The following is a 72,089-nucleotide window of genomic DNA, read 5'->3' as shown; positions in this document are numbered from 1 at the left end:
TGATGATGAAAAAGGGCGTGGAAATTATACTCAAGCATTCAAGCATTCAAGCATTCAAGCAATTGATCATTCCAAGTCTCCATTCAAGGCTAAGTGTTGCATTCAAGACAAGGATTCAACCATTGAAGAGGAGATCACATACTACATGCTACAACATACAACATACAACATCTAAACCTTCGCACATAAGGATACCAACATCCTTAGAACAAGGTATTAGTACTTGTTTTACATTACAGTCATTTACATTTACAGCTCTTGCTCATTTCTTGGTTAATTCCAAAACTGGGGTTTGACCTAAAGGCAAACCCCTAATCCCTAACCCCCCAATCATCTTCTCTTTTCTGTGTGTAGGTTGCAGGTACGCGGCTGAGATTGAAGATCTGGAATCCTTGTGCAGAGACGAACAGATCCCCCTTCGTTTCGCAGATTTTTCGGAGGACCGTGGCGCCGGGCACCATCGTCCCGACAACTTTTGCTCAAATTTGCAGGACAGCACCGTATCGACATTTTACTGCTAATTCCAGGTCCGCAGCTTCATCCTATAACCCGAACTCAGTTTATAAGCGAATCTTTATGACTTTCTATGCATCCTCAGCTTAATTTCCTTAATCTTTACAAAAGAGGGTAGCCTTGCTTTCCTAACCCTTGAAATTCATTTAGCATCCAACCTTACATTGTGTGGGATTGGATCTTATGAGTTTCAACCCCTCTTTTGAATGTAAAGTCTTCCCCCTAAGTGAAAACCCATCGAATCCTAGTGAACCTCCCTTCTCTCTCCTCGGAGTTAGAAGAGGGGAGACCAACTAGGGTTCGACCGCGATTTTCCGCTTTACATTTTGGTGAACCCGACGTGAACATCCTTTCTGATTTTTCATGCTTAGATCTGAAAAAATTGATTACATTTCCATGTTTGATCTTTTGCAAAGTTTTAGAGGTGATTGCATTAAAACCCTAAAATTTCTTTTTAGTAATTAAACTTGCGAAATGTCTAAATGTTAATGCTTGTTTCAGATCTGTCCTTCTATTACAAATTATCAATTCATATTTGTGCTTTAATTTTGAAAATTAAGTGGTTAAGTGTCAAAACCCTAATTTTTGAAACCCTCTTGATTCAACCTTTGTCCGACAATTTGACCGATCAAAACATCTCCAAATCAGCTGTAACTTTGGATTCCGCAATAAAATCACAATATCTTTCATCCCTGAAAATTTGGAAAAAAGTTGCGAGGACCGTGTTGCACTCCGAGCGCCATCGTCCCCGACATTTTTTCCAAAATTTTGGGAGCGAGATCTTGCTGTATTTTTCTGCTAAAATCCAGAATTTTGGCTGATTTTGTCAATTATAACACTTTCAAAATTACAGTCAAAGTTGGTCTTGTGATTGCTTGGTCTAAGGCTCCTAATCATTCAAAAATTATCGAAACTGAAATTTTGTGTCAAAATTGTGTTCTTACTGTCTTAGATCTGAAAATTGTATTTACATTCATTCGAAATTTCAGTGCTTTATTCAAATATTTGCATTTTGTGACTTTTGAAATTAAGTGCCTAATTACAACAACTTTGATTTCCGCTTTCAAAATTGAATTTTGCGTGAAATTGAGTCAATTTTCAAATTTCAAAATTTGCATTGCTCTTGACATTCCCTCTAAAATCATAAAATTCAAAATTTCAGTTTCCCTCTCTTTTTCAAAATTCAAATTTTGCATTTTTCGACAATCTTGATAGGGTTCAATTTTGAATTTGCAACTTTAATTTGGCCTATCTACAGATCGTAAAATCCCTCAATTTTTTCAGATTAGCTCTAAAATCATCATACCTTTCATCCCTGCAAATTTCGAAAAAAGTTGCAAGGACCGTGTTGCACTCCGAGCGCCACGGTCCCGAACATTTTTTTCTGAAATTTCGGGAGACTGTTGTGATTGCATTTAACAGCTTAAATCTGGAAGATTGGCTGGTTTTACTAAAAATTGCTACCTCTAAAGTCAAAATCTTCTCTCTCTCTCTAGTGCATGAGTTTTACAACAATAAGCCCTACTTACACTATTCCCGTTAGACGAAGCCGTAGAATTAAGTCTTTCCGAGGTTTAACTACTGAGGAGATGGAACCTAATTTGAGTAGTCTTTTTAACGAGGACATGGGTAATTCCTCTAATCCTCCTAATGATGAAGAAGCTCCCCATGAAGTTTCTATTGAACAACTTTCCAAATTGGATAACCAATTTGACGATTTTCACCAATGGATGTCTCATGAGTATCCCGATAGTCAAGCTCTTCCTTTAATTGAGGGTCTAAAACGTATGCTTCAAAGTGATAAGAATGGAATTGATGTTTTACGTGGTATCGCACACATTGTGGATTCGAACGTGATGCCTATGAAGAGTTGTGCTGAATCTTTAGGTTATACACAACCTCCTACACAAGTCAATCATTCTATTCCTTTGACCACTTCTATTGCTAGTTTACCTACCTTTACATCAAACATCATGGCCACCTCTATACAAGACATTCCTCCTATGATTACCAGTCATGGGGGCAATCCTCCTTCTTCAATTAACCCTAATCCTTCATTCAATCCGACTTCTTCATTCATTCCTTCAATAAGTGTTCCTATTACATCTTCACAAATGAACATGACGCAAGGGGGCAATTCATTTAACCATTCCATTCCTCCTTGTAGTGTTCCTCCTATCCAATCATCCCCTATGGTTGACTATCATAGGGTCCCACCACCTTACTCTTTACCATCTTTCAATAACATCACACCTCCATCTCAATCTAACACACCTAATATGAACTCTTCGACTGAAGCTACCATTAATAATCTTGCACAAACTGTCTCTTCTTTACAGCAACAAATTGCCTCTATGAATCAATCTAAGTTTAGTGTGCCCACATTTGATGTTGCGAGTCCACTTTCTCTTGACATTGTTCAAGCTATTCCTCCTAAACATGTTGAAATCCCGCATTTGGAACTTTATAATGGTAAAGGAGATCCTCTAACACATGTTAAGACTTTTCAAACAATTTGTACTGATTTTGCTTATGACCAAAGGTTGCTTGCAAAACTATTCACCAGAACATTAAGAGACAAAGCCCTACAATGGTATTGCTCGTTGCCTTCTTATTCTATTACTTCTTTCGAACAACTTGCAAATGCTTTCATTCAACAATTTCAAAACAACATAAGTCCTAAAGTTACTTTGATTGATTTAATGCATTGTAAACAAGGTGTTAAAGAAAAAGTGACTGATTTCATTGGTAGATATAAGCATTTGTATGCTCAAATTTCTTTTCCAGTGCCTGATAATGATATTCAAAGAATCTTTATTTCTAATTTGCAAAAAGATATTCGAGACAAACTCCTCTTTTCTGAGTTTACTTCTTTCCAACAGTTGTGTGCCACTCTTCACAATTATCAACTGACTGTGAGTCAAATGGAACAATCACATCCTATGGCTCCGAGTGATAAGGGTGATAGCAGTCAACAACCATTTGGGAAGTTTAAACCGAACAGAGATTCCATCAAATTCAATGAAAACATCATCAACAACAATGTGAATGCAGCATCAGGTGTGCCTCCTATTTCTAAATTTTTCAGGAAAGAAAGAAAGTATACTCCTTTGAATGAATCATTGCATGATATTATGAATAAGTTATTGGGACAAAATGTGCTTACTCTTCCTCCTATAAGACAAATTGATCCTGCAAAGATTACTTCACCTTATTTTGATCACAAATCTTTTTGTCATTTTCATCGTCAGCCTGGTCATGATACTGAAAAATGTTTTTCTCTAAAGGGTAAAATTCAAGATTTGATTGATAATAATACTATTTCTGTTTCTGGAGTGAATGATAAAGGCAACACATCTGTAGCTCCTCCTAACCAAAATTTTCAGATTTTTACTGATCCATTACCTTCTCATACTTCTCATACTTCTAATGCGATTGAGGCTAATGATTCCTCTTTCTCATCTGATGGTCTTGTGTCTATGACTCCGAATGTGATTAACTTTGTAGAGCAGCAAGAAATCCATGAAGAACCTTCCATCACATTTGATTCTAGTGAAACCATTAGAGCACCTGATGGTCCTTTATACATAGTTGCAAAAGTCAAGAATATACCTTGCCGTGGAGTGCTTATTGATCCTTCCTGCATGGTTAATGTTATTACTGAAGAATTTCTTTTTACTTTGCAATTGAATCAAGTGATCTATGACAAAACAGATGTGGTTGTGAAATTATTTGATGCATTTTCTTCTCCTGCAATTGGTTCTATTACATTGCCTATTGAGGTCCATAATAAATCTCTTGATGTGAACTTTGCTATTATTCCTTCTTCCGAACAATTTTGTGTGAAGCTTGGCTATCCTTGGCTATCTTCCATGAAAGCTATTGCTTCTCCTATTCATAAGTGTTTAAAATTTCCCCATAATGGTGAAGTTGTTACTGTCAATCATAGTCTCTTCAAACTAGCTGAAAGAACCTCTAGTGTTCCTATTGATTACTTTTGGCCCAAACAATTCCAATCTCTTCCTCCGCGAAGTGATCATCTTTTCAAATCTTATCAAAAGTGGAAAACAGATATGATCCTATCTCTAAGTGAACCTAGAGCACCTAAACTTGACATTCCTATCATTCTTGAGAAGGAAATCCTTCCTTTGAAAGACAAAACTAATGTCTTTCCCCAAGAAGATTCCCAACCCATCCCCATGGATGTGACTATGTCTATGCCTAATAAATCTTCTAAAAGTAGACCTATACCTCCTCGTCATGATGGACTTGGTCTTCTTCCTAAACCAAAAATTCTTCCTTTATATGGAGCAGTTCCTCCTCCTGCCTTCTATAGAGAGAAGAGACCTTCTTCTTCTCCTATTATCCAGCCTAAGAGACCACAACCTAAACACCCAAGTGATAGGGATGAGAACATTCCTCCTCCTCTATCTTCTACACTTCCTACTAAGACTAGACGTAATCGTTCTGCACGGGAACGTCGACGAAAGCGTCGTCTTAGGGCTCAAGCAACTGCTTCTCAAACTTTGCAATCTCCAAAAACACCTTCAACAAGCATTATTCCATTTTCCCCTCAGCCGGATATTGAGCCTAAATCTCCTAAACATAAGATGCATGATGGTCTTGATCCTGTGCGAGTTAAAGATCCCATTTTTATAAATCTTGATGATGATATAGATGAAAATATTACTCCTCTTGCTTCTGATAGTGAATATGAACTTGTTGATGTTGATAACCATTTATCTAATGAATTTTCTAAAGCACTTATCCTAGCTCCTAGACAAGAACAACGTGGCTTGGAACATGAACATAGCCCTTGTTTGGATCTTGTGATAGCTCCATCTGTTGTGTTGGATGTTCCTCCTCTAGCGTGTTCCCTGCCTTCCCGAAACATTGATCAGCAAGATCGGGGGGTAGATGACGTGCTAGACTAGTTACATTAGCATAGCAGACTCTCTCCCCCTCTCTTTTGTTACTTCTTCTATATGTTATTCTCATTCTTCTATTTGTCGTCCTTAGTGTTGTCTACTTGAGGACGATGCAAAGCATTGAGATCTCTCGATCTCTCTCATGTTGACTCAAAAGACACATGTGTTCCCTTCTTCTAGGTGACCTTCCTTGATTGGGGAATGAAGAACAATTATGCATACATACATATGATATATATACATGACTTATCATACAGCATACTGACCCCAAGGAAAGCGAAGTCACCTCGTGCTTTGTGTTTGTGTTTATTATCCTTGGGTTTATCTCACACTTGGGGGCTAAATCCTTGCGATAACGTGCTCCTTTTCCCTTCCTCATTTCTTATGTGTATCACTACGTTAAAACAATCACCCCCGTTGAGGCGTGTGCGATCGCTTTAACGTAGGGGGGCATACACCCTGTCTCCCTGTCTATCCTTTCAAAGATACTTGAAAATTTCTTGGCAAACTTAGCTTTGTCTTGAAGATTTTTGGTATTTCTTTTGCATGACTCATAGCGAGGGAACCTTACTACTGACAGTCATGGTTCTTCCTCGTGATCTTCCCTTTTACTTTGTCAATCGAAGTCGTAAGATCCTTAGTCCACTGGGGGCTTGGTGTATCTTGCCTCCTTGACGTGGTGAAAGTCTTTCAACGTTGTTTCCTTGTACTTTACCGGAAGTATGAGCATACATACTCCCGCTAAAGTGGGGGCTAAATGTAGCGTCCTAAAATTGCGACACTTGCAATTTCGACTGCATTTCGGTCTTCATGATGGCGACGCAACACGCACCCTAAATGGAGACCCCAAAACTTGCTCACGACACTGAAAACTGCATTTTTCAAGCACCCTGGCCTGAACCTCCTTGCACCCTGATGTCTCGGGAGGTGGGACCAGAGCGCCCAGCGCCCTGGTCCCTCAAGACCAGGGCGCCCAGCGCCCTGGTCCCTGGGTCCTATTTTGGGCCTGGTTTCCTAAGTGATATCGGGTCTTTTTTATTGCAATTTGGAAATATACTTCCCTGGTCGGCCTAAGGTCGGGAAAATCAGTCTATCAGCCCTAATTGACAAGTATATAAACTACATTTTCCTCTTTCATTCGATATGATGATGAAAAAGGGCATGGAAATTATACTCAAGCATTCAAGCATTCAAGCATTCAAGCAATTGATCATTCCAAGTCTCCATTCAAGGCTAAGTGTTGCATTCAAGACAAGGATTCAACCATTGAAGAGGAGATCACATACTACATGCTACAACATACAACATACAACATCTAAACCTTCGCACATAAGGATACCAACATCCTTAGAACAAGGTATTAGTACTTGTTTTACATTACAGTCATTTACATTTACAGCTCTTGCTCATTTCTTGGTTAATTCCAAAACCGGGGTTTGACCTAAAGGCAAACCCCTAATCCCTAACCCCCCAATCCTCTTCGCTTTTCTATGTGTAGGTTGCAGGTACGCGGCTGAGATTGAAGATCTGGAATCCTTGTGCAGAGACGAACAGATCCCCCTTCGTTTCGCGGATTTTTCAGAGGACCGTGGCGCCGGGCGCCATCGTCCTGACAACTTTTGCTCAAATTTGCAGGACAGCGCCGTATCGACATTTTACTGCTAATTCCAGGTCCGCAGCTTCATCCTATAACCCGAACTCAGTTTATAAGCGAATCTTTATGACTTTCTATGCATCCTTAGCTTAATTTCCTTAATCTTTACAAAAGAGGGTAGCCTTGCTTTCCTAACCCTTGAAATTCATTTAGCATCCAACCTTACATTGTGTGGGATTGGATCTTATGAGTTTCAACCCCTCTTTTGAATGTAAAGTCTTCCCCCTAAGTGAAAACCCATCGAATCCTAGTGAACCTCCCTTCTCTCTCCTCGGAGTTAGAAGAGGGGAGACCAACTAGGGTTCGATCGCGATTTTCCGCTTTACAGTAACTAATAGAAATAAGTGGCTAGACTATTTCATTCAAGATGACATTTTTTGTTGCAAGGTGTGTTCCCTTGGTCTCCTTGTGTTGTGTAGTGTAGCACTCAGGTTTGTGACATGGCTTAACCACCTCATGTGGATTCTATAAGTCTAGTGGTTGTATTGGGCATTAACAAGTCAATCTTTTGGTGCAATGGCAACCATACTTGTAACAAGTGGTATCATAGCTTGGTCATAGGTTCAAACCCCTCGCTTGTGCTGGGGTGGATTGTTGCAAGGTGTGAACCCTTGGTATCCTTGTGTTGTGCAGCACAATGCTCGCATTTGTGACATGACTTAACCGCCTCCTGTGGACTTTTATAAGTCTAGTGGTTGTATCGGGCATTAATAGGTCGATCTTTTGGTGCAATGATAACTACACTTGTGACATGTTGTTCAAGGGAACCAATTGCGCATTCTGAGGAGCTCAATATGGGAGAATTTGATCAAGTTGAAGCATTCGAAAGGATTAACAAGATACTTTAGCATTGATAAGAATGTAGCTTTTGTAAGTGAGAACTATTTTTTCCCCTAGATCTACAAGGATGTTTAAAAGATAATCTAGGAAAGCAAAACTTGTTAAGTAGCTAAGAAGAATAGTTAGAATGTCGATTTGTATCAACCTAGATTATAGTTCTCGAAAGGCATTGGGAGCACATCAACATAGATTTTGTGTTGGGATTATTGATAACCCTAAGAAAACATGACTCCATATTTGTGGTAATGGTCTAATTCTCCAAGATGGTAGTACATTTTATCCCTTTTAAGAAAATATATAGTGTAGTGCATATCGTTGATCTTTTCCTTGGGATTTTGTGAGTGTACATGGACTACTATAGAGAATTATTTTAGATAGGGATACCAAGTTTACTAGATATTTTTGGATAACATTGTAGAATAATATTTAGATAAACAAGAAGTAGCCAAAGTGTGTTACCTCTCTAGGCTCTTTCGTATTCCGTGAATGTGTATGTAAGAATGGGATTAGGATTTTCTTGCCTAATCTTAAATTTTTACCCTACACATCTTTTGTGAACCCGACGTGAATCCAATTTCATTTTCATCGCATTGTGTTGTTAGATCTAGATTTAGTATCTTTTCATTTCATAAAATTCTAAAAAAAAAAGTGAAAAATTCAAACAAAAAAAAAGGAAAAAAGATCTTTCCTTTTACTTGCATTGTGTGTTTAAAATTCAATTCTATTTTCATTTCATAATGTCAGATCTTTATTTGCAAGATGTTCATGGTTTTGATGATGTATGCAATTATGTTGATTATGAGTTTAGTAAGGATGAATTAGATGAAGCTCTAGAATATTTTTTGAACCCTAAGCCTTCTAAACCCTCATTTTTCCAAAAACTAATCAGCCTTGTTACTATGCCATTTCATGGTGATGAGAAAGATAAGTTGAATGATTCCTCTCATGGATACATTCCTATCAACTCCTCCACTAGATATAGTGACATGGTTACTTGTACAACAATTCCCTTTTTAAGGATATGTCTCCTTTTGAATCAAGAGATAAACCTTCCAACCGATATGACCATGCTTTGTTGGATGATGCCCTTGATGACTTTATGTCTTTGCCTAAATCTTCAAACAAAAATAGTACATCTAAAAGGTTAATAAACATGATAAATGTGAATAAACATAGCAAGCCTCTTTTTGTAGTCCAAGGTGCTTATCCTTCCTCAACTTCATCTCTCAAATCAACCTCTATTCATTGTTCAAGGTGGATATAATCATCATTCCTTTGGTACTCCTGACAAACCTATCATTACTGTGCAAGGAATAAATCCCACTAAGAGTCCTTATATTTATGCTAAATAATTAACTAAGGAGAATCATCATGCGGTTAACCATACCTACAACACAACAAATAATAGGAAACCTAATCCTCCTCCAATTATCCCAACTTCTCTTATTGATCCTCAACCTATTCTTCCTCAAGAACCCTGTATCTCACAAACTCTTGGAAAGGAATATGATCTCATTGAACAACTTAAAACTACTCCTACTAAGATATCCCTTTGGGATTTGATTCAAAATTCCTCAACCCACCATGGAATGTTACAAGATTCCTTGAAAACTTTGAATGCTCCATCCGCAGTGACATCCAATAATATGGCTTCTTTAATTAATTCTATCACATCCCCTAAAGCTCAAATTGTGTTTACACAAGATGAGTTACCTACTAGTGAGATTCAACATCAATATGATCCTTTAATGATTGTGGTTATCATACATGATAGTGCAATAAGACAAACATTAGTGGACAATGATTATGGCCTTAATGTTTATAGCATTAACCTATTGCATAAGATCAATGTTGATACATCTCTTATTAATCCTGATTCTCTTACTATTTGAGGCTTTGATAATGTTTTTAAATCTTCACTAGGTATCATCACCTTGCCTATTAAGGTAGGTCATGTTACTTTAACTACACCTATCCATGTCATGTCTGGATATTTGACATATAACTTGTTATTAGGGAGACCTTGGATTCATAGCATGCAAGTTGTCCCCTCTACAATGCATAGGCAAGTTAAATTCATTTACAACAATAAAATATATACCTTTCTAGGTGACACTAATCTCCAGGCTTGTTTGCAAACATCAACATCCAAATCCTCTTCAATCGGTTCATCCCCAACAATCTTAGATGATTCTTCCAAAGCCTCTACTCCCACTAGTGTGTCTATTTCTTCAAATTCATCTCCTACCAATAATTCCTCAAGTGAACCTAAAGTTCTTGAGGAAGAACCTTCCCAACCTGATTCTACCACTGATGATTCCTTCTCTCCTAAAAAGATTCTTGCAAAAGATGATTGGGGATCCCTTGACTTTAGTCCTACCTTTATAGGAGAATATATAATTCCCCCTAGAGAACCCAAGGTCAAAAATAAGAAAGAAGAAGAAGAACCTAAAAAGCAATCCACTTTATCTAGGCCATTGAGTAATAACTTTGTGGTGGCTTCTCAGACTTCATCTCCTTTGACTTTTGATCTAGAGGATTTTGATCCTTCACTTTATGTGAATAATCCTTCTCTTTTGGAAATGGCTAACCTCTATGGTCCTGGTTTTCACATCAAAGCTAGGTGTGTGGATATAATGGTAATGGATGTGGTGCTCAAGAACAAGGGATAAAGGTTCCCTTGGAAAACAACTTTCATGATATGACGTTCAGTCTTGGTTATGATCCTTTTGAGCGTACTAAAGCTTCCAAGAGACCATCTATTAGTGTTAATGTCATCTCTACTTCTCTCTCAATAAAATATCTAGAGTATATTGATTATAATTCTTCTAGTGTCTTTGCTTTGGATGTTTTTCCTATTGATGATTCCTTAGCTGATTTCCTAGGAGTTTACAACAACCTTCCTCATTATCACCATAATCGTGGTTTTCCCTATTGTTTAAATACAAAAGCCTACTTTGGGAAAGAAAGAAATAACGATGAGATAGTTAAACAATTCCCTTAGTTGCAAGATACTCCTCAACAAAGTAATCTCCTTAAGTGACACTATTGATATTAGGATGGTTCCTTGTGTTGAAGATAAAGTCATTAAGATGGGGAAATGTCTTGATGAAGAAGAACAAAGACAATATTCTGAGTTGTTACATGAATTCTCTGAAATCTTTGCTTGGATATACTCTGATATGCCTAGTATTGATCCTAAGATTGTCACTCATAAAATTGTCTTAGTTCCCGATGTTAAACCTATGAAGCAAAAGATTCTAAAGATGAACCCTAAAGTTGCATTACTTGTTAAGGCTGAGATTGAAAAATTATTAGATGCTGGATTCATCTATCCTATCAATTATTCCCCATGGATTTCAAACATTGTAATAGTGGCTAAACCTAATAACAAGATTAGGATGTGTACAAATTTTTGAGAACTTAATAAACCCTCTCTAAAGGATGATTTCCCTCTCCTGAATATCGATATGATAGTGGATTCTATAGCAGGTCATGCTTTACTATCCTTCATGGATGGTTTCTTGGGATATAATCAAATGTTCATTAATCCTCAAGATCAATTTAAAACCACTTTCACCACCCCTTGGGACATGTTTTGTTGGGTTATGATTCCTTTTGGATTAAAAATACGGGCGTTACCTATTAGTGTGCTATGCGGCTGCTACTTATCTTCCATGATTACATGCATAAGATCTTAGAAGATTACTTTGATGACATCTTAGCTAAATCCATTCTTCGTGTAGATCATGTTAAGATCCTTCGTCAAGTCTTTGAAAGAATTTGTAAGTATAACATGCGCTTGAATCCCCGAAAGTGTGTTTTCGGTGTGCATAATGGTAAACTATTTGGATTCATAGTTTTTAAACATGGAATCGAGGTGGATACAAAAAAGATAGATGCCATTATTAATATGCCACCTACTAAAAATGTTTCCCAATTAAAAGGCTTACAAGGGAAGATTCAAACTATCCATAGGTTTGTTTCTCAACTTGTGGATCGTACCTTTCCCTTTACTCTTGTTTAAAAAGAATATCATCTTTCAATGAAATGAGGATTGTCATCAAGCATTTGAAGACCTAAAAACATATTTGGCCAATCCTCTTATTCTTCAACCTGCTGAACCTTCTAAAACCCTTTTTGCTATATATAGTTTCTTGCCTTCATGCTCTTGTAGCCTTATTGGCACAATGTGATAAGGATGGTAGAGAATGTCCGGTTTATTATATAAGTCATACTTTGCTTGATTACAAAGTCTGATATTATGTGATAGAAAGGCAACACCTTTCTTTAGTCTTTGCAACACAAAAATTAAGGCATTACCTTTTGAATTTTGAGGTCCATGTTATTATTAAAATTTGATCCTCTAAAAATTCTTTTCTCTAAAACTGATCTTTCAGGACACTTAACCAAGTGGGTTATGATGTTCACTGAGTCTGATCTTAAGTTTGTCTCATAGAAGGCAATAAAGGGTCAAGCGTTGAATGACCACTTAGTTGAGGCTCCTCCACCCTTCTCCCTACCTAACCTGGAGTCTTTCCCTGATGAATGTGTTCTCTCTGCTGAGATTGACGAGACTTGGGAGTTATATTTTGATGGCTCTAGGTGTCGTATAGGATCGGGGGCACAGGTGGTCCTAATCTCTCCTAAAAAGAAATCAATCATATCATCTCAATTTCCTATGTACCAATAACATTGATGAATATGAGGCTCTTATAACTAGAATTAAAGCATCCTTAGCTCTAAATGTGAAACATCTATATATCTATGGAGATTCTCAATTAATTATATGACAAGTGATAGGAATTTATCAAGCTAAGCAAGATAAATTATCAAAATATAAAGCTTTAGCTATATCCTTGTTGCAAAAGTTCGATTCTTATACCATGGAGCCTGTCCCTCTAAAAGATAATCGGCATGTTGATGCAATGGCGTGTGTAGCCTCTCTTGTGTCTTTAGAGGACCCCTTGGTAGATCTCAAATTCATTATCCCCAACCTCACTACCTCGACTATTGTTGATAATCCTAGTGATGTGGCATATTGTTACGTTATAGATTTTGATGAATGGTACTCACATATCGTGAGATATTTGAATGACGGTACCTTTCCTGACTCTACAAATAAGAATACTAGGGCTAGGTTTCACAAGTTGGCTGCTAGATACATATCCTTTCTAATGTTCTTTATAGGAGGGGTTATAATGGTCTTCTCCTTCGATATCATAACAAAGTTGAAATCCCTGTTGCCCTTGAGGAAGCACACTCAGGTGCTTGTGGAGGGCATTTTGGAGATAGATTCTTAGTTCAGAGATTGCTCTGAATGGGATACTATTGGTAGACCATGGAAAAGGATTCCTTTGCGTTTGTTAAAAAATTTCATCAGTGTCAGCAATATACCAATTTGATCCATGCTCCTGTCCAAGAAATTCGATCTCAAGTGGCATCTTGACCCTTTTCCACATGGGGTTTGGATCTCATTGGTAAAATATCTCCTCCTTCATCTCAAGGACATACTTTCATCCTTACTGCAACTAATTACTTTACAAAGTGGGTAGAATAAGTTCCTCTTCGATCCACTACCACTGAGGTAATTTGTCAATTTATCTTAGAAAACATAATTTCCTGATTTGGAATACCTTTCGCTTTGGTTTCGGATAATGGAACATCATTTAAAAACAAAGACGTGAAGAAGTTTCTCAAGAAATATCATATTCAACATAAACTTTCTACACCATATTATCCTTAGTCAAATGGTCAAGTCGAGTCTTCAAACAAGATAATTGAGCAAATTCTTCATAAGACTATGAACAAGCATGGTAAGGATTGGCATACTCAGTTAATATACGCTCTTTGGGCTTACCAAACGAGTGTATGCATTGCTATAGGTTGTACTCCTTATAATCTTGTTTATGGTGTCAATGCTATTATGCCTTTAGAGCTGGAAATTTCATCTTTAAGAGTATCTCTTAAGGGTATAATGGATGATGATTCCTATAGAGAACAAAGGCTTCAACAACTTGAGATGCTCGATGAACGTCACATAAATTCTCTTGAGCATATTCAAGCCTATCATAAAACTCTACAACAAAGTTACAATGATAAAGTCATTCAATGTTCCTTCTGAGTAGGTGATTTGGAACATTATGAGAATCAACACAATGTGAAAGCCTTGCCCGAGGAGAAAGGAAAATTCAGCCCTAATTGGTTTGGACCCTACATTGTTGTCGAAGTCTATGGATTGGGTGCTTACAAGATAACAGATGTGGAAGGTACGCCTCTTAAGGAACCCATAAATGATATGCACGTTCATAGATACTATGCTTAGTTTCTTTCTCTGTCTTTCTCTTTCTCGTTTATTCTCTCTCTTCTTGTGTCTTTTTCTTTCTTCAAAATTGGATAATTTGTTAGCATATCTTCATTATTAAATGATTGTTTGGTCTACATTACTTCATTATTGACAAGCATGTTTCTTAACTTTAGTGTTTGTCTTGGATTCACTTATGTAAATTGTAATAGATTTACATTTTATATGTGCTAGCATGTTATACAATCTCTAATATGTTAAGTAGGGTTATATCATGTTGTGTTTAATTAGAGTTAATTAAATCACATTAGTCATATAATTCTTAAGTTTAACACATTTTCCTCCTACATCACCAAAGAAGCATTTAATTAAGTAATTAGTTATTTAATTAAATCACACATGTATCAATTTAATCATGAAGTATTCGGAAATCAATCACATGGAAATTAAATTAGACATACATGTTCATTACCAAATATGTTACTTTTGATCAAAGCAATGCATACATTGTTTCAAAAATTAAAATAACATGTTTGAGATAAAACATAACCATAAACATATATATATATATATAAATGCCATAACATGTATATCATTGTACATCAAAAATATCATATCATGATCATCTCCTATGCCTAGGACTAGTAGCTAGAGGATGGTGACTAGATGTCCCTTCCTAATCTGGTCGTGGGGGTGGGCCCATGGGTGTATATCATGATTTGGAGTGTGAGTGACTCTGCGATGAGCTCCTATGATCCCTCTCCATCATGATCCCTTAGTATGTGGCTGCCTCCACCCGAGATGTTGCTAGATCACACTTTGTTTATTGTAGTCTCTCTAGCAAAGATCTCTCCCTCTCTCTCTAGATCTCCATATCGAGCCAAATAGGGGTGAATAGGTCCTCATGTCACCCCGCATTCCCCTATGGTCTATGGAATATCTGTGAGAAGATAGGGATATGGGCAGTCGTGATGAGATCTCTCACTAACTTCTAGATCAAGGAGCACCACTTCTAGACACCAACTACAAAGATAGAGAGAGATTTTCATTAGTAACACTCTATATCATCAAATTTAAATATTAAAATGCATAAATTAAACAATCACAAAGCACTTTACCTAGATCTCCCTCTCGCCAATAGGGGTCGGAGAAAGGGACCTCCTGTGACTGGGACCCACTAGGCTCTCTGTGCTCGTAGTGTCTTTGCACGGTGGACATAGGATGGTGGGGACTACAGTTAGGACCCCTTATATGGTCCTTCTACACTTGAAATGGAATGCTCAGTTGATCTAGGGTAATGGTGTCATATCCGAAGTGATGAGGAACTAGATCTGACTCATCCTCCTCGCCCTCCTCCTCAACATACTCCTCGCCATCCTCCTCATCCTCCTCGCCCTCCTTGTCCTCCTCTTCCTCCTCATCCTCTCCCTCCTTGTCCTCCTCCTCGTCCTCCTCTCCATCCTCCACATCATTGCCATCCTGATCTCCCTTTCCTGCGTTGCTAGCCTCCTATTGCCCTACATCATCATCTTGCTCATCTGTATCCTCCTCATCAAGATCCTTGGATGTGTCAGGCTCCTCCTCATCACTTGAGTGTCTCCATGGCCCGGGGTTCCCTCTAGGATAGTCTGCTAGAAAGATGGCTCCAGGGTATGTCCTACCCCACCATGTGATGTACCGCTAGTGTGTGCCCACATCATCTCTATAATCGGTCACAATGTCTTGATCCAACCCATTTGAATCTATGATGTCAATCTCATCACTAGTAGGCCTCGAAATGGCTCCCGGCCTAGGAGTCACACGTGAGTGTCGGATATAGACAGGCACATCTGTAGGAACACACTGCTCAAATCCAAACTGTCATCGAACTCGATCGAAGTAGAATGGGACAATGATGTGGTTGTACCGTTCCTCTAGTAGATGGTTCCATTGCATGCAGAACAACTGCCTATGTATCCCCGCCCACATGTACATCCTAAGGTAGGGTCTCCATCTAATGGCCTCTTCTCTTAGTCTGTCAAAACTCACTCTCAAATGTAGTAGATCCCCGAACCGCCACTCACGAGTAAGTGGATATGCAAACACTCTAGGCTTCTCCGGAATCAAGTCAATGGGTACCCCAGTGGGTCTAGTGCATGTAATATGCTTGAATATCCATATCTGAAGCAGTGTGCAACTCATTAGGCTGCATGCTTGTCCAAATACGTACTCTCCTAGGTCATGGTAGAGGTGGGCTAACATGCTCCACCCCCACGAGAATACCCTTCAATGTCTCTCCATGTCTCTAATTGTGTAAGTGAGACCATCGTGCATATGTGTGTCGTGCCCATTAGGGCACATGGCTAATCCAATGGTCGCAATCATCAATCATCTCACTAGCAGAACCTCACTAGTGAGATGTAGGAGCCAACTGATCATAATAGGGCCCCTCATCTCACTAGGCATCTCTCTCCCATTGCAGTAGACCTGCTCCCTCCTGTAATCGGTAGTGATGCAGTCTTCTCAATATCTCACTCTCTCCCTTGATGGGAAGATGGAGTATGTGATACACATCCTTGAGTGTCACCATCATCTCCCCCATGGGAAGCAGAAAAGTGGAGGTGTCCACGTCCCATCTCTCCATTAGTTCCATCAGCATCGCCAGATGGAAATTGATGGCAGGCATGGTCATCACGTACCACAACCCTACAGTGTGAAGCAACTCTCTATCCTCCGGTGAAAGCCATGGAATCTAACTCCGCAAGCTCCGAAAGGTGTGGCTAGTAGTGTTCTTGTGAATATAGGGAAGAATCTGCAAACCGAAACATCAAGTCATCATTAATCACTCAATCGATCATCATCAATCTATCCTATCTATCTGACGCCTAATCTTATGTGACCCTTGGTCATTCTGAGCTAGGACCAGGGTGCCTTGAGTGGGCCAGGGCGCCCTTCTGGGACCAAGGTGCTCTAGGAGGACCAGGGTGCCCTCTTGGGACCAAGGCATCGTGGGAGGACCAAGGCGCCTTAGGACCCGTGGGGCCCACATAGGGGGCACATGTGTGATCAAGGCGTTGACATCATCAAACATGAAAATCAGTGTAAATAGAAAAGTCAAAGAAGAGTCAATGAAAAGTCAACTCACCTCGTCGAGTGGTCCGTCGATCAAAACGACATGGCAAAGGATCTCCATCCGCATGGGTTGCTCGAGTCGACGTCAAGGCATGATGACTAATTCGTGGGCTCCTCTGCAGTGAATAGTGTTGAAGTCAAAAAGTAACAAATGAAAGTGTCACTTTCATATTAAAGAGGTATGCACTTTTTCATTTTTATGATTTTAAGTTATAAACCATAATTTCGCCATTTTCACTCAATCTAGCATAACTTGAGCTAGGGAGATGCGATTTTCATTCCGTGAATTCGCTCTCTTGCTCCACATTTTATCTATAAAGCGCTTGGATGCACAATCGAGCCTTGTCGTGAACATGTTTCATCAAGGTTTCCATCATAATTCGTTGTGGTAAACATGATACCCTATTTCAACTCACTAATAAGCAAGTCGAAACAGGGGGGGCATATAGCTACCCGCGAATTTAATCACCCTCCTTAGTAAGCATTAGGTGATTTTGTGATCTGACATGTGGTTTTGTAGGGTGTGGTTCCTAATTGTGTACTGCAAATACCGTTGGGGGCTTCATCCAACAACTTATGGATATATCTTTTTTTAAATAATGTTTACTTTTTTTGTACTTTAGCTTGCATATGCACGTAGTGTCATACGACCACTAAAGTAGGGGCTAAATGTAGTGTCGTAAATTATACACCCTTGCTAGGGTGGTACAATTTCACGCTTGGTTTAGCACCTGCCTTAGTGTGTTTTTCATCTTGCATTTCTCATCTCCTTTAAGAATTTAATTAATTGATTTAATTAAATCTAAAGTCATATTTCACCTCTTCACATGTCATAAAATTGGGCCCTTTACCCTAAGTGTGCCCCTTTCCATTTCATTCCTCTAATGATTCATTAAATCATAAACCCTAATTATGTCCTATTTCAACCTTTAAGGCCCGATTTCACATATCAAAACATTTTCAAATCAGCTATAACTTTGGGATTCGCTCTAATATCAACATATCTAATGGCCCTGAAAATTTGGTGAAAAGTTGGTCGGACCATGTGCACTTTGCACATGGTCCCTGACATTTTACTCTAAATTTTGAGAGCATAATCCTATGATATTATAATGCTTAACCCCAAAAGATTGACAGAAAATTCAAATCCTAGGTCGGCCTAAAGTTGAAATTTAGTTCTAGGGTTTCATACATAAGAGATCTCTTTCTTCATTTGAAGGGAATCTAAGAAGAATCTAGAGACGGTTTTTGGAGCAACCTTTTATGTAGTGAAAGAGAAGATCTTGTGAAGTCTTCAACAACATTCAACAACACCTATCAAGCATCCATCAAGCATTCTTTCATCATTTGGAGGCTTTTGAAGATGTAGGAAAGCAATAGGAGATCATCGACTGGAGATTGGCTTGTACCTCTCCCTTAGGGTTTGGTATGGTTTCATGTTGTTTCCATGTCTTTGTATGAGCTTCATTATATCAATTTAACTTACATTCATGCTTTACATCACTGTGCATCATCGATTTAGGGTATTTTATTGTCAATTACAAGCAATTAGGGTTTACTCTTTAGAGTTGCTCTAGATTGTTTTCTCTCATCCTAGGATCTTGCACACACTATTTTACTTTACAAATTAGTTATTCGTTGAGGTGGAAATTACCAAAATGGGGGTTTGACTGAGGCAAAACCCTATATAGCCACCCAAAACCCTATTTTCCAACTACAGGTACAAGTTCGGATCCGAGCGTCACTGAAAGTTTCAAGACAGACAAATTGCACATAGACTATTCCGAAGGACAAATTTCATCAGAAACCCCTGGGATAGAGGCGTGGTGCCCTGGTCCTCCTTGTTTTCAGCAAGATTTGGTAGAACAACAAGTTTCAAATCTCAGTTCCCAGTTCTACAGGTACAACTCCAGGTTTGTAGAATCGGGACAAGGGCGTAGCACCCTAGTCCTAGACAGTTTGGCTCAGATTTTTGACACAGGTGCACCTCTAAATTTTCCTCTTAATCTATACTTTTCAGCAACATATCAATTATTCTCAGTCTTGCATTTTTAGATTAGGGTTACTAGTGTATACTTGCATCTTTCCTCTCTCTCATTTGTAGCAAGGGAATAGAAACCCTAAACGGTAATCCTGGGCTCTCTCTTCCTCAGAAGAAGTAGCCAAAGTGTGTTACCTCCCTAGGCTCTTTCGTATTCTATGAGTGTGTATGTAAGAGTGGGATTAGGGTTTGCTTGCCTAGTCTTACTTGTTCCCCTACAAAAGATGATTTCACGTTGAAAAGATGGAAATATTTTTCAGAGCCACCAAATGTGAGGGCTTGCTCAATTAATATGAAGAGGAAGGAGAGGGCTATAAAATCATCGAATCCTCTCCATCTTTTTTTGGAACTTAATTTTAACGGTGCTTCAAGGAGGAACCCAGGGGAGTCAGGAGCAAATGTAGTGTTGCGTAATATTGGATCTAGGGAGGTGGTGGCTTCGGCATGTGGATGTTTACCCCATGATACAAATAATTTTGCAAAGGTATCTGCCCTAGGACCTTGATTGGCCATAAAAAAGGGGTGGATAATAATCAGATTGAGAGGGATTCAATGGTCATTATAAACATATTGGCTGAAAGGAGCTTGGATAACTGGGTGCTAAATTATCACTTTGGGCTAGTGAGATAGTTTCTAGAAAGATTTATAGATTATGAGGTGATGCATTGTTATAGAGAAGTAAATCGTGTCGTGGACAGTATTGAAAATTGGGCCATTGATAATAAAATTTCATATAGGGAATTTGAGTGCGTGGAAATAAGGGAAATTTTAATATGAGACTTGTCAATTGGCTTTGTCAGTCTGGTTGTTAGAAACTGTTGTTGCCCGGAGCTAAGGGTTTTTCAATATTTTGTCAAAATTGATGTTGCTAGTTTATGGGCTTAGTATTGTAGGGCTTGACTTTTTCCTCCCAATTTAGTTTGGGGAAAATGAGATCTTTAAATCAATTGTCGGTGTCTTGAGTTGTGTTTGTTGATTGTTTTGGGGAGCAATGTCTGAAACACGTAGGGATGAACTGATCGATATTTAGAGCCAAATTTGAAACAAATGGGTTAGTTTGTTTTGCGCATGGGAAAAAAGTTTTCAATATCACTTGTTTCTCATTCACCTTCTTGCTCCGCTACCACTCTTCAGGATAAAAGTGTCTTTTGATGACAAATTTGTCATTATTCGTATTAAGTTGAAAGTGGGTCTGTATGGTTTGTAATGAGGAAATCTGTGAGTTGGAAAGTGAATCGATGGTTTGCAGTGAAGGGAGTAACCCTCCTCTCTATCAGAGGATGGTGTTTTTGGTTTTGTGTGTGTTTGCTCTCAGTTGTCTTCGAAGCATCTTGTTGTAAATGCATAGCCCCAGTTCAAGGATTGTTTGAATTTTGTAACATGCATCTGTTCAGCGGGGATTTTTGTGGTACTCTCCTCCCCTATTTTCTGTTGAAAGATATTATATCTGAGCATTCTAAATGCTGGATCATTCTGGGTCTTCACAAATGGATAGGAAACATGGTTTTTGAATATATGGATCAGACAGATGCTTTGAGATTTTGGTGATATTACATTAGTTGGTGTTTTGTTGAGTGCCCTGCTCATGAACTTAGACTTGGTGTCTGATGATGTATCCTGTTTTGATAGCGAGTCTTCTCTGGGCAGTGCGTAGCATGATAGTTTGTAAATATATAAATTGATGTGTTGTGTATGGGTACATCTTCTTTATGGTTTTGAGCATCTTTTGCGCAGCCACATTTCCCCGCTTGTAATGTAATTTTTATTATTATATATAAGTATGGGATTTGTTTCTTTTATAAAAATAAAAATTATTTATGATATTATATAAGAAACAAGAGTTGTGTTACAGCTAGACTCCTTGTCTTAAGTAAAAATAGGAGACTTGGGGAGGCTGAAAGTAAGCTTAGTAAGATGGACCAAGGATTCTATAGGAAGTATTAGCTCCTCGTCTCAAAACAGGCAAAAGGGACAGGTTTGTATTATTAAACAAAGTATAAAGAAAGATGAGATAATGTAGTTATAAATAGATTAATCTATCTTAGATAAAACAATCTTGATTTCATATAAATCAATTTTATTAAGGTTAATGACTTAGAATTCTATTTGATAAAGCAACAAAATCATACTTTGTTATTCTAGTGACTAGTTACAATTGATAGTATGTGATCCCTAAGAAAATAGTGAAATATATTTCAAATAAAGTGTTGTAATTTGATTACTCTCATTTTCAACATATATTTAATGACAATATTTAATAATATTCATAAAAATTAAATCAAGTAATTAAACAAAGTAGAACATCGTTGTTTATTTTCTTATTCAACAAAAGAATGTTTCTACCATGTGACAATAGAAGTAAATCACCTTTACATTAAAAAAAAGACTCTTGACTAGTAAATAATTTTATTAAGGGGATGACCCCACAACGCAACAGTTAGTTGCGAGCCTCCTACATGGGAGGTCTTAGGTTCTAATTTGTTCAAACCCCCATGTTGTTTGGCAGGCATGTGTGCAGGTGGCATGCGATAGCAGTGGAGTATGATCCCATTCCATAGAGGACTTATGGGAGCTATCATCGCTCCCTTGCTGACTTGAATGAAGGCAGACACAGACCATTTCAAACTGGCATGGAATCAAGGAGTTTATGCCTCAAAAATTATGTGGTTGGTGGATGATGTACCACAAAGAAATGCCCAACAACTACTTGTGGATGTTTGATCAGACCATCCTATATCCAATACAATAGAGTAATAAGGTGGTGGTGTTGTTGGCTTGGAAAAAGGTAGAGAGATAAGGAGATCAGGGAGATATAAGGCAGATGGAGAGATAAGGGGTCTAGTTGGCTAGTCAAACATCTTCAAAGTGATAAGGAGAAGAACATATAGAATGGCACACTTGGCAATATAAGGATGCTAAATAGGGCCTATGAATTTATAACCTAACTAAAAACTTTAGTGGTTTTCATATTGATGATGTATGGAGTTGCTAAAAGTCAAGTTGCCCTTCTCCATGTTGTGTACTCTTTGCCCTACTTCAAAATTAGTTTCAGCCATATTATTTATTGTTTGATTTGCCTCATAGCGTAAATGTTTGATCATTTAAATTAACGAGGTGCTAAATTTTACAGAAATCATCAGATAGATCTATCAAATTTTTGGTACCCTATTCAAGTTTCAAGGTTTAGCTATTTCATTCTCTTTTCAAATTTGAGATAATCGTTGGGTAAAAATTTAAATTCCTTCCATGGGGAAATTATCTCTATAATAAGAAATGTATACTACCATTTACATGTCAAATCAAAAAATTCCATCTTAGGTGGCCTATATAAATTTTATATTGTAGGAGTTGCTAAAAGTTAGCAACCAACTAAATTTTTCAACTAATCTCAGTCGTTTAGGTGAGAAAAATTCAGATGGAAAACCCTAAATAAATCCTTCAAAATATAGAAGCACACAAGGAATGATTGCAATGATCAAGGGATACACACAAAATACATTGTTTGGAAAGGTGTTAGAGACTTTCAAGGAAATGCAATCCATAGGGTAAAGCCAAATTCCACAATTTTTGCCAGCATACTCCCTGCCTATACCAAAATAAGAGCTTTGGAATAGGGTATAGACATCCATCAAAGCATAATAGAAGGGGGCTTATGTCAGATTTATAGTTGGTAATGTTGTGGAGACATCTATCCAAAATATGGAAGCATTAACAAGGAACATGAATTGTTTGACAAAATGCTTGAAAGAAATGTGGTGTCATGGAATGGTTTGATTATACGATATACACAAAATGGATTTGTTGAAAAGGCTTTAAAAACTTTAAAGAAAATGCAATTGGCAGGTGTAAAGACAAATTCCACAACCTTTGCCAACATGCTCCCTACCTATGTCAAAATGGAAGCTTTGAAAACAAGGTATGGACATCCATCAAAGCATAGACAAAACATGACAATAATTCTAAAAAAATATGGTCTCAGAGCTTGCAATGTTGTAGGATATGGAACAAAAAGGACTTGTTGAAAAATCTTCAAGCTAGATTTCAACAACTCAATTGTATTCTAAATAATGATTCCTAACAAAGATAATGTTTATTTCTTCCAACTTTTGCCTACCCTCCAATATAATACCCAAAGTATATCCAATTATTGATTATATCAATATTAATCATTAATTATAATTAGATCAATATCAATTATAAAAAAAATTCTACAAATAAGTTTTTTTAAAAGATAAATAATTATTAATTATAGATCAATTTTCATAGATTTTAACTACTATTTTGGAATTTCATATAAAGATATATATAATTTTAAAAAATCAAACCTAAATCTTTTTAATGTACATAACTTTTGTTATCTTTTTATTTTTTTAATATATTTTACTATAAATTAAGATGAAAATCTAAAAAAGTTAAAACTAATGAAATACAAAAAAAACATAATTAAAATTGAAACCAAATATTATTTATCAATTTAAATAATTTAAATTACCTTTCAATTTTAAAAAATTATTAAAATTTAATTAAATTACCTTATAATCAAATTTAAATTACTCATAGACATAACCGTTAATTATTATTATTGTAAACTTATATTATTTAAATCAAATTTGAGCAAAATCAATTATAACTTTGATTTAAATTCTAACCTAGTTCTAATCTTAATATTAACTCTAATGCTCGGGATAAATAATTAAATTACTCATAAAAAAATTGTTAATTATTATTATTACTATTATAAATTTATATTATTTAAATTAAATTTATATCAAACTATTTATAACCTTGACCATTTATTTATTTCAAGTAAGGTATGTATTGTAGAGCAAGGATCGGAGTTTTTCTTACTGGTTCTTTTCAAAAAAAAAAAAAAAAGTATGCACAAAAATAAAAAAGTATTCACATAATTATTATGATTGTAAACTTATATAATTTTAATCAAATTTTCTTGCAAAAATAATTAGAACTTTGATTTTATTCAAAACTCTAATTACTCTAATATTTAAGATAAATAATTAAATTACTCCTACAAATTTTTTAATCAAATCATTTTACTTAAACAATACTAAATTCAATGTTCAATCAATAAACAAAATTTGTATACTATTTAATATTTAAAACTGATATTTTCAATCTCTTTTGTTAATTTCTTGCAAGGACTTTCTTGCTTAACAAATTAATTTTAATGTCAAAATTTACAGATAATCATCTCTCTCTCTCCAATACAAATTCTATTTTTTTTATTGTATATAATTTTAAACTGGTGATTGTTTAATAACTATTAATTATAATTTTATGTAAATCCAAATAATTTTTTAAAGATCATTTTACTATTAAATGTAAGGACATAAATCTTAAGTTGAAACTTCTTTGCCTAAAACCAAATATCATCTAAGATGCACAATCCTTTTTATTATTATTTCATCTTGTCATCTTATCTTTTTCTAGATATTTCTTATAGTACAAATCTTCTTTTTTTTAAAATAAAAATTTATTATACTACCTATTCCTTAGATCATAACAAGAGACGCGTAGCATCATGTTCCTGCCGAGTGTTTGAATTTTGAAAGGTAGAGTGGAAAAGGAAAAGTCGAGGTTCGTATAAATGAAAGCTTAAAAGATTACTGAGATAAGTCAAACTTCACACAAATGTATGCTATTTATGACTATATACATGTATTATAAGTTTTTCAATTAATAAGATAAATGGGAGTTTACTAATAAAAAAATGTTAGCAAATGTAAGGGTACTAGTACAATAGAACACACCCTGTCACTCTTGCCACGCAAAAATACAAACTCGTATCTATTGGTCAGCAAAAACAAATAAAATGCATCCAATGAATGCGTATTTCACACGAAGTCGACAAACATTCTCGAATAAAATAGAAATAGGACCACTAAATTTCTAGAATCAATTAATCTATTGGGTCGGGCTTAACCGGCACACTCGAACCTGACAGTAACCTGACGGTTTAGATGGTCAGCCCCACAACTCCCACTTAAACTTCCTTTCCATTTTCGATGTTATTATTGCCGTTTCCATTTCCGTTCACTTACCATTTCAAACTATTTTATAATGCTGCACAGGTTAGGGAATAATGAAAATCCCTCCAAGTCCCTCTCCTTTAGATGCATTAAACAACATTAAAAAAAATTATGAGCTTTGAGAGTTTTGTTTTTTAGATGGTTAACAGTAAATTATTAATAGTTAATATTATAAAAATTAATTAATTTTTTTTTTTAATTTTAAAATAAAATTATTGGTAAATTATAATTTTCATTTAGTAATAATAATTTATATTGTGTAACAATTACTTTTAAAAAATAATTAAGAAATAATTTTTTTAAATATTTTTTGGTTTTAATTTTACTTAGAATGTGTAGTAAATACTATGTAGTTATATGTTATCTTTTACTATGTTATATTACTGTATATTTTTTATTCAAAAAAACTACTTTTAAATAATATTTTATTACACATCAAAATCTTTTTTTTAAAAATTACAATTTAAGTATTTTATTAAGAGATTTAATTTTTATTAATTTTTCATAATATGTTCCATTTTTTTTAAAAAATCGTTTAATAAAATGAAATTATTGTATTTTTTTAATTATCATTAAATTAATTTAAAGTATACTAACTTCAAATAAAAATATTTTTTAAAAATCAATATTAATAACTTTATTTCACAATTAGTTATTTCCACTATATATTGATTTTCATTTATTGTTATAGGTATATTTAACATGAATCAAATCTATAACTTTATGGAAATTTTTGTTCTTTAATATGCTATGTCTAATAACCCTTTCTTTATTTTGCACAAATAAATATTCATCACCTTAAATATAAGATAGCTACAAATACAAATATATGCTAACTTAGTAATTCATTTTGAAATTAGATCTTTTTTTAATAAAATCATAAATCATATCGTGTAAGTCTAAAATGTCAAAATTATAAATTGTCGTTGAATAATTTTAAATGATTAATAATCAATAAAAAAAAAATAGAATTGTTATTTAAATTAATAATTTAGTAATATTTATAGTTAAAAAATTTATTTTTAATAATTATTAATTATTTAAATTTTTTTAAAACAACTAAAATTAATTTTTATTATTTTTTAAAATTAGTTTTTATAAAATATCAATTATTCTTACTAAATTAAAAAATTAGAATTTATAAATAATGAATTAATAAGTATTTTCTAAAACCTAAAATTAAAGAAATAAATTTAATTATTTAATAATATTAAGTATTACTAAGTTAGTTAAAAATTATTAAAATATAAATAATAAAACTCTAAGAGTCTCTATATAAAAAAACATCGCAGCTTCTTTGAATGTATATAAAAAAATATCAAATATGTATTAATCGTTGTTTGATATGTTGTATGGAGAGGAAATTTCAGCATTCACTCCCCTTCGTAAAGGTACCACCCAGCACGTGCGATTCAAAAGTGGATAGCAAATAAAATGGTTGGTTTGAAACAGCGCAGTAAACAGAACTAGCAATTGCAACAGTGAATTTACAATGGAAAAGAAGATTTAATGACAGTTGTGGGCCCGGCCACAGACGCTGTCAGGTTAGAGTGCGCCGGTTAAGCCAGGCCAATCTATTGTTGATAAGTATTGTGAAATTATTTATAATTTTAAAAAAAGTAAAATTAAAAAATTAACGGCAACTATCAATGATAATAGAAAAAAATAATTATATTTTAATTATTAATTTTATTGAAATTACTAAACATTGGAAAATGTGAGAAAATGAAAAAAATATTTAATGGTAATTGGTCAACATAAAATAATAAAATACATCCAACGGATGGGTTAGTATCCTGCCTGTTGACAGGGACTAATAACATAAAAAATATTAAAAATACAAACATGATTAATAAGAATGTAATGTTCTTTCTCGTGCAATAATAAAATCCAATAAAAGAAAGTCACCAGACCAAATGGTAAGCATGAATACAGGCCCTATATATCATAGTGCACTACATTTATACCGTGACCAAACAATAAAACTGCAGTCATTAAAAATCATGTAACTATACAAGTGTTCACACGTCAGAAAGTCATAAATATTTTTATAAAAAATAAAATAAATTAAACCCCAGCAAAATATCAAACATCCAATCATAAATCAAAAAATTAATAAATTTTAAAACAGTTTAATACAAAAAAAAAATTAAACTTTACAATAAGTTTAAATTTTTCATCTTGTAAATCCTAGCAAAATATCAAACATCCAATCATAAATCAAAAAATTAATAAATTTTAAAACAGTTCAATACAAACAAAAATAAAACTTTACAATAAGTTTAAATTTTTCATCTTGCACAGTTACCAATGTTGATTAATGCTCTTTTTTTTTGGAGATGAAAACATTACTTCCCTGCTTAAAACATGGACTAATTACTAATTATTGGTGTCTCATCGTTATATAAATAAGTTAATTAAAACTATATGTTAGAAATTTTATAAATTTGATATTTATAATTTTATTTTATTTTAAAATACTATTATTAAAAATCAAATGATTCCATTTATCATTTATTGTATAATCAAAATAAGTAGGACAAAAATAGTTTACTAATAATATTGTTTAAAATAATATTGTGAAAATGTCAAAACAAAGTTCAATTAATACATCATACCAATAAGATTGCATAGTAATAATATCTAATAGAATAATTGATAAAACAATTTATATATTTTAAAATAAATTTGAAAACAAGTATAAACATTAAGAAATTTAGTCAATCTATTTTAATTATTAGCTCTCAATTATTTATGCTTTAACATTTTTAGAATTCGTGAATACACTAATATTTCTTGTCCTTCTTCTCTTGTAGAAACTAATTGAACTCTGGATGATTAAATATATTTGAATAAATGAAATACTAATATTGGATAGGTAAGGAGAATTCTAAAATTTGAACCTTCACTTATTGCATCTTTATTCTATTGACAAATAAAAAGCATGCAAAATCCTCATAATAGACCTAAAGTTTTGTCTTAATATCTTTATAAATCTTTGTTCAATCTTCTTATTAATCGCTACTAAAAATATAAATCAATACAATTCATTTAAAAATTTATAAAATATTATTTTCTTGTCATCTTCTTTCTTTATTATTGACACAGCTAGCCTGTTAGGGGAGAAGATCTAATAGTTGAGCACCCTAACTTTGCGCTTCTCAAAATCTTACATGAAAATTTCAAATCACTCCCAATTTTTTACAACGGCTTATTTGACAAGTCCCCTCTTATAACTATTGTTTCAAGGCCACATCATCAAATACCATGCCACATTTTTTTATTTTTTTTTGCCAAGGTATCCAAAACAATAAAAAAAAAAAAAGTGAGACCCATACTTGCGTAAAACTGAGACCAATGCTTGTGTGCTAATGTGGCATCACATTATTATTGTGTTTTAGTGCTTAGGGATACATTTCATTCAATCATGAGTATTTATTGTCACAACTATTGGTGCAATCTTGTCAAAAAAGGAGCTATCTATTCTCCATACAAAACAACACTTCATCAAAAACACAAAATCTGCAAATCAGGACGAATTTTTACTGGTCCTCTTAATCTACGTTTTTCAATACTGTTTTACAGTTTTTACTGGTCCTCTTAATCTACTTTTTCAATACTGTTTTACAGCAAAAAATCCGTTTAAAAACAATTGTGTCATACAAATTTGTGTTTTTACAAGTGTGTTGTTTTGTATGGAGAATAGTTCAAAAAATATAAGATATTAAATCGACAAACGTGAACATTAAATCAACAAATACCATCACAACCATTAAAACACACTCAACTACTAAATCATTTTCTCAAAACTGTTTTATCTCGTATAGACTTTGCACCACTTTGCACCACTGTTCTGGTCTTTTCTTATTATTATTAATGGGGACAGTCAATAAAGGAAGCTGCCACAGTACATTTACTTTAATTAAATGCTACTGTGTTGAATGTTAGCCATATGATACGAACATGACAAGTATGAGAAAAGAAAAATGGGGGTACCGCCATTTTTGGTCTGCGTTTTATTTAATAATGTCTTTCACCGCCAAAACAGTGCAGTCAAAAGGCGACTCAGTCCTCTATGAGTGCATTTTTCTACTCCACGTGCTGGCCTCAACCCAACTCATACGCCAATTTGAAAAGGATTGTTACGAAAAACAGTGGTCTTTTCAACCGCCAAAAGACTTTCCTGTCCACTATAGCCAAATTTTCTGCTTCACCTGCTGGTCTGCCCCTGTCATACGGTAGTGAGAAAAGGATTTTCTTTTTAATGAAAATAAGTGTACATATATATTCTGATTATTTCTTTATATAATAAATTATAATAATTTGAATAAACACATATCTAAATCAGAAAATTATCTTTGGTTAAACATGTAAGATAATCTAGTTATTCAAAATTATTCAAGGATTCAATTTATAATTCAGAATTTTTGATGGATGAAGCTTCTATTGCATATCATCATCTTCACTAATGTTAAAATTATACATTGTGTCATTATATATTTATGTAATAAAAATTTGAAATTATTTTTACTTGTTCTAATGTGGATCTAATATCAATTAGTGTGATAATTTTTACAAATGTTGTATTTGAAAGTGACATAGGGGAAAGGACCCAGTAGTTGTGCACCCTAACTTCGTGCTTCTCAAAATCCTACTTGGAAATTTCAAATCACTCCAATTTTTTTACAGCAGCTTACTTGGCAAGTCCCCTGCTTATAACTAAGGTTTCAGGGCCACATCATCAAATATGATGCCACATCAGCATGCTTTTTGCCAAGGTGTCCAAAACATTCCCCAAAAAAAGTGAGACCAATAGGCATGCAAAAGAGACCCCAATAGTTGTGCAACTGACATGGCATCACCTGATTGGTTACTTTTTACAATATTAGTACATTTCTTAACAACTATTGGTACATTTCCTAACAATTGTTGGTACATTTCCTAACAAAGATTGATATTTTTTGTTTCAAACAAGAGGTTTTATTTGTTCAATTTTTGGAACAAAAGGTATCAACAACCCTCACAACAATTGGTACATGCTCAACTACTGGGTCCTTTCCCCTAGTAGATATGTACACAAAATATAAAAGCATCTTTGACAGAATGCCTCAAAGAAATTGTAGTTTCTATAATTTTATCAGTCCCTACCACTCAATCCTACCAACTTGCTAGACGTAAATAAGTAATTGATCCATAGTAAGTATAGTTTTGTAAAATTGTTGTGATCTTTAGGATTAGTATTAAAAGCAATTTTTTTCATCAATTGTTGCTATTGTTGAGGTGGCAACACCAATGTGAGGTTTAACTTAGGCAAGCTCCTATACAATACAACATTTTCCCCTCTTTTTCATGTGTGTAGGTGTAGATTCAACAATTGAAATTTATAGATTTGTGTAAAGTAGTTTGAGATAGACGATACCAAATTTTAAATAAGTAGAAACCCCTAGACTAAATCACCTAGCTCCAATGTCTAATACTTTTTGGATGCAAGTATGGAAAACAAGCCTATAAGATCTCACGGAATTGTATTTTTGAACCTTTTCATTAGTTTGTACACTCTCAAGATTAGGACACTGAGCTCGAGTGTCTAGCACTTTTGACTCTAAATTTTAGCTATGGGTTAATGATGATGCTTTGCTATTTTTAGAGTCAACTTATATTAGACTTTTTTTTTTTACATTTAAATTAGTTAATTGCAATGTCAAATATTTATAGTACCCATGAAAATCAATTGAATTAAAAAATTTAATTAGAATTTTAAATTAAAATGTAAAAAAATTGTGAAAAGAAATATTCTTATTAGAACTTGTTAGAAGTTCATCTAAAATTCATCGAAATTCCTTTGAAAAAAATAATACACAAACATCTAAATCAATTTAATATAACTAAATTCACTTAATAAATTATATATTATCAAAAATATTTTTTTAATATGGCCTTCATAATAACATTATATATATAAACCCATTCTCCTCTATACAGTTCCATGGTCCATTAAAAATGTATCTTATTATTTTATTTATTTATTTATTTTGTGTGTATAGATTAAGCTAATGAGAAACCTATAAAGTAGTTGTCTTGTTGCGAAACAACCATTAGTCATGCATTACAGATGTCATTAGAGTTAAATTATCAGATCTTTTCCACTCTCATATGATACACTTTGCCTTCCAACAAAAGTAGATGTATTGTCTCATTGTTTAGTTATGTATACCTCATGGGGGAAGAAGTGTAAATAAATTGTACAATAGGAATGTATCCACTTTCATTTAAGATGTTTGTAGGCTTTGTATTTTTATTTATTTGGACAATATTTCATTTTCCATTTTCAATAGCATGTTTACTACATAAGAGAAGTTACTTTATATAATCTCCATGGGACCAAAGACATCTAAGTGTACAAGGTCTAATGGCCTTGTCTTCTTGTCATGTCCTATGGTAGAGAAGTTGATTCTTCTTCTTTTTCAATAGATATAATGGTCACAGAACTCCAAATCATCAAATTTCAAGCTTGAAAGTTGACCTATTTGATTGAAAATATTGAGACCCTTTTTACTCATAAGACTAGGCCTGTTGGGTTGAATCTCTAAGTTGATGTCTACAACTAGCATCATAGCTCCCTCTTCAACATGACTCTCTAACCCATCCAAAGTGCATTATTTGTTTCCTTTAGCATTCACGAAGGCTCCTTTTGCGACCTTTCACATGCTTGACTCAAAAGTGATGCTACAACCTTACACATCTTGCTCTACCACAAAAATTAAATTATTTTTTGAGCTTAGGCATGTGTTTGACATCTTGGGTAGCCAACTATTTATAATTTTTAATTTCAATAAAAAAATAACCTTTTTCATATTATATCATGAGGTTCATTGTCACCAAGATAGACTTTGATAGAGTTGTCCTCTTGATAGTTTTTAAGATACTCCCATCATGACATGGCATTAAAAGAATATCTAGAATCTAGAGCCCACACACCTTTTGCAATCTCTCCTATAGAAATAACTAATGCATTAGTTCGTTATCTCATATGTTGAATTTACCTCATTTTTCTTTGATTTATTTTCCACCATTTTATATTATCAACATTTTTTCTTTATGTGGCCTTCCTTGCCTCAAAACTGGCAACCTATATTTTTCCCTTTGGATTTGGATCTCTTGTTGGATTTAGATATTCTTTTGTTGTTATTTTTTCCTCTTTCTTTAGATCTCCAACTATTGCCAAATACCAATGCCTCTCTAAATGAGGTACCTTGATGTTTTCTTCTCATGTCTTCATTGAGAAGAGTTGTTGAAACATCATCAAAATTCAATATGTCTGAACCTTTTTATTAAATCCTTTTCTTCTATATATAAAATTACCACTCTTCATAACCAATCCTTCCAAACTATTAAGAAGAGAACACAAAATAAAGATGGATCTAATTTCTTCTTCAAAATTAATATCAACAAACATTAATCGGCTAATCAAGGTATTAAATTCATTTACGCATTTTGAAAAATTGCAACCATACTTCATCTTTAAATTAAACAATTTCTTCATTAGAAAAAGTCCATTTTATCTAGAAACCCTCTAATACATGTCACACAATCAATCTCGCATATCTTTTTCTTTATTTTCTATTGCAACACTAACAAAATTATTAGAGAGAGAGGATAATAGTTATTTTAGCCTTGTCCAAAACATCTCAATCGTCATTGAATATTTTTAATTCTCTTTCAAATTTACCTCTAATGCGATTGAGTGGTCTTTTTGAATTAGGATAATTATAATGGTACCTTCCATGTTTTGAAGATCTAGCTTGAGAATCTTTCATTTCTCCGTTTCATAGATTTTTTCACTTTTGTAAATTTTTCTTCTGTAACTTCTCCTTAGCTCTGATATCAATTATTGAATATCTCAATATAGAAAAGGAAATATAAATTTTGATTTTAAACAACCAAATGTTGCATGGAAATTAAACACATGATAATATTTAAGCAATTCACCTTAAAGATTATGTCAACAAGAAAAGTAGAGAAATCTCTTTTTTTATTATTATTCCAGCAACTTACAAAATTACATACTTCTTATATTATCCACATGTTTGTGAAATCTCTAGAAATATACTAAGAGACATTTGAAGATACTTTAATTATTTATAAGAAATACTTTAATGAAAAAACGAGTAAAGGGGTGCACAATCTTACACCATGTTATATTTTAGTCATAAAGAAAAAACATTTTTTTGTGCTTAGTGTTTAAACCTCTTAATCTAAATATCGTTTTTAAAAATAAATAGTATTTTAAAAATTAGACACCACATACTATAATTTTTATCTTCATCACGTGTTCTAAATCCAAGTATAAGCATCTCGAATTACTCATCAAACTTTAGGTTTCAATTTAATGGAAAAGGTGCCCAATAAGACCCTCTTTTGGCTTTTCATTGCCCTTCACCTAGTCCCATTGATCTTTTTCTTTGCATGAATTATAATTATTTCCTTCAAGACTTCTATTTTATTGCACTATAAATATTTTGTTTACTTGCATTATAAATAACTTTAATTTGTTTATATGATGACCAACTCTTTTCATGTCCTTACAATATCTACATTATTTCAAATAAAATAGAGTGTAAATGGATTTTTCTTTGTTTCTACTCTAACCATCTCTATCTATTAAGAAAAACCGCCCAAATAATATCATCATGGTAAATTTTTGATTCACAATCCCTCGTCATAATTATAGAGAGTTTAAGTACACATTTGTACAATGATTTGTTATGTATTAGTATTTAAAGACATTCATTTAACTAATTAAAAACAAATTCTTAAAACCAAAAAAGAAAAGAAATAATAATTAAACCCACTAATATTTATATACATGTAATCTCTCCCCACTTCTTTAAAATATATAAAAAGTATTATTATTCTTTTTATTTTTTAAAATTATATAAAAAATTATTTATTAAATTGTTTTTCACAATAACTTTATTCTTTTAAACTAAATAGATAAACAAATTAATTCATTAAAATATATTAAACTCATTCTCTCCTAGATTAGAAGCTTATTATTGTCTAGACTTGTATAAAAAAATTCTAACGAGTCCTGTAACAAAATCGATATACTTATGGGATAATCTAATGAGACTTTTATCATCTTACAAAGTCAGCAGACGTGTGGAAAAAAAGTTGCCGTGATGTTGCCAAAGACCTGTTAGTGGATTTCACATTCAAGGCAACAGTCAGTCATCTCTTGCAAAAGACTTTTGTTAACGCAACTCGATAAAAAGGAGTATAACGAAGACTTTATAGCCAATAGTTAGTCATGCCTTGCAAAAGACGGAAAAGATTTTGTCGCTTGAAGTAGAAGTTTTAGTTATTTATACCCCATAGGGGGGATCATGGTAAATTACACAATAGGAATGCAATGTATCCACTTTCCTTTCCCATGTCTCTGGGTTCTGCGTTTTTGTTGATTTGGATAATAATTCAATTTCCATTTTCAAAATCATGTTTGCAAGATGAGAGAAATTACTTGCTGGATTTCAAGGCTGGTCTTAATCTTTCCTCAGCTCGTTTATCCTCTTGGCGGGGATTCAACTGTTGCGAGTGGGAGGGCGTTGCCTGTGAATATCATACATCACATGTCATCCGACTTGATGTAAGTACTGACCAGGGCCTTGACACATATGATGCCTTCACACTCACTGAAGATAGTTCTAGTAGGGAGCTTCGTCCGTCGCTGTTTAATCTGCAGCATCTACAGCACTTGGATCTCAGCGGGATTAACTTTCAAGGTATTTCTATTCCTTCCCAATTGTCAAAACTGCAGAAGCTTACATTTCTTAGCTTGTCAAATGCTGGATTTGGAGGCGAAGTCCCTTTGGAGATGGGAAATATGTCAAGCCTGCGTCATTTGCATATGTCATGTAGTAACACCTTGAATAGTAATAAGTTTGATGTATGGGTCAGAAATCTAAGAAGCTTGGAATTTTTAGTAATGACGAGAGTGAACTTGACAATGGCGTCTGAGCATTGGGGTGGGGCCCTTAGTGGTCTTCCCAATCTTACCAAGATTTACCTCTATGATTGTGAGCTCTCGGGTAATATTCCAGATCTCTCAAACCTCACCCGTTTATCACATCTGCATATAGGCTCTAATTATTTCCCGTTTGAACTATCGTCTTGGTTTGCGAACGCGTCCTCATTGGTTTCACTTGATCTCAGTAACTGTTATCTATATGATTCCATACCTTCCAATTTCTTGGCCCGTTCAAGAATGAGCTATCTTGTGCTTGACACAAATTTTGAGTTAAAAGGAAACCTTTCTTTCATTCTAGGCCATTCTTCCTCACTAGTTGTGCTATCTCTTTCTGAGTGCAATCTAGGAGGAGCATTTCCGCAGTCTATTGCAAACTTTTCAAAACTGAAGGCCATAAATCTGAGGTATAACAATTTGGAGGGCAGTATACCATCCTCTTTTAGCAACTTTTTATCCCTTGAGTCTATCGATCTGTCGCATAACAATTTTGAGGGCAGTATACCATCCTCTTTTGGCAACTTTTCGTCCCTTAAATATCTGCACATTAGTCACAACCGGTTAAGTGGTCATATTCCGCCGTCTCTCTGTCAGCTTCCAACATTAAGGGAGTTTGTTCTAGACCATAACCAGCTGTCAGGAACAATTCCTGATTCCATTTCAAATCTGGAAGTATTGTCACTTTCTTCCAATGAATTAACAGGCAAACTTTCACTTCAGCTACTTGAAAATCTAACCCGCCTTAGGGAATTTCACCTTTCTGAAAATCAGCTTCTCATTAACATCTCTCCAAGCTTGGTTCCTCAGTTTGCCCACCTGGAAGGCCTTGGATTGGGGTCTTGCAATATAGAAGGCGACTTACCTGCATTTTTGTCCCAGCAATATCAGTTGGAAAGGCTAGATCTTTCAGATAACAACATTGTGGGAAATCTTCCTTCGTGGCTATGGGATCTTCCCTATCTTCAATATCTCAATCTTTCAAATAATCAATTGGAAGGTTGTCTACCCCAGAAGATATCTAATGGTTTTCATGTGGTGGACCTGCACAGCAACAGATTATATGGTTCTCTTCCTGCTCTGGATTTTGCTTCAGAAATATTAGATCTATCTGATAATGGGTTTAATGGCTCTATTCCTGCAAAAATTGATATACCAGTCTCTGTATCATTGTCAGGGAATAATCTGACTGGACAAATTCCAAGTTCTATATGTTTCCTGCGATATTCAACTGGTAATTATGGCGCTTTGGACTTGTCAAAGAACAAGCTGATTGGTAAGATTCCAGCAAACATTGGAACATGTTCTGGATTAACAGTTTTAAATTTAGCTCAAAATGTTTTGCAAGGGAAGATTCCAAAGGAGTTGGGAAATTTGATTGATCTTCATACACTTAATCTCAATGGCAATAAGTTGCAAGGTATTATTCCTTCATCCATTGCAAATTGTACACATCTCCAAGTACTTGATTTGGGGAAAAATAAATTTGAAGGTAGCATTCCTACTTGGATTGAAAGGCTAACAGATTTAAGAATTCTTAGTTTAGCTTCTAATAAGTTTGCTAATAGAATTCCAGTTCAGTTGTTCCGGATGCAAAATCTTCAGATTTTAGATTTACCTGGAAATCAATTAACAGGAAGTATTCCTCCAGATGTTAGCAAGTTATATGCTATGGTCAATCATTCTCAAAGTTTCGATGTGCCACATCCAGTACTTTCAGGAAGTGCTGATGCTTATTCAAGTTATGAACTCAAATTTGTTGATGAAGTAACCATTTGGATAAAAGGAAGGGAAACTCTATACGAGAAGATAATTAGAGCAGACAAGTTCATAGATCTCTCGCGTAATAAGTTGTCAGGCAACATTCCTTCAGAATTGGGACTCCTTGCAGGATTAATTTCTCTCAACATATCAAAAAATAATCTGAGTGGCTCAATCCCAGAATCAATGGGAGCCATGGATTACTTGGAATCTCTAGATCTATCAGAAAACAAGCTATCAGGAAATATTCCTTCTCAGCTTTTAAATCTCACATTTCTTGAAGTATTGAATCTTTCCAACAACATGCTTTCTGGATTAATACCGCAGGGGAAGCAATTTTCAACATTTGAGGCTTCTTCTTTTCTAGGAAATCCCCATCTTCATGGACCTCCCCTTGAAAATAAAACACTGAGTAATAGATCAATGGGTAGCAGAGAGAATCACAATAATACAAGTGCAGATGAAGATGGAGATGCGGATGGAGATGTTGTAATGGATCAATGGTGGGCTGTGGGACTTGGGTTAAGTTATGGAGTGGGATTTGCTCTTGTGATTGCAGTGTTATGTTTCCACATAAAATGGAGATACATATGCTTTGCTCTCATAGACAATTTTATCTTTTATCTTATGGAACAATGAATCTGAAACTAATGCTCACTCTTGTCATAGATATGTACTTAAGATTTGCATTGTTGCTCATATTTAAAAGGAAACAATCCATAATTGTTTCCAGTATTTTATCTTGTCAAACAATCCATAATTGTTACCACTGTAATATACAAGGCTTAATGTATTTTAGCATTGGAAGACAAAAATTTAGCAGAGACACAACTGAGGGCGACTACAAATTTGTTTGTAATGTTATGTCTTCAGAATCTGTAATAGACAATCTTGATTATAAAATATAGCTGATTATCTCTGTAATAGAAGAGTTTTGTGTAGAAGTGGAATTCTTGTTGATTGTCTCTGTATTTATAGAATATAGAATTGAATTCAAGTAATGCGAAATTGATTTAGATGGGTGGTTTTATTTCTCCTGAGAGTTTGTGGCTGGGAAATTGGGTATCTGAAAACGTGCCCATGTTTCCATCTGTATAAGAGGGGAATAATAAAGATGGATAAAATTAGGGCATGAGAGACCCAATGAAAATTACCGAACAAGTATATATCTAATTATATATATAAAAAAAAAAATTTACAAGAATAATATCTAATAAATAAATTAACAATGTATATTAATAATATGAAAGAAGTAAAATTATTAATAAATTAGTAAAATATATATTAACATATATTGACAAATAAATCTAATAACACAATAATACAAATAAAAAATGAACAAAAGAGTTAACAAATAATGATAAAGATATAAGATAACAAATACAATAACACAACAAAGTAAACTAAAAGCAATAAAATATAAAACTTAAATAAACTATATATATACAATCTAGAGATAAACCTAAACATAAGTATAAACATATGGATATAATAATATATATAAACATAAAGATAAATTCATAAAAAAATGTCAAGATAGAAGTATAAGCAAATATACAAATGAGAAAAATAATGATGACATTTATACAAACATATATGTATATGTTTGTATGTGTGTGTACATATATACACGTATGTATGTATATATACATATGTATATTCATACATATATGTATGTATATATACATATGTATATTCATACATATATGTATGTATGTATGTATGCAACTTTTTATTGAATGCATCTAATGCTTTTTGTTGCAACATAAAAAGTGTCGCCACAGGGAAATGGATGCGAGTTTTCCTAAACCAAGAGAGGTTTTTTTAGAGTGGCCTCACAAGACCCTATTGGATCAGATGGCTCATTTGTGTGTGTCATAGATTCCAAAAAATGCATTATCAAAATTTGACAATTTTCACACTTTGAGCACTTAAGGTAATTCATCGGTAGGGTATGGCCTAGAATGATCAAGCGAGTTGGTGGGCCAAACAGAGGCATTCCTAGCATCAACTCAACCTCCTAGATGTGCTCACACTAACGGTTCGCACCCACAACAAGAAAAATGAAAGTCATATTATGATTTTTAAGCCTATTTATCAAGTGCATTAAGGAAGTTAGGGCAAAAAAGTGACAAATCATGCAACATTATTACAATACAGCACTTTTAGATTTTATTACAATAATCACACCTCAATTGTAACACTAAGTGTCTCAATCATTGGAAAATAAATTTATATTGCACATAAGTATCTCGTAAAGGCATTTGATATTACAATGCCTCAAGTATTTCATATGTTCAAATATACAAGTCATATATACATATATCCAAATATGATTGGCATTACTTTGCATTTACATTTAATCCAATGAACCATCTCGAACAACTCTACTCTTTATTGTGCCAATTATTGCCACTTGTTCAAACTCACGAACCTTCCATAGGTTCTTGTTCACTGGTCCACCCCCATATTTGATCAAATGAACATTTGATGCCACAACAAGGTTAGAATAATGAAGAATCTTCCTATGTGTCTTGAAGTCATCGAACAACCACAAGTTAGACTTCTTCACTCGGTACCTTCTAAGCCATGTACCAGTAACAACCAATGATCCTGCAAGGTAGTCAATATTTTCTCCATCTACCATAGGTCCATCCAATTTCATTTATGTCTCCACATAATGACACAAATAATAAATTGTTCCTTCTTCATTGTCTTTAGCTGCAAAACTGCATAAACATGCCCTGCAATGATCAAATGAGATGAATTTAGCAAAAACTTAAGGTAAAATATTGAAGTATATAAAATTTGCATGTGGATAATTTACTTGGTTGGACTAGATCTAAAACATGATCAAAGTCAACTGATTCTCCCATCTATGTCAGTTGTAGCGCACTTGAGGTCGATGTCTCTCAAGCGGGATTAGAGGCCTTATACACCATTCATCCACCCACTCCTCTAACTCACACTCATTCCAAGCTTGATCTATACATGAAGAAAAATAACATGTCATTCATCACATATGGATACTCCATGAACTTGCATTAGAGCTTCAGAAAGAGTGTAGCTCACTCGATCTTGTCAATGTACAACAATGCCCGAATTTTGCAATGTTAGTATCATCTGTTGGCATTTTGAGTTTACTGGCATTTTGCATAGAGATTGCATTAATGATATGTTGTCAGTGATGTCAATTGAACCAGTAAAAGGTATTCATGTTCTTGTTGATATTGGCTAGTAACTAGTAAAAAGAGAGTTGTAGATGATGTTGTAACCGGTATGTAAAGTTTGTGAGTTGAACCGGTGTAAAGGGTCAAAACTTTCTATGTAATGTAACCGGTAAACCCTATCAGCTATTAAACCCTAATCGATCAAGTTTGTTGGTTTATTATCTGATGAGCGGTATTGATAGAGACACGTGTGATCATTATATGAGGATAAATTCAAATTGGTTTGGCGCGTTTGCTTATTGTCTAGGGAAGGAGCAAAGAGGATTGCATTTAATGCATAGTGTGTGATGAGTTACAAAGTCCAATGGAGTAGTGATCATGGAGCGGTTGGAATTGTCTTGAAGAATGTGAAGAGATCGTCATGATTTCTAACAGTCAAGATTGAACCGACTTGTTTGTAATCACAATGATGAGAATTAGGATTTTGTTGCGTTACCGACCTAATTGATTTGTATTTAAGGTCGATGAAGTTGTTTGTAAAGGTTGTTGGAAAGATTGGTAGAAAACCTGTTGAGTGTGCGGTTACCCAACCAGTGAATGGATCTACATTTTTGAGTGAAGGCAGATTGAAGCTTAGAAGGATATGATCAAGCAAATGTAGTGCTACTTAGACAGATCAAGAAAACCTGTTGTTTTCTAACAATTACAACAGAAGTAAAATCCCTTAACTGGGTAAGCTCTTTACTCATTAAATCCTCTAACAAGGTGGTCCATTAGCTTGGATTCTTAAATCCTCCAACGAGGTTACCCCTAATAGGGTATTGTGCTTCTAACAAGGCATATTTGTAAATCCCTTAACTGGGTGATTCCTAACTGGAATTAGTTCTTAACAGGACTTATTGTAAAGCTCTAACAGGCTTTGGCTCCTAACAGGGCGAACTTCAAAAGAGTTCAAATAGCTATCCTTGTGAGTCCCATCTCACTGTAGTTTTTACCTATTTGGGTTTTCCACGTATAAACATTTGTGTCAAGTGGTGAATGCTTTTGTAGTTGTGATCTTATTTGTTGATTTGGTTAATTTCTGATAAGGCGTGTTAAGTAGAAGCATTGAGAGATGAATATGTTGAGTTAAGATTAAGCATTGTTGATGTTTACAAGATTGAAGGTGTTTACTGTTAAAAGTTGTCATAACAGTTAAACCAGTTAATGTCAAGTATTCCTAAGAATATTGATCTTGACTAAGATATGTTTACTTTGTTTGAATGAGTTTGAGCTTGAGAACTTTGTATCAGTTTTTTAATATACTGATTCACCCCCCCTCTCAGTATTCTACCAGATACTTATTCTTTCATCATACCATCACCATCTACCAACCAAAATAATTTACAAACTTAAGACTTACCTTCATTACCTAGACTCATCATAGCATTGCACCATTCGACAATTTATTTCACATCTTTCAAGTTTGTGTTCTCTTTGTACTTTAACTCTTCTCAGGCTAAAGTACTTTTATACATGCTCCTGCACCATCATGCTCCCCCTTTCCATGCCCAGCGTCTGAGAAAGTCCATGTATGTTGAAACCAATGAACTTCTGCATCCTACTCAACCAATAAAATATCTGAGAATTCTTGAATTGTGATGGACAATTATCTCACCATATAATATACCAACGAAATGATATGCCCCTACTAGCCAAATCATGGTGGAATATCTAAAAACAAGCTTGCACAAACTCTTTAGAGTGTGTGTGATCATCGTTGATGTAAAAAGACTCCCTCAATTATTCCTTTCCTCATCCATACTATCACATGCATGAATGAATTCTATATGCACAAATATAGAAACTTGTGTTTAGTTGTAATATTGTGATTGCACCTCATTATGTGGTTGTAGTGTGTAGTTGTCTACAAAGTCAACAACCAAAACGATTGCATCAAGTAGAAATGTGCCCTTTCATAACTTGAATTGTGATTCCAACCATAAAGCTTGATTGTTATGCCTTGCATACTCATGCACTATATTCTCACAAAATATACCCATAAACCAATACACTAGAATGTTTTCACTAACCAATTCACACCTTTTTGCTTCGTTGCCATCTTTTAGCATGTATTCCATTGTCTTCTATTTTTTGAATTCCACTAATTCATTTCAAATTATGTATGTACTCTCCATATGTTAACAATTTTTTAAATGTTGCAAGCCACCGCAATGAACACATGTGCCATCCAAGTAGCACTTCTTGCAATATAGTTTATCATCCACTCTTTTGCATAAGATGCTAGATATGAATTCCTTTGAACATGTTGGTGGAGCATTTATGTTACATTCTTGCAAAACATTGTTAGTATGCAAATTAACACATATATGTCGATAAACATCATATTGGTTAGAGAATTCAAGGGTAAGTGCACAAAGATGGTGGTAAAAAAGGGGGGTATAAGTGGACACTTTTTTTCTGAAATTAGGTGAACCTGAACTTCGAGGCAAAATTTGAATGTCATCCACTCAAGATATGAAGATAATCAAAGAACAAATATTGTAGTACTATGAATCTAGTTTCCAAACTACTAAACTTTTTCAAAATTGGATAATATTAAGGGGGTCAAATCATTTGCCCACGAAAAACAAACCTTGATTTTTTTCTGAAAAACATAACATAGTGTCTAACGTGCGCATAAAAAAAGTCATAGTTATATTTAGTATTTTGACAAATCCTTTGGTAGAAAGATAGTTAAGAGTGAGCACTAGAAGATGTGTATTTTTTTGTAATTTTTTATTGAGTATTTTTTTTTAATGATTTTTCCAATCGATCACATCCTAAAAAATTAGATACATGTTCGTGCGCGAAGCATAAGTTGCACTAAAAAAAATCGAAAATAGAAAAAAAAAATTAATGTAAAGAATCAAGTGCACTACAATAATATATAATTTTTTAAAAATTTGGATAAGTATATCAAAAGTTATTAAAAAAATGGTGCACGTATTTTTGTGAGAACTATGGATATACTGGTAAAAGAAATTCAATAATAATGTTATTGTTGTTCAAATTTTAAAAAAATTATATGGTTAGAAAGCTCACAAGATGGGTGAAAATATGGTGGCAATTTTAGAAATACCCACTTGATGAAGTGTAAACTTGATGATGACAAAGTCGAGAAACCAAGTTGATAAAATAAAACATGTCAAAAAGGAGGGAAATGGAGGGAAATCAAACTTCCAAACCGTAGCTTTTTCATCTGGGCATATTTCCAAGCCTAAACAGTCAAAAGCGCGTAAGGGGTACCAATGGTATAAAAAGCGCGTACGGGGTACTTATAGTGTAAGAAGTATGCACGCTCTATCTTAACTATAAACAATGTGTACGCATTGTTTTTACTATAAACAGCACATACGTGCTACTTTTGTTTAAATTTTGGGAGTGTGTATAATATGATATTGTATATATAATATGTGTATATACATATAATATATAATTTTTTATTTATTTTTAAACAAAAGTGGCAAGCCACTAATATATATATTAATAAGAAAACTGATTCAAGAGCTCAATAGGGAAAGCACCAGAAAGAAAACCCTATATCCTTGCTCAGATACAGTGAAGAAGAAGGAAGGAGGCTATTGGAAGAAGCCACCCGATCCAGAGAGATAAATAGGGACTGCCCATAAAATGAGTCTCTTATGGGCCAAAAAGAGAATAACCGGTCAGGACGAGACCAGAGTAAACCAAAAATAACCAAACCCCCTTAACCGATTACTGTGGTGACTGAGAAGCGTGAATCTGATTGTCGGAGCACTGATGAGTTGCGACAACCGGTTTCCGATTATGTTGTATCGGTGCTTTGATACCGATATGGTGTCCTTATGACCGGTTCATAAAAAGAAAAGCCTCCAATACCGGTGCTAGTCGACAAGCAAAGAAGATGACTCCTCTATCGGTTCGGTTGCCGTTAGATTTTCCACCCGTAAAAAAAGAGCATATTTTGGGTAGCAAAAAACAAAGCCGGAATAACTTTACTCGTTCATGGTAGTGTCTTCTTGGGTCTGAATTGTACGGGCATTGAAAGCAGGTAGAAGGGAAGTAGTCCATCCCATGACTTCATCCTGCACCGGTATGTTGAGGTCTGGAACCCTATCTGTAGTCTGTGCCCTTTCGACAGGTTGTGATATTTGCAAACAGGGGTCAACATTTTCTATTTCTAGGATTTCCATTAGAGCCCCAACTTTAATTTTGACTCTATGTACAATGTGGTCATCCAATTGTCTACCGAATTGATGCAAGCTATTCTTCACATGGCGAAAATTTTGCCGTTCAAGGGCATGCTTTATTCAGTCATAGAGTACCATGTAAACATGGCTAGATTGAATAAAGTGATGTGGAAAGAGGCCACCAAGGAGAGGCAACCCCTTCCATAGATTATATTTTGCCAGGGCTTCATGGAATGGGTCGGGGGAAGCACATCTTGTCTTACCAACTTGAAGAATACTAATTCCAGCAGAGGAATATATTCCAAGAGATCTGAAGCATTTGATAGAAAGGAACTGAGAAGTTGATGGGGATACATAATCCTTTTAGCTTGCGGGGATAAAATCTCCTCACCGATGAAGTCTTTGACAGCTCTTCTCAATTGTGGATTGTGTAACAGAAAAAGTTGGTCAAGGTCCCTGTGATTGATGTGTCCATGAAAGCCGCTGAAGGTTCTAGAATTTGCACTGAAATCCGTTCGTTCCATGGCATATACTCCCAGTGAATTTTCCTGCATCCTCCGCAAGAATCGTTTTCCATATTGCAAAGCACTATGATAATTCAAAAATTTAAATTTTTGAAAATTTCAGCTGAGAACTGTGTGTAAGAGCAAGCTGGTTCCATTTATAAACAAAAATTACCATCTCAAAGTGCAATGAATGATTAGATTTTAGGATCATGTTTGCGATCCTTGCATTAATTTTGTGACCGTAATATAGTCAAGGGGATGTGTGAGAGGCCTAAGTTCTGTTTTGCCCCATGTGAAGTGACGTATTGAGAATCCTTGGGTACTTCGCACTAAAGTTCCATACATACCATCTACAAAATGCATTTAAAAGCATAAATGCAAGTGTCCTGTCAGCCTTCTTGTTTACCGACATTGGTTATGTGCTTGCATGCGAGTATTTAATAGGAAGTAGCTTGTGATAAGAGTGTTGTACTTTCCTTTTGTACTATTTCGAGCAATTTGGAAAAAGAAGACAGTTTAGTAGGAATTGCAATCGACTCCACGGAAATGCCATCATAGCCCATGTTTGCTAACAAGTCAGCAACAGAGTTGCCCTCTCTTAGTATGTGACTGACAGAGTAGTCTGAAAAAGTATCAAGAAGATCCAAGGTATGCTTCAGAACATAAGATAGCTCCTAGGTCTTAGATCTTTTTGCGGTAATTGAGTTGATAATGACTAAAGAATCCCCTTCTATGTGTATATTGGAGAGGCCACACTTCCATGCTAACACCAGACCAATTAGTAAGGTATTTGCTTCTGCCAAGTTATTAGTACCCAAAGGGATGGGTGAAGCTTGAAAAGAACGCATTTTGCCAAAATGGTCTCGTATGCAAACTCCAATTCCCGATTTCCTTGGGTTTCCACGAGAAGAGCTGTCAAAGTTGATCTTAAAAAAAATTGGAGCTGGGGATGTCCATTTTATGGACGGTCTGTCTTTCACATGGACTGAAGACCAGTTCAGGGGAATCCCTATTGGCAAAATAATACCATGTCGGGATTTCGCAATTGCCTTATCCCACCGGGTAAATGACTGGATGTCCTTGGAATTTGTAAGAGAAGAGTTTATGATTTCTGCAATCGAATTTTCCAATTTGATCAAAACTTGATCCAGAGAAAAGGATGTTTTTATAAAGATTCTTTTGTTCCTCTCCCACCAGATCGCCCAAATGATGTGAGGAGGAGCACATTTCCAAATACCTGAGAAGGTTGATGTAGAGAATAAAAGAGGCCAAGAGTTAAACATATCCCACAATGATTTCGGAAAGGGCAACATGAGTTGGAGTTTATTCATGATGAAGAACCAACATTGGGAGGTGAAGGAGCAGTGTAAAAATAAATGGTCAATTGGTTCTTCCTCTAAGTCACAAAATACACAATTAAAAGCTTGTGTAATGCCTAGTTTTACTAATCTATCTGTTGTTAAGATTCTTTTATTCAATGTTAGCCACACAAAACAACCTGATTTTGGTAAGACAATGTCATTCCAACAGAAGGAGTATGCCCGACTACTTGCCTTACTGTTGCAACCCTGATGCAAGGCATTGTAACCTTCTTTGATTGAATATTGCCCTGATTTTGAAGCTGCCCAAAATAACACATCATCTATGTTAGACATGATAACTGATCTATTCAATAAAATGTTGACCAATGAGGAAGCTTGCTGGAGGGATATTGGGAGAAGAGTAGGATCTTTCCAGATTATTTTCCCTGAAAATATTTCTACATCAGACACATAGTCACTCAATTTTGTACCCCAATGGGCTATGGTCGTATTCATAATATCTGCCATGTTATTCGATTGAGCAATAGGAGGATGCCCACACCATGAGTCTGTCTAGAAGTTAGCACTGAGACCATTGTTGATTTCCCATGAAACATACTTGGATATTAGATTCCTTGAATCCATCATGAAATTCCAAATAGCAGACCCCTTTGGAGGGTCTAAAAGTGTCAATACTCTTGATAGTTGAGTGTTGTCCAAATATTTAGCTTGCATAATCTGGCACCATTTGGAGACTGGGTTAGTGTACATTTTCCAAATCAGTTTCCCTCCAAAGGCCTTATTGCGGTGCTTCAAATTGTGAAGTCCCACTCCCCCTTGGGATTTTTGGCATGACATATTTTCCAGAGAGGTTAAGGGGATTTCCTTTCATTTGTCATATTACTGTTCCATAGAAAATCTCTTACGAGTTTCTGCAATTGTTGGATGATGGATGAGGGAGCCTTGAGGACAGACATGTAATAGTTCGGTATTGTTGTTAGCACTGACTTGATAAGAAGGATTCTACTTGATAGTGAAAGCCACCTTAGTTTCCAAGCTGAGATTCATGCCTAAATTCTACCAATGACAGTAGACCAATAGAATGGTTTGTTTGATCCCATAAAAAAGGGGATGCCAAGGTAGGAGGATGGCAATTGGTCCATTAAGAAGCCCAAAGTCTTGCATATTCTTAGTGATAAGATTGAAGGTGTGTTGAAAATAAAAATCTTAGACTTGGCAGCATTAAATTTCTGACCCGAAGAAAAAGAGTAGATATCCAGTGTTTGCTTGATGAGCTTGGCTTCTTTTAGAGAAGACTTGCTGAATAACAATGTGTCATCAGCGAAGAGAGAGTGACTTACTATTATTGAAGTACCTGGAAGGGTGACCCCCAGCCAAAGCTCTTTTGAAGATCAAAAATTGATGTATCTGCTCAAGGCATCTGCCATGAGAATGAAGAGAAAGGGTGATAGAGGGTCGCCTTGTCTTATCCCCTATGTACCCTAAAAAAACCCTGAGGGATGACCATTTATTAGAATAGAAAAATGTGTGCCTAAGATACAATTTTTGATCCATTTGCACCATTTGTCTAAGAAACCGAATTTTGATAATACTTTAAAAAGGAACTCCCATTTAACCCGGTCATATGCTTTAATCATATCAAGTTTGATAACAAAATTTTCTTGTTGTCTCTCATGGACAGAGTGTAAAACCTCATGCGCTACTAGGGCTCCTTCCATAGTCTCCCTACCCGGGACAAAACCCCCTTGTTCTTGTGAGATGATCTTAGGTATATAATATATATATATATATAATAATATAATATATTAAGTATATATATACACACATATGTATGTATGTATGTGTATTGTCTCCCTCTCTCCCCCTCTCAAGTGCGTACAAGGTGCCTCTCTCTCTCTCTCTCTCCATACCCCATCCCTCTCTCTTCCTCTCCCCCTCTCTCTCTCCATCTCTCTCTCCCTCCCTCCCTCCCTCTACCTCTCCCTCCCTCTCTCCCCTTCTCCCTTCCTCGATACCCCATCCCTCTCTCTTCTTCTTCTTCTTCTTCTTCTTCTTCTTCTTCTCTCTCTCTCTCTCTCTCTCTCTCTCTCTCTCTCTCTCTCTCTCTCTCTCTCTCTCTCTCTCTCTCTCTCTCCCCTTCTCCCTTCCTCCATACCCCATCCCTCTCTTCCTCTCCCCCTCTCTCTCTCCATCTCTCTCTCCCTCCCTCTACCTCTCCCTCCCTCTCTCCCCTTCTCCCTTCCTCCATACCCTCTCTCTCTCTCTCTCTCTCTCTCTCTCTCTCTCTCTCTCTCTCTCTCTCTCTCTCTCTCTCTCTCTCTCTCTCTCTCTCTCTCTCTCTCTCTTTTCCTTCACATTTTCTTTACTACAAATAGCGCGTACGGGGTACTAAGCCTATTAGTTTGCTACCCTGCCATAACATTTTTAAGGCATAGGAGCATGTACGTGCTAATTATTAGTTCTAAGCGCGTACAGGGTGAAAAAAATATATCGTTGGGCTTGCCAATATTTTAGGGACTAACAGCATGCACACGGTTATTAATATAGCATGTATGGGGTACTTGGACATAGTTTTATTTGCCCAAGAGCCTCAACGGCCTCAAAAGAAGTTTTTGAGGTCGTTGAACGCCCCACTGCAACTGTGTCTACACTTCTATCACTGTTTTATACATAGAAGTAAGTGAATTTTTTGTTCTTGCATGATTTTAAATGATTTAATTGTTGTTCTTATTAGTTTTTTCAATATTAATGTGATTGTTTAATAGTTTTATTCAAAAAATTAATGATAATATGCATATTTATGGTTATTTGTTTGTTTATGAACTTTTGTTTACATATACATGTAATATGATTCTATTTAGGACAACCGATATCAACCATGGGAAAGAACAAGTGAGGAACAATAGAACAATGAGAGGTTGAAAAGGAAAGACAATGGCAACATATGAAGAAATTACGTGACATAAGAACAATGGGAGAAGAAGGTATGTCATCCTCAACATCTCAATTTGATTTACCAAATGAGCATAATGCACCTAATGCAATTGAAGAAGATACCACATTGAATAATCAATTAAATGATGAACATACACCTTCTCTATTTGATGAATTGAATGTCCACAATGCACCAATGTTAGCACCTCCTAGAATCATTCGTAAGAAACCAAAGTATCTAATTGACATTGATGAGAATATATTGAATCCAATGCTCGATAAAATGAATGAACAAACTTGTAGGAGAATGGTTAAAAGAATATGGCAAAACTATTTTGAAAACTTAAATCAAACTGCAAGATGTCAATTAATTGTTCAAATGATTAAAAATTTAAATTTTAGGGAGACAATGAAAATTCTAGGCCTAAGATCATCTGAAAGTAACAGTGAAAGAACTATTGTGAGAAATCTATTTGATGCATATCAAGCTATTGGTTCAAAATCATGTACTAAATATTCTAATGCTACTCAATGTATCATTACATCAACCATAATGAGCAAGAAAATAAAAAAAGATCGTTTGATAAGCAAAACAAGTAAGTCATTAAACGTTAGTAGAACAACATTAAGTAAAACATTACAGAGGTGAGAAAAAATAGAGGAACCTAACAATAATTCTCTTTGAGAATTCTCGGGTAGACTACCACGCAAAGACAAGGTTGTTGTTGATGCACTAAGAACACTAATTGAAAAAAATTGGCATGACAACACAAGAGTTTCGGCCAACCAAAGAGATGTTGTTAGAAGGTGAATTGGGTCTACAAAGCATGAGCCACATGCCAAACACTATTTGGATATGACTCAAACAAAATTTTATGAAAGATTCCTTCAAAAGTTTCCTCAAATAAGAATTTCTCAGAGATTTTTTGAAATGGCAAAACCTTTTTATATTAAGATTAATCATGTACGTACCACATGTTGTTGTATGATGCATATTGAATTTTCCATGCACTATGATATTTTTCGTCATATTTTTTCTACTTTGCACACTAATGATGTTTTGCAGAAATGCAATATACAAGCACCTCCTGAGTCAGTAAGAGAATTTATTTCAAGTGTGCTATGTAATATACATGATGGTTGCATTTATTATAAGATGCCTTGTTTGGAAGGTTCTTGTGCTATATGTGGTGGTTTGCAATATTTACCAAGATCTGTACATTTGGAGAGCACACATGAAATTGGTAGGAAACTAGTTTTTTTTGGAAAATACAAGACAGTCACATATGGCGTTAAAGATGGAAAAGATTTGAAGAGATGTGAGCTAGTGAAAAATGATATATGTGTAGCTGAATTTATGAAAAATTTTCAAGAGAAACTAGTTTATGAGTACATAATTCATACACAGAGCTTGATGGTTAGATGAGCAATTAAAGTTATGTAAGGACACATTTCCTCTTGGCACCTTTGTCTCTATTGTCAATTTTGCTGAAAATTATACACTACAACATCAAAATAAAGTGCAATCTATGTATTATCATTCTACATAAGTTTCTATTTTTGTACACATAATATTCATGCATGCAGATGATAGCACAAAGGAGAATAGAAAGGTTGTAAGAGAGTATCACTCCTACATAAGTGATGATCGTACTCATTCATCAAAGTTTGTACAAGGATGCTTTAAAGTTTTCTATGATAATTTAAAGGAAAGAAACATACAATACAACCAACACTTAATATGGTCAGATAATTACACTGCACAATTCAAGAATGTGCAAGGATATTTTATTGGTTGACAAGGATGCATATGACAAGCGGTGTACAAAATTTTTGGAATTTCACTAAGGCTGGACATGGTAAGGGAGAGCATGATGGTGCAGGAGCATGTGTAAAAAGAGCCCTATCTAGAGAATAATTGAAGTACGAAGGTGGTGCTGAGTTGATAGATGCAAAAATAATTGTGCGATGGTGTAAGTCTATGATGGGTCCAGTTAATCCAGGTACGTCAATGGTTCATAGATATTTTTGGTTGATCACTGAATCTAACATTGAAAACTATCTAAATTATTGTACAGTTGCAGGATCGAGTGACATGCACTCATTTATGAGTTCAAATGCAAGTTCACTAGTAATTTATATGAGAGAGATGGTATCTTTTTTCTCTTCATGCATATATTGTTTGTGGGAAGATTGTGAATCGCAAGAGTGGGTTGACAAATGGTCTTGTAGACCATTGGTTCCCATTGATACATATCAAATTCCCAAAGCACTACAATTGAGCCAGATGGAGACATCACTGGATTTTGACCATGTATCCGACCTAATGGATTCATGTGATTTTTTCAAGTATTCTTTTTGGTTCATTTTGTTGTACATCACACTTTAGTTTTGGTATTAATTATCACTTTATAAAATGCAAGTCCTGTGTATGCAATTGTTGCAGAAGAGAACAATGAAGAAGGAACGAACTACTATGTGTGTCGTTGTGTTGAGCCTAAAATAAAATTGACAACCACAATCATTGATGGAGAGGGTATTGAGTACCCAATAGGGTCTATTGTCGTGACAGGAACATGGCTTAGGAGATACCCTATTAAGAATTCTGATGTTTGGTTGTTCAAGGACTTTGAAACACACAGACATATTCTTCATTTCTCTAACCTTGTTGTTGCAACAAATATTCATTTGATGAAGTATCATGGTAGACCCCATAACAATATTTTATGGAAAGTTCGTGAGTCTGACCACGAGGTAATACTTGACACAGTATGGGTTAGAGTCGATCCTGAATGCTCACTTGATTGATTCTACGGTTTAGAGTAGAATGATTTTGAGAATTTTGTATATATCATTCAACGAATTGTTCTATATTCATTTTTTCTATATATAAATGCCCATGAGCTGATTTTTACATGTTTAGTGGCATAATTTTGTATATTTAAATGACAATGAGCTGATTTATACATATTTAGATGCTAAATTTTGTATATTAAAATGGCGATGAGCTAAATTGCACATATTGTAATGCCAAATTTTGTATAAAATCCCATGAGATGATTTTTAAGACATTTTTTTGTATATTCAAATAGCCAAGAGCTAATTTGACCATATTTAGAAGCAAAATTTTGAATTTTATGTGACAATGTTTTGTGACTATTTTTTGTGTCTATGTTTTGTGACTATGTTTTGAGTTTATGTGATGTGATAAGGTCAATCATGAGCATTCTTGATTCTTGTATAATCATGGAAAATTATTTGAGTCATTATCGGGTCATAGGAGTCATAGATTGAGTCTAGATACAATTTGAGTAAAAATTGTCATTATTGTCAAAAAAGTTGTCAAGCAACTTATACATTGTGCTAGTAGGGTATGACTCTCGACATTCCGACACTTTGGGATGAATGAGAGGATCATGCCTAGCACAAACCTACCCACCCGGACACGCTCATGACGTCGGTTTGTGCACATGATGAACTGAATCAATTCTAGCCTATCTTGCAACTTTGCATTGCATGCAACTGACGATTTTTGCAGTAGGCAAAAAAATGCTACCAATTGAAAATGGCTTCGAGTCGTAAAAAACCGAGATAGGCCATTGTAGAGGAGTCTCACGTGACCCCACAAGTTCAAATGGGTCGATCATATGTGTCCTGGATTGGAAGAAACAAACCGTTAAATTTTGACAATTTTTTGAACTCAAAGCACTTGAGAGATCGCACTGGTAAGCTATGACTCTCGACATTTCGATGCTTTGGGATGCATGAGAGGATTATGTCTAGCATAAAATTTCCCACCTGGATGCACTCGTGATGTCAGTTTGTGCACACGACGAACCAAATCAATTCTAGCCTATCTTGCAACTTTGCATTGCATGCAACTGATAGTTTTGGTATCAGGTGAAAAAATGCTACCAATATAAAATGGCTCCAACTCTTCAAAAACTGAGATAGAAAATCGTAGAGGAGCCTCACATGACCCCACAGGTTCAAATAGATTGATCATATGTGTCCTGGATTGGAAGAAATAGTCTATCAAAGTTTGACAATTTTTTGGACTCGGGGCACTTGAGAGATCGCGTTGGTAGGGTATGACTCTCGACGTTCTGACACTTTGGGATGCATGAGAGGAGCATTCCTAGCATAAACCTACCCACCCGGATGTGCTTGTGACATCATTTTTTTCCACATGAGAACCAAAATTTGACCATTGCGAGCGTGAGGGTGCTCTTGCACCACACACATATTGTTGTTTATATTCATATTGTCGATTTTTGTTGTTTAGATTCATATTGTTGATTACATAGGCAAATATTCATTTAAATTTATAAAAGGGAAGCCACCAAATACATCGAATACACAATAATGAAATGAATACAAGGATTTTTGTAGGGTTAATTTGACATTTTAGAAATTTTATCAAATCATATTCCATGATTGCAATGTTTTATATCATAGATTTTTTTTGTTTATATTCATATTGTTGATTACATAGGTAAATGATCAATTAATTTTATAAAAGGACAGCCACGAAATAAAACGAATACATAATAATGAACTCAACCATTTATTGGATCGAATATCAACATTTATATATATATATCAAAAAAAGGCATGTCTGCCAAGTCAATACAAGTATTACAAAAATGTGGCATATGCCATGTCCAAATCGATAAACAATAAAAATTTAGAATATATCTACATGTATTGGTCATTCTATGACCACAAATAACACTATATGATCCTAAATTTGTGGTGGATCATCAAAATCGAGCCTCTTAGATGCAGTATGTGGCTCTATAGATGGCTACAAAACCACAATTCAAAAGCCAAGGTAGAATTCTTTTGTAGAAAATAGTTCACAATTAACAACATAAGTATGCATTTAACTATAATTCCTTTGCAATTGAAATGTAGATTACCTCATCAGTTGATCTTGGAGCTAATGTCTTCGCTCTCCTCTCCTTATCACTCTTAGGAGTTTTCTTGAAGACAAACTTAAAAGGATCCACATTATGGCCCAACCGCGAAGGGGTCTATTGTAGATTAAATGTATAATTAATACAATGTACTAACATAAATACATCAAAAACACTTAAAAGCTATAATATAGATAATAATGACGTACTGGTACCTGAGATGCTTCTCCAATGGATTGAGGATGGCTCACCATCGATGGAAAAACTGTCACTATTGCCTATACAAAAAATGATCAAAGACTAAATACAATTAATATAATGATAAGTATTGTAGGTTAAAAACAATTAATGTAATATATCAAACAAAAGTGTACCGGATCCTGAGATGTTTCTCTAGTGCACAGGGGAGGGCTCGCCATTCATGAAGCAGCTATGGATATTTCATGTATGAAAAAATTATAAGATTATAATTTATCACAAGTTCACATGTACACGTGCATATAATCATGAAATCAAGAAAATAAAGTAGAGATGCATACCTCCACCCTCTCTTGATCCATTGGTGAATCAGGTGCATTCAACAAATCCACATAGCTCAATGGTCATTGTACATGTAAAATAGACAAAAAACACTAATCAATCTACAAACCCCAACTAAGACTTGATTTCAACATTTTGAAACAATTGTACAACTAAAAATGTGTTCAATTACCTTCTTCCCACATTGTGGTGTCTTCAAGGAATTCTTTTTCTTAGGATGAGGCCTAGACATGGAGGGGGTACCCAAAAAAAACAAAATTAACATGACATATTAGTACAAATAATATATTAAACATAATTTAAAACATCTAAAATGAAATGACTTACATATTCCATAAAAACAATACATAAAAAAGGTTGTACAAAATATGATACCGTATAGCCTTGTAGGCCAAAATCAATCGCTGAGAGTGTGATGTCATCAATCTAGGACATTTGGTCCCCTGTCAACACCTACAGACCAAAAATTGGACCAAGCGTTAAAGATAGTTAGTATATCTTGTAATTTTTTTGAATTCAAAGTTTACTATTCTATTTTAACATGTTACAAAATTTATACCTCAGGCATCGATGTTGCAGCTAAGTAATTGCGAGAGGAGTATGGGATACCGTTGTTGCATCCTGAAATGCATATTATTTGTCTCAATTTAAATTGATGTATAAATGAAAATTCATTTATGTAATTACAAATTTAAAGTGACTGATAAATAAAAGGATATGAATTCTAATCAACACACCTATGTCTCTCGCTAATGGGCAAACACCATGTACATCACCTCTTCTGTTAGTGCCAAATCCTCAGTCGTGCGGGCCTGACATCTACTCCCGCAAATCATGCAGAAATGAGATGTGGATCCATTTTCAGTGGCCGCATCATCCGTCCCTGAGCATGTCCCTGAACAACTGACACACATATGGTGGATCGGCTCTCTGTCGCCACCTAGAGCAACTAATGGCTCATCACCCAATACAATAGGGTGTTATAACGACATCCCATATTGCATGATGGCACTAGTAAATGTTGTGGCCACTTGAAGAGTTTGTAGCTCCATCGACTCTTTCAGATATACTAGGATAGCCTGATGCACCTTGGGTTTGGGTGCTAGGGGGCATCGACTCTCCAAGGCTACTCGCCTACGGGCTCCAGGTCTATCTTGGGAAAAGCCGCCACCTCTACCATGGAACTCTCTCATGCCAAAATAGTTTGGCTACACATTGAGGACAAATTGATAGTATACTTTTCTCAAAAAATATAATGGCACCTCATAATTATTACAAGGTGGATCATCAAAGACCATCCACCATCTCTGCCAAAAAAAATTCTTCATCTGCACATTGGTACACCAATGTATGGGAAACCTCTTTGCATTAAGAGGTAACGACTCACCAGTTTTAGGATCAACAAAAAGGGCACATATTTGTTGTTTACTATTTTTTTTTTTTCACTCCCGCGTATGATAACCCATCAGCATAGTACTGACGACACATATCCCTAAAGTTTCCCCATTTTGTAATTTGTGTGGAAATGGTTGTGGCACCACTAGCTAATGTTTCTAGGCTAGTGGCGAGGGATTTATGATGCTGAAGCTTAGATGTTTTCAATTTATTAATCAGTCTATTTATTTAGACGTGTTTCTCCCTAATTGATTAATCAATTGCTCCTGTGTTTCAGGTGTGCGGTCAAAAGGAGGAACTAGGGGTGTATCTTGTGGGTTTTATTCGGGGTTTTTAGGAGGTGCATTTTGTTGTTCTTGTTGTGGATTATCAAAATCTGGTTTTTGAAATAAAAAATAAAAAAACCTAATCAAAATTAACGAAATTAAATTCAAAACATAAAAAAAATTGAATAAACGGGAAATAAAGACGAAAATTAAGAAAAACTAACCTTGATCTATAGCGTCTGGAAGAGAAATGAGGCAACCCATTCACGTTTTTGTGGAGGAAATTGAGGAAAAAACATCGTGGTCACAGGAAAATAAGACCCAATTTTATTTTTTTTAACTTTTTTTGACACGTACTGCGTACACGGCTCTTTAGGGCTTATGAGCACGTACGTGCTCACTTTCCTAAAAGCAGCGCATACGCACTACCTTTTTTAGGCTCAGGAACAACGGACCAAAGCGCATACGGGATGATTTCAAATTTTATAACCGCATACGTGTTGCTTGTTTTTTCATGTTTTTTTGGGGTGGTGTCCACTTTTTTGACCACCATCTTTGTGCACATACCCTCAATATGTACTCTACAACAACAAGTTGTGTGTGTGTGATTTATTTTGACATCAAAAGGTTTTACCATTTCAAATAATCTTTGATTAAGTTTTATTTGAGGATATGTACATTGAAAATTGGAAAAAAATTGTGTTTTAGTGATATCCAAAAAGTGTTTCAGATGTGGATCACATATTTTACTACCAATCCTCAACATCTCTTTGATTTTGAGAGACCCTTGTGTTATTCTTCCAAAATTATTCAAGTAGGGATCTCAAGGCTTCGATAATTGCTTTATCTTTCTGTAGTAGTCTACCGAAGAATGCCCAAAACTCATTGTTATTTGGATCCTCCACTTTTTGACACCTTCCCATAGCTCTCATTAGAGTCTATCTACTTATTTTCAATGCTTTACTTGTCTTTCTAATGAGGTGAGATTTCTTAGTTTTAGTGCTTGCAATTGTTGATGTAATGACATGTCATGTGGCATTACTATCTTTTTTGCATAAGTTAGAACCCACACTATCATATACACTCATTAGATTATTCATAATAGATATGTCACTTGATTCACTTGGTGTTCTTAGCCCAAGAATCTTCATTATGGGCCTAAATTTCAGATTTCTCATCATTTCAACAAATAGTTGACATCTTCATGTCTCATTTAAAGGCTCAAAAATAATCTCCATATCCGATTAGCATGCCTTTGGTTTATTCACAATAGTGGTTCCCACTTTTACCTGTGAAGGAAAATCACGGGTGTGGGGAAATTTTTTTTAAGGATGTTCGTATGAACTATAATGGTTCGCTCAAACTACCCAAATGGGTTCAAACAAACCCCATTTTGGGTTTGGGTTCGAACGAACCCAAACCCAAAAATGGGTTCATTCAAAAGCAAAAAATATTATATTTTATAGGGTTTGCTTGAACCCCCCCCCCCCCTTCGAGCGAACCCTAATTAAACCATTTTTTTTAACTACCGTTATATAAGTCTAGTTGAGATGTCATTCTCAACTATCAGTCTGGCCTCCACTAGGGTAGTTAGAGTGAAACCCTTTGTACTTTTTGTCACCAGTTCATGTTAGCACTCATTAACGCTCTTCAGCACTCATCATTTGACCTACATTATTCCAGGTGCATAAAATTGCCCTTTTCTTTTTTAATTATGTTATTTTTTTGTATTATTTTGATTTGTTGTTAGATTTATTTTTTAAAATAGAAAATAAAAGAGTTTTCTTTTGTTTTTAGTTTTTTCAAATAAATAATTGTATATTTAATATTTATTTTAAACATTTTAGAAAAAAGTTAGAAAATTTTTAGGAAAAATTAGTTAACATTAAAATTTTTAGGAAAAATTAGATAACGAAAAAAAATAGAAAATAAGTTACAAAATTATTAGAAAAAAAAAATCTAGAAAACTTCGGAATTTTTTTTATATTACATAACAAAACAATAGAAAATGTTAAACTATGTCCACTTAAGTCAACTTAAACTCAATTTAAATTAATACCTCTATGACCCCTTTTAGCATCCTAGTACACGACATAACCCCTTAGGACACCATATGACCCCTTAGGATAATATGATGTCCTAAGGGGTCATATGGTAAACTCACAAATGTGTGGCCCCTTAGCGCCCCATATGAACAATTGTTGGTATAATTATTTATTCATATAGGATATAATTACACCTTACTTATGTTGACTTAGGTAAATGCATACCATCGTAGTTTGCATACGAGACACTTAGAGATGTGCATACATTGGAAGTGTGTATGTAGGAGAAATTCCATCTTTTATGGTGTGATATTGTTGTTAGTTTATCATATCCACTAATTGTGGGATGATAATTCCACAATCGGTGGGTGATCCACCTCATGTGGAATATTTTATTATTTATCTTACCTACCCTTGCATCTCATTGAGCCACATGTCATCATTGTGTGCTCTCTTGTCTCTTAGCCTTGCCTTTATAAGTAGGCTCATCTACATTGTATGTAATTTTTTGATGATCTGGTTGATCTTATTTTGCATCTTGATTTGAATACAGTTTATTCTTATCAATATATTTAGTCTCTCTTTTGTGCTATTAAATGTGCTCTTGATCTTGGCTATTTTCAACAAATTCTTACATGGTACAAATCCATTGGGGCTTCATTGATTAGTCATTTTGGAGCATTCTTTTTTCGAATCTGGAGATTTGTGTGTTTTGGGGACATCCTATAGCGATTTCGACCTTACCATTGCATCTGGGAGCCTGTTTCCATGAATTTTGAGTATAAATTCGTCTACTTTTGGTGAAAGTTGAATTTCGGGCCTTGGAGGAAAAATTCAACCAATTTGGATATATGATACAAATTTTGTAAAAAAAATTATTTAAAAAATATTTTCAGCAAATATATTTTTCAAAAAAAATCAATTTTTAATTCGTAGATTTTATTTTTTTTAAAGTGTATTGAAATTATTATTTTTAAATAATTTAAAATATTTTTATATTTTTTGAGGGGGTTCCCACCCCCCCACACAATACTGCAATGTTTTTTTGTAGGGGTCATACCCTGCGCAACATGTAGGGTTGTACCACCTACCCAACCCACCAGGATCTTCTTTTTTGGCTTATGGTCCACCAAGACTCCTAGTTCTTTCGACCACTCTCGTCAACTCCTCACAGCGTCGCCTACCTGCAATTCCCAACCCCTACCGCTGCAACCATCAGTCACCTGTCGGTGACCCTACTTCTCTAGCATCCTACGCGTTGTCAGCACCTGTAGTCCCAACTACCTCAACCCGCGTTCTGGTTGGCCCCCCGGCTCCATCGTAGCTCCAGTGACTGCCCCCCAACTCTGGTCTACCACCTCGGCTCAACGCAGTGCCACGATGTGCCTTGTTATTCATCCCCTTTGCACAGTACGGTCACCACATCAGTGCCATGTGGCAACTATAGGTTGGGCCTTGTTGTAAGTATGGACACCCCATCAATGCCAAGTCATTGGACACATGTATTGTCACCCCTAACCAGTCACTTGCCACCTATATTGCCACATAATCTACGACATTAGTTATCATACTTCCATGTGGTAGATCGTTGTACTGCATAGTCATTGACCGAACACCCAGTCACCACACACGTAATCATTTGTACTATATGGACAGTACACACACGCATGGAAGGGAAGTTTTTACAATGGTCATAGATCGTCAATTTTAAGATCCTAAAATGATGACATCAACCTACATCAGCAAATTTTTGAAATTTTTTTACCCCCTCTCCAATGCAATTTTTCATTTAGCAGGCAAACTTCATAGGGCCATAACTTGCTCAATTTTTCTCCTTTTTGGGTGTATTTTTTTTAATTTGGGATAATTTTTTATGCTCTTCACATTAGTGGTGCTATTTTCTAATTTTGGTGGATAGAGTTTTCACAATTTTTATTTTTTGGTGAGTGTACCTATCTAATCCTCATTTTTGCAATTTCAAAGGCTCTATTCGAGCTCATACGACCTCCTTTTCCAGTGTCATTTTTTTTTAAATGCATAATTTTTCATCTACTTTCATAATCTGCTATCATTTTGTAGAGATTTTGAGTGGATATTGTACTTTCAATATTTGGTCATATTTTGACCCATTTGGTACTTGTAACTTCTTGGAGTTTTTTATTTGAGTCTATAAGACCCTAATTGTGGCAGTTGTAAAACACAAATCAAAAGTCCACTTTTCCATTGATTGCAAGTGGTTCATTGTATACACTCTACACATAAAGTGCCAAAATTATCTTCTTCTTTTTCTTTTTTTTCGGGGGGGGGGGTGGTGTGGTTTCTCTTGTTCTCTTATGTTTTATCATGGTTTCAACTAAGTTTTCTTTGCTAACTACACATAACTATGCTTCTTGGAAAATTGATGCTTGGAGTAAGTTAATGGAAAAAGGTTTGATACAATATGTTGATGGAACAATAACAACACCTGCAAATCCTAAAGATTCTAATGCTCAAGAAGATTGGATTCTTAAAAACTATCTAGCTATTGGTACTTTAAGGAAATATATTTCAAAATATCTCATCTTCCATATTGAAAAATGTAAAATAGTCAAAGAGGCTTGGGACAAATTTTTTTCTTTGTACGGCAAAGTTGATAAGGTTAAGGGGCACATGCTTGATAGCACACTCTCTAACCTTGATCCCAAGAATTTTGATTCCTTTGAGGATTATGTAACCAAAGCCAATGAGCTTAGAGCACAACTTATGGATTGTGGTATAACCAAGGATGATGATCAATTGATTTTCAATTTGGTGCACAAGCTTCCATTTGAATATGCAGCCTTTGTCTCTAGCTTCCATACTCAAAGATTGACAAGAAGTTCATACCAAGTACCATTTTTTGCTAAATTGACATAATTGTTGATTCTTGAGCAAGATAAGTTGAGGCAAATGGGGATTCTCAAGTCTTCAAAGTCAATGGCTTTGGTGGATAATCAAGAGAATCAAGGAAAGGGCTCCAACAAGAAGAAAAGGCACTCTAAGACAAAGCCACAACAAGAGACAACACAACCACCCTCTTCACAACAAAGTGATTTTGCATCCTCATCCTCATCCAAGGGGAAATCATCTAAGGAGAATTATTTTTGTGCATATTTCAAGAAGTTTGGACATGAAGAACACTATTGTTACAAGAAGGATGTTGATGAGTTGAAGCATCTTCTTGAGAAGAACAAAATCAACCTACCATTTAGAATGTCTACTTCAACTTCTCCTTCGTCCTCCAAAGAAAAGGAAATTTATAAGGGAAATAATCACACACATAAAGGACAAGCTTTTTTATCATCAACCTTGTGCAACATGGAAACAACCTCCCAAGTGTGGGACTTGCAGAAGTGAGGTTGAGTCTCTAGAGAAGGTTTGAAGTAGTCACCAGTGAGGAGGGACCTCAAGGAGATCAGTCCAAACCAGTCAGGAAGAGTAAACATAATGGAAACACACAAATATGATGGAGGCAATGCAAAATAGATAGTTTTATTGCATGAAATATGATTACATCCAACCAGTAACAATTGGGTTACAACATACTTGCGCACAGGCTTGGTAGAACAAGTCACACCGAGACCTTGAATTGAAAGATATATCTTCTAGGAACACTCTATCTATCTGATACTTCTTGATTCTGAATTTTATTACATTTTAAAGCATGATTACAAATATATATATATATATATATATATATATATATATATATATATATATATATATATATATATATATATATATATATATATATATATATATTGATCCAAAGGATCCAGTTGGTCCAAAAAGGATCAAAACTCGAAGAACAAGATCTAACATGCAAAATGAATAAGGTCGGCCTTTGCTAAGATATTCCTCTAGAAAATCCAAAGGATAAAATTTAGAAGGTCGGCCACACGCCAAGCAACATCAAGATCAACACCCAAGGCTCTGCAAGCTTCGAAATGGGTTCCAATAGAACCGATAACAAGAAACTGTCCAGGAAACCAATAGCGAAAGAAATATGATCAAGTCTTCAAGTAGAATCCAACTCCACAGGATCTAGTGAGCCAAAACCAGGACACACAAAAAGGAAAACTAAAACTGCAAACAAAACAGAAAGGAAATGTTTATGGTTGATGCAAGATTTATGTGAACTGAGGATGCTCCTACTACAGACATTTGGGGTTAATGAAAAAGTGAGCCTCTCACTTTGCTGGGTCAAAGGGAAACCAAGGCAGTCGACCTCTTCCTGAAAAATCCAAGATGAATCTTCAACTAGTATAATCTTCCACTTCACAAGATATTCTTTGTACTGACTATTTTAGGTACATTGTCCAATCCTACTATCCAAAATCTCTTCAATCTGATATGGTTCCTTCTAGGGCAATTGTTTCTCCTAGTCTACAACATTGTCCTCACTTAATTCCAGTTCATAGTACTCATGAAGATATGCAATTTTGAATATAGGTGAAATACTTAGACTATCCGGTAGCTCCACTTCATATGTATTTCCATAACTAAACTTTCTCAAAATCTTATAGGGTCCAAATTCTTCATCTACAGCTTACTATAAGTTCCAACCGATAATCTCTCTTTTCTCAAGTACAACATCACTTCATCGCCAACTTCAAATTCCTTATATGTCCTCTTCTCATCTGCCTTATCCTTATATTTTTTTTTCATGTCTTCCAAATGTTGTTTAACCTGAATATGCAATGTTGCCATGTGATCTGCAAAATCTTCTGCTTCTGAACTCTTCCGGTCTTCACTGCCAATGTCTCTCATTTCTGCTATTCCTGTAGGATGCACTCCGGTAACAATCTCAAAAGGTGTTTTTTCTAGTACTTCTATTCACTGAATTGTTATAGGAAAACTCTTCTTGTGCAAGGATCAAATCCCAACTTCCATTTTTATCTCCCACTAAACATCTCAACAAGTTTCCCAAACTCTGATTAACTATTTCTATTTGTCCATCAGTCTGTGGATGAAAAGTAGAACTGAACTTCAAATTTGTCTTCATCTTTTTCCAAAGTGTTCTCCAAAAATAGCCAACAAACTTAGTGTCTCTGTCTAAAACTATGCTCTTAGGTAATCCATGCCAACAAATATAGAATCATTCCCTCTTAGTGTCTTAGGCAATCCCAGCACAAAATCCGTGCTTATATCCTCCCAAGGTCTTACCGATGCTGTCAAAGGTTTATACAATCCCACATTTTGACTACTACCTTTCGCAACTTGACAAACTCTACAACTCTGCACATATCTCTTAACAACCTTATGAATCTAGGGCCAAAAGTACTGCTCACTCACCAATGCAATTGTTTTATCAATGCCAAAATGTCCAGCTAAACCTCCACCATGCTTCTCTTTCATTAGGTTCTCTCTCATAGAACTTTTAGGTATCCATAATTGAACTCCCTTGAATAACATCTCATCCTGAATGAAATAATCCAACCATTGCTTCTATCAACCATAACTGGTTCTCTACATGTTTTCCAAAGTTCTGCAAAATCCGGGTCTCCATCATACAAGGTCTTTAAATCTTCAAAACCTAATACTGTCACTCTCATTTCTGTCAGTAAATTCCCTCTCCTACTCAATTCATCAACAACTTTGTTAGATTTCCCACTACCATGCTTCAACACAAAGGTGTAATTCTGCAAGAATTCTACCCATCTCATATGTCTTTGGTTCAACTTACTCTGACTGTTCAAATACTGCAAAGCTTGATGATCTGTATACAACACAAACTCCTTAGGCAACAAATAGTGTCTCTATTTCTTCAAGGCTTGAACTGTGGCATAAAATTCTTGATCATACACTGAATATCTCTTTCGGGTATTATTCAATCTCTCATTGAAATATGCTACTTCTCTCCCTTCTTGACTCAAAACTACTCCTATTGCTGCTCCACTAGCATCACAATCCACTTGGAATACCTTATTGAAATCCGGTAAAGCTAACACAGGATGCTCAGTCACTTTTTGCTTCAACAATTCAAAACTTTTGTTTGCTCTAGTGGTCCACTTGAATTCCTTCTGATCTCCCCTCATGGTCTTGGTCATAGGGTTACAAACTTAACTGAAATTTTTTATAAACTTTTAGTAAAAACTAGCCAACTCATGAAATGATCTTACCTCTCCAATGCTTTCTAGTGTAGGCCAGACAACAATGGCTTTCACTTTCTCAGGGTCCATCTTCAAACCATATTCAAATATCACAAAGCCCAAATAGACTAACTCATCCTTCATGAAAGTACACTTCTTTATATTGATCAGCAACTTTTCATCTCTCAACCTCTGTAAAACTTATCTTAACTCCAACAAATGCTCCTCTTTTGTCCTACTGAAAAATTGAATTTCATCCAAATACACAATAACAAACTTACACAATAATTTCTTTAATACCTCATTCATCAGCCTCATGAAAGTGCTCAGTGCATTAGTCAATCCAAAAGGCATCACCAACCATTCATATAGTCCTTCATTTGTCCTAAATGTTGTCTTCCACTCATCACATTCTCTAATCCTGATTTGATGATATCCACTCTTCAAATATATCTTTGTAAAGTATTTTGCTCGACTCAAACAGTCCATTATGTCATCCATCCTAGTAAAAGGAAACATGTAGTTTACTATGATCTTATTTATTGCTCTTGAATCAGTACACATCCTCCATTCTCTATTCTTCTTAGGTGCTAAAATTGTTGGTACTGCACAAGGGCTCGGACTCTCCCTGATCAAACCTTTTCTTAACAGCTCCTGCACTTGTCTATTCAATTCTTCATTCTCTGTCGGTGTTAATTGGTGTGCATCTTTATTAGGCAAACTAGCTCTGAGGACCAAGTCCATGCAATGACTAATACTTCTAACATGTGGCAATCCATCAGGTACATTATCTGAAATGATGTCCTCATATTCTGTCAACAAAACTCTTATCTTTGTTGGGTGTTCTCCTTCTGGTTCTGGTCTCTCAGTCTTCTTAGGAATCAAGGAAAAACACACATTCTCATGTCTCAGTCGATTCATGAATTTCCTTCAATCCACTAAATAGATTTTGGTATTTGTACATACTTCACCCTTCAAAGGTTCCTCCAAAGGTAACTAGATTTGCTTCATCCCATTGGCCACAATAGTGTATGTGTTCTTCCTCCCATCGTGTACTGCCTATCTATCAAACTACCAAGGTCTTCCCAACAAAAGATGACAAATATCCATAGGCATAATATCACACAAAACTTCATCATGATAATTCTCAATTTTTAATTTTACCAAACACTGTTCACTTACTAACAACTTATGTTCATCCTAAATCCATGTTATTTGATAAGGCCTAGGGTGTTTCAATCTCTCCAATTTCAATCTATTCACCATCTCTTCTAAAACAAGATTATATGAACTACCACTATCAATAACAACTTTACAACACTTATCGGATACCTTACATCTAGTCTTGAATAGGTTCTTCCTCTATAAGGGTTCTTCATCTTCTCCTGTATAACACAAAGCTCTCCTCGTCATCAACAGTTCTCTATCTTCTAGTTTATTGTCTGATCCGTTGGGGTTTTCTTTCACCACTACTCTTCCAGTAGCCTCTTTCTTCATACATTCAAATGCACGATGTCCTTCTCCTCCACACTTAAAGCAAGTTCCTCTAAATGTCCTCTTGTCTTGTCTTCCAAAGTTCTCATTCCAGTAACCATCTGGTTCTCTCCTCTAGTAGAATTTTCTATCATCCTTCTTATATGAATTACTTTCTTTTCTCACTTCCTTGTCCTTGCTCTGATCTATATTGGTTCCTCTTCCTCTGGTATATCCTCTTCCTTCTTGAATTCTTCCTCCGGTAAACCTTCCACCTCTACCTCTCTGTCTCTGCTCATGTCTTTTGTTCAATTTCTCTTCAGCCTTTAGTGCATACTGGTAAGCCTCTTCAACACTCTCTAATTTGATCATACTGAGTTCATCTTGTATAGATATCCATAATCTGTTAAAATATCTTGCAACTTGTTCAACTTCATCATCAACATGTATGGATCTGATGTTCAACTTGTAAAATGTTTCGGTGTATTCCTTCACACTAGATTCCTTCTGTCTCAAGTTCTACAATTTTTAGAACAAATCCACTTGATAATTCATCAGAACAAACTTTGATTTTAGCTTAGTAATCATCTGATCCCCCGTCTTAATCTTCTCTTTACCTCTTCTTTGTCTATCAACTTGCAAATGCTCCCACCAAAGATATGCATGACCTTAGACTCAGGTACAGACATATTTCACCTTCCTCTCTTCTGCAGTGTTTTCAAAATCAAAATACTTCTCCATCTCTGAGATCCGGTCCATCAATTCATCTGAGTCTAACTTTTCATCATATTTCGGTGGGGTAAAATGAGGTTTAGTGTTCACCCTACTCAAAACCCTTAAAAACCTTTCTTCATCAGGATCAACTGTCAGTAGGTTCGCTTGTTCTGTCAAGGCTTCTTCTCCTTCATCTTAGCTTACATCTTCAATATGTCGGCCTCTTCTCTGGGATGTCTTCACGACTTCTAACTGGGTTGCTATTCCTCACAACATATCCATCACAATAGGGTCTGCATTCCCACGCGCTCCAGCATTCCTATTTTTTCATGTCATTGATTCATGCTAGTCCTCTGCAATTGCAGATCGGATCCGCAATCCTCCACCTTACAACAAAATTTAGGACATGCAACCTCCAGAATAAAACTTCACTCTGATGCCACTTGAAGCAGTCACTGGTGAAGAGGGACCTCAAGGAGATCAGTCTAAACTAGTCAGCAAGAGTAAACACAACAGAAACACACAGATATGATAGAGGCAATGTAAAATAGATAGTTTTATTGCATGAAATTTGATTACATCTAGCTGATAACAATAGGGTTACAACATCCCAGCACACATGCCTAGTAGAACAAATCACACTAGGACCTTGAATCAAAAGATCTATCTTCTAGGAATAGTCTATCTATCTGATACTTCTTGATGCTGAATTTTGTTACATCCTAAAGCATGATTACAAATATATATCGATCCAAAGGATCCAGTCGGCCCAAAAAGGATCAAAACCTGAAGAACAAGACCTAACCTACAAAATGAATAAGGTTGGCCTCTGCCAAGAGATTCCTCTAGAAAATCCAAAGGATGAAATGTAGAAGGTCGGCCACATGCCAAGCATCATTGAGATCAATGCCCAAGGCTCTGCAAGCTTCATAATGGGTTTTGTAGAACCAGTAACAAGAAACTATCCAGGAAACCAATAACGATATCTTGTTAGAAAGTGATCCAAATGTGATGCAGTCTGAAAGAAAGAAATATGAGAAAGTCTTCAAGTAAAATCCAACTCCGCAGGATCTGGTGAGCCAAAACTGGGACACACAGAAAGGAAAACTGAAACTGCAAACAAAACAGAAAGGAAATATTTTTGGTTGATGCATGATTGCTGTGAACTAGGGATGATCTTGCATTAGAAGGTCAGCTTCCTTTCCAATTTGAGTGCAAGTGTTGGAATAAACCAACATTGAAATATCTATTATTGGTTTGATAGGTTAAAGGGAGAAAGAAGGATGCTTGAAAGAGGAAAAAAGGTTCACACCTAGATTGAAATGATCTTATTGCCTATAACTGCACATGGCATTAACAAAACCTATCCAAGGCATACATAATATTCTATCTAAATCAGTTACCTAATAAAAAATGAAGGTTGGAGTTCTTATGAGATACAAAGGGAGCTAGAAATTAGCTCACAAATTATATTCAAAGATGGATTCAAGACAATCAGCTACAATTGAGAAAACTATAATAGATGCATTCATAAAGAAAGTTGATAATTCACATAGACTTGAAATAACTAAATCTAGGTAAAACAGATAAGCTTTATTAATGTAGGGCAAAGAAATTTTTACAGTTGCAAAAAAAAAAAGAATTTTGTAAGAGAAAAGAAGAGAAGTTCCCCAGAAAGGGTGACAAAATTGCCTTTTTAGCTCAGGCATAACTCAGATCGAACTGAAGAAAATCCAAAAAGCACATTGATCTTCTTTGAAACTTGGCCAAAAAGATGGAAATGTCTCCCAACCAATGGTAAGAAAAGGGGAAACTAGCCCGCCAATGATAGGGAACCCTCCAGCCAGTATCCCTAAGTGAGTTGACCGGTCAACCTAGTCAACTCAAAATAGAACACAAGGGCCCGAAAAGATGAAAAGGCAAAAAGGTCCTTCTACAAATTATCAACAAGGAATTTGCATAACACGAAGGTTATGCAGGTGCACATAACACACAAGTTATGCAAAAAAAAATGTCTCAAATAGGATCTTAAGTGGACAGAAAAAGGTCAGCAGTATCCAACCTCCAAGCCACAAAGAAAAAGCTTTTACAATAGAACAACGAGTAGTTCATAGATATTTTTGATAAAAAACATCATATAGAAGTTGATATGGCATCACTGAATGAGCAAATTTTTAGTGTTGGGTGGACTAGGGAAGATTTTTTTGGGGAAAATAACTTCTTCATGAATATGAGGATATATTAGATAGGGAAGTAGTCTACAAGAAAAATTACAAGGAAACCTAGCTGGATGAAGGTGAAAAAATTCCAAGTTCTTCCATAATTCGGTTAAGCACCGAAGAGAAATAAACAAAATAACCAAAATATGTAAAAAAGATGGAACTATCATTGAAGAGATCTAATAATGATTGCATAAAACCCCATTGAGTAGTTTAAAGGGGTGCCAAATAATTGGGAAGGGACTGAGTTAGCCAACCAAAGATGCCTTCTCCAAAACATCCCTCGGTTGATCAATGCAAAAATAACTAAAGAAGTGGAATATGCTCTAGGTCAATTCTAAGCTGATAGGTATTGGGTTTGGATGGTTCATAGCTAGATTCTTGTAAAAATCTTGGGACATTGGTTGTTGCTCAATATATTGGAAGGCTCCTTAGAGAAATCAATAACACTTTCACATCACTAATACCAAAAAAAGAAAATGCATCAAAATGGAAATATTTTCACCCTATCTGTCTTTACAATATGTTATATAAGTATTTCTCTAAAATTAAGGCTAATAGACTTGAAATGTTTTTTCCCTCTATCTTTTCTAATGAGAAAATTGGTTTTGTTCCTAACAAGTCAATCTTGGATGGTGTCATTATTGCACAAGAGGCAATCTACACTCCATTCAAAGAAATAAATGCCTAGTATGATCATCAAACTAGATATCAAGAAAGCCTATGATAAAGTGGATTGGTGCTTTCTTTGCAAATGCCTAGAGGTATTTGGATTTTTCAATAAATGGATCAACTAAATTTACTTTTGCATCTCAAATCCTTGATTCTTAGTATTGTTAAATGGCTCCCCAGAAGGATTTTTTGAAGTGTCTAGAGGGATAATACAAGGAGACCTTTTGTCTCCATTTTGTTTATAATTATGGCAGAAGTTGTAGGGAGAGGTCTTAGCACTACTAAGAGGTTAGGTAAAATTTAAGGCATTCAAATTACCATTGTTGTGGATGTCAGCACACTCTGATAGTTTGCAGATGATACTCTACTTTAAAGTACTAGCAGTTTGAAAGAGGATCTAGAATTCAAGAAAATTCTCAAACAGTATGAGATGGCCTCAGGTCAAGTTGGGAGCAATGAAAAGTCAGAAATATTCTAATTCAACTTGGATCTAGTTAAGTGGAGATAGCTAGCAGGTTCAACTTCAAAATTGGTAAGCTTCCTTGCACCTATTTGGGTATCCCTCTTGATCAAGGGATTCACACATCTAAATTATGGGACCCTTTGAGATAAAAAAAATGGAAAAGAGGTTTTCTTCATGGAAGGAAAAGCAGCTCTCTTGGGTAGGGAGATTTGTCATGATTAAGACAATTCTATCAGCTATATCAATCTATCTTCTTTCCTGCCTTGCCCTTTCTGTTGGGGCTAATAAAAAAATCGTTCAAATCATGAGGATATTTTACTAGTCGGGTGTAGCAGAGAAAAAGGAAATTCTAATGATATCTTGGGAAAATATTTGCAAGTCTAAATAGTATTGTAGCATAGCTATTAGGAATTTGATGTGGCAAAATCAAGCTCTTGGACTGAAACTAGTCTGGAAATTCTATACTCATTTGTATCTAAAATGGGTTAAGGTATTGTAGTTCAAATACTTAGACTCTGATAATAGAGAATGAATCTTTAGATCATCTAATACCCCAAAAGGCTCTAGAATATGGAATTCATCTTGAATAGTAGAAAACTTCTACTTAAACATCTTTCATGGGATATCTTTGATGGTCGGTCTGACATCTTTTGGGAAGATTCTTGGAGAGGACACCTCCCTATAGATAAACTTATGGATGCTCAACCCTTAAGGACATCTTCACTCAAATATGGGGTAGTCATGTTACAAATTATGTAGGGTGAAAATGGAATCAGCTAGACTAAGACCTAATCCCACTCTCCTTCATATATTGGAATACGAAAGAGCCTTAGGAGATGATTCACTTTGACTTCCTCTTATGAAAGAGAGTCAAGGAATATCTTTATGGTTTCTATTCCTTTGCTACTATGAAGAGGAGATGAGCTAAATGTAATCAAATGGTAAACTAAGCTAGGGAGATGAATAAAATGATTATATAAACTAAAATAATAGAGGAATGCATAACTGAAACTGAGATATGAGCTACAAAATTAGAAATTAAACTTAGATGTGCACCTATCACTAGAAACTAAAACTGACTGAGCCAGACTAGAGCATTGGGCACCTTGGTCCTTATTGCTAAATTGATCTGTACTTTTGGAATCTATTGATTAAGACCTTGAATTGTTGAACTACCAAAAGAGCCAAAAAACTCGGAGGACCAGGACATTGGGTGCCATGGTCCTGGACCAAGGCATTAGGCACCTTGGTCCTAAAAAACTGAGACCTCTTTCCAAATCTATATCTACATCTACAAATTTTGACTTTTGGGAAGATGCAGCTTCGTTAGATTCCTATACCTACACCTGCAACTTGGAAAATGGTGTTTCGGTGGCTATATAGGGTTTTGCCTTAGTCAAACCCCTTGTTTTAGTGATTTACACCTCCACAAATAGCAAATGTAATATTGAAAAGTGTGTGTTCCCTAGAATCTCATGTGTTTGCAAGATCCTAATGAGCTACAATGTAAATTAGAGTTCTACCCTATGTTTGAGTATAAACCCTAAATGAACATAATATAAATGTAAATGCTTCAAATCACAAATACAATAACAGATCTAAAGAAATAATGTAAATCTCAAAAAAAGTGATGTGAAACTCCTATAAAGATATGAAAATAACATGAAACCATACCAAATTATAAGGGAGAGGTATAAACCAATCAATAGTCGATGATCTCCTATTATTCTTTAAAATCTTCGAATCTTCAATTGATGATGAAAATGGCTTATAAATACTTGATGAATGCTTGATTTTCTAATTGAGCAATTCACATTAACCTGCACTTTCACTTCACAAGAGGATCCTTTAATAGCTAGAGTTGGAATCCTTCAAATGAGGAAAGGAAAGGTTATATATATGAAACCCTA

The 72,089-nt window shown here is 35.1% G+C and overlaps 1 protein-coding gene across 1 annotated transcript; it reads left to right on the top strand.

Moving 5' to 3' along the window:
• The first annotated feature begins 34,850 nt into the window (after positions 1–34,850).
• LOC131054841 (receptor-like protein EIX2) lies at positions 34,851–37,859 on the top strand. Its single transcript, XM_057989458.2, has one exon. The coding sequence runs from the start codon at positions 34,851–34,853 to the stop codon at positions 37,857–37,859; it is 3,009 nt and encodes a 1,002-aa protein (XP_057845441.2).
• Positions 37,860–72,089: the final 34,230 nt, after the last annotated feature.

Source organism: Cryptomeria japonica, chromosome 8, assembly GCF_030272615.1.
Source record: "Cryptomeria japonica chromosome 8, Sugi_1.0, whole genome shotgun sequence".
Lineage (NCBI taxonomy): Eukaryota > Viridiplantae > Streptophyta > Pinopsida > Cupressales > Cupressaceae > Cryptomeria > Cryptomeria japonica.
This window is presented reverse-complemented; position numbering and strand designations above follow the sequence as displayed.

What these genes read in the sequence shown, in the direction of transcription:
- LOC131054841 (XM_057989458.2), top strand. Translation starts at nt 34,851, where the DNA reads ATGTATCCACTTTCCTTTCCCATGTCTCTGGGTTCTGCGTTTTTGTTG.